The 72089-nt window shown below is 31.0% G+C and overlaps 1 protein-coding gene and 1 pseudogene across 2 annotated transcripts; both read right to left on the bottom strand.

Annotated features, from left to right (window-relative positions):
* Positions 1–25427: 25427 nt before the first annotated feature.
* Positions 25428–49582, bottom strand: LOC147802141 (ATP-citrate synthase-like). The gene is made up of 6 exons (XM_087153351.1): positions 49495–49582; positions 48779–48981; positions 44128–44240; positions 40488–40574; positions 39065–39218; positions 25428–29226 (listed from the first exon to the last, which is right to left on the bottom strand). Exons 5-6 carry the CDS (start codon positions 39207–39209, stop codon positions 29195–29197), a joined length of 177 nt encoding a protein of 58 aa, XP_087009477.1. The 5' UTR covers positions 39210–39218; positions 40488–40574; positions 44128–44240; positions 48779–48981; positions 49495–49582; the 3' UTR covers positions 25428–29194.
* Positions 44128–63142, bottom strand: LOC122271750 (E3 SUMO-protein ligase RanBP2-like; annotated as a pseudogene). The gene is made up of 11 exons (XR_015429917.1): positions 63131–63142; positions 59948–62586; positions 57695–57844; positions 55829–56298; positions 55077–55112; positions 52310–52510; positions 49687–49857; positions 49495–49582; positions 48779–48981; positions 48268–48349; positions 44128–44240 (listed from the first exon to the last, which is right to left on the bottom strand). The product of XR_015429917.1 is annotated as an E3 SUMO-protein ligase RanBP2-like (transcript).
* Positions 63143–72089: the final 8947 nt, after the last annotated feature.

Below are 72089 nucleotides of genomic sequence, written 5' to 3'. Positions count from 1 at the left end.
ATTTCAATATTTCAACAGATATATTATTTTGATTCATAATATGCTTCTTTTCAGAATTTCCTCATTTGTTGGACTGGTAAACCATTTAAATATCATTTAAATTTTGTGCATATTGTTCTGACATTTCCAAAAAAATAACAGGGGACAATTCTTTGAAAAAAATTTGAAAAACAATTGAAGTTGGATGCACATTGACATACATGTGCAGTATGTTTCAAAAAATCTGCTATCTCAGTTCTATAAATTTCCAACTTTTACCAATACTTCAGAATATACAATTATGTGTGGCCTCCCCAATGCTATATGACGATTAAGTAACTGTCTATTGTGCATTATTTTTAGATTTGAATTATTAAAACAATTCATTGATAGATCTATTAACGAAGCACATGGTTCAAAAATGTGGAATGCTAAAATACAATACCTCACTCAAATATTATGCTTTAATAAAGGTGAGGTGTTTGTTTATAAGATATTCATTTTTTAAGTTAAATCACTCCATGATATTTTGGTCTTATATTCCAAATAAGAATTTTTAAACATTTAATCGTATAGTAATTCGATAAAAAAAATATATCTTTACATTTCGCCTTAAGATCCATGTAAATTACATATATTTCGAGCAAACTTTGATAAATAGCTACCATGAATAATAAAAACAATAGTTCTATTCCAGAGAGAACTTAGAAATACATTTGCAATAGCCGAAATTCGATGTTTTTTTTCTTTGTATTTTTCATGTAGCACTCTTTTAATACCCGTATTTTCATCAATGGTAAAACTTAGAACATTTTGTCATGCTCGTGATTGAGCTATACCCTTTTACTGAGCCATTTATTTCTAGTAAGGGTAAATAGAAATATTTTTAGAATTGAAATCAGAAAATAATTTCTTTAGCTTATTAGATAAAATAAGTTTAAATTTGAAAGCCAATTTTAGCCTATCTAAAACTGCCCATTAAGTGTTTTAAAATGGTTGAGAACTTAATGATTTTTATTTCTTTCTATTTAAAAAAAACTTTGCAAATGATAAAAACTAAAAATGTCAATATATCTCATTTAATTTTGAACATTTCCTGAAATCGTTTTCCATCAGAGCTGAAGTTAGTAACAAATAGATGCTCAAATGAAAAATGGTTTATATTTTAGCATGGAATTTTAAAATTGGTGCTAAGAATATTCAACACGGCCTTAGAAATGATGAAATTATAATTTATTGTCCAATTAACTACATTTGCAAACCGTAAGAATTCATGCTACATTTGCAAAACGTAACGTAGCTTTTCTAACTTGAATCGCTGTTTTTTTTTTGTGTGTGTGTGTGTGTGTACATAGCTTAATTTTTTTCTATCCCGTTCATCATGTCACAATGCATTCTTAAAAAGTTTTTGTCTTAGAAAAAGATCTAATAATTTCATTAAATTTATTTAATAAGATAAATCGATGTTTTAAAATAAAGTTTGAAAACTCAATAATTTTGTTGCTATTGAGAAAAATCCACCTTTTCTGGACAGGTTTTCGATATAATTTTAACTTTTTATATCTTAACCAAAATTTATTTTTTACTAAACAATAAGGAAACTGAGAAAAGCTAGCAACTTGTTCTAAGTAAAACTAACTTTATCGCAGATGAAGAGATTATGGATAATAATCAAGTTTTGACTTAACAATTGATCGGTAGATCTATTGTTAACTATTAGTATTGAATTGGCTCCTTATGTGATGTAATATTTTGAGAATAATTAATCTTCGTAGATACTCAATGTATGATCAAAATGTTAAATCAAAGATAATGCTCAACACTTTATGAAAATCACTTCAGGAATCACACTTCACCACACGAAAATCACCCACAAAAAATCTACCTAGTTGCCGAAATTGATAAAATCTCGTTTATTTTGATTCGAAATAGTTGAGTTAGTTTTAATTTTTGGTGCAAGAGCCAATTATATACCTGGCCTAACACTAAGTGTATATTAGAATTCTGGTTAAAATATTTGAAAAGTACCCGATGTCATTAAGATACTTAATAAGGATTCGATGTCGAGAGTCACTAAAGAAGGTTATTGAATAAAGAAAAGAACAATTAAAATATCGTTTTTTAATTAGAACACTATGTCAAAATGTGCTTTATGGTTAATGGTTCTCTTCAACTCCAGTTAGCAGACACTGGTTCTTTTAGTAAGATGCATCAATTAATTCACCTTGTACGACCAATACCCTACGTAATTTATTTATAAGAGCCTCAATACTTCTGGAGCGATTTAGGGTAATAAACGCGTAAAATAACGATTTTATTTCCTGCATTATTAAATTCTGTCTGCCTGTAGGTACTTAAAACAATTGTCATTACAGTTTGAAAATTATGCTGTTATATAGAGCTTTTAGAAAGATTGTGATTTAATTTTGCCATAGAATCGATTTTTTCATTTCTTGAAATACTTAAATTTCTCAGAAATCCACGAAAACAAAATTCTAAAATCTTTATAATCAAGATTAATTAAGGTAGATTTTGAATAGCTACCAAGCAGCTGTTAAAGTTTAAATGAATGTAATTATTATGTTTCGAAATGGAAAAGTATTTTAAAGCTAAAAAGATTATTTGGCAATCAGAAATGAAAACAGAACATGCAGAATGAAATTTCATTGAAATAATCGCATTGGGTGAAATAAAAGCAGATGCCACATGGTAGTCAATTTTGGAGAAATCGGCAGACATGGGTTTAAAAGTTTAATGGAATGCGCGAAAAGAATTTTTTTTTTATTTATATATTACAGGTGAAGTGAGTTGCTTTGTCTGATTATCGAAAATTTTAATGATATGAAATAGAATATTGAGCAAAGGAGGAAATGGAACAGATAACGAAAGGTTGTCTTCAGTAATGTTCCTGCTTTATGGAACATGATGCATAGAATTTATTCAAAAGCATTCTGAAATGCCTGATATAAAAAAGTGCTGTCTTACACATGAGTTAATGAACTAGTTTAAGCATGGCCTGAAGTGTGTGAAAAACTTTTAAAATGTTTCGAAGAGTTCTAGGAATTTTTTTTCAGGCTAACATTTTACAAGACTTCATTCGTTTCGCCATCCAACAATTTGTAAGAGATTCATTTCTACTTCGAAGGAAGTATTTAGAATATTTGTTGAATTTCTAGTATCTGCTTGATAGCAAAATTCAGATCTGTTTTCTCTCCGTGATAAACTTTTGTCTCAGTAAACAATACTCATTGTATTACTTCCAGTAGATATTTATAACCAAGTACAAAAGGTTCTAAAAATATGCAATTAGTTGACAATCTACCTTGGGAACATATGCATTTGATGAATAATCTTGACTCTATTTCAGAAACATCAGTTCGGTTCAAGTTTGTGACACAGAATAATTGTGACCATGTATACATAATTTTAAAGTGCTTAATAAATGTAACAAACTCAATCAAAATGACACAAGGGAAATTTAAGTTGTTTTTTGTTTAAAGTTACAGCCCACAGAGAACAGTACGATGTATGCAGTAAAAATGGAGGTATCTGTTCCATTTTGATTATTTGCCATTTCCTAGAACATATATTTTTGTTGATCAGACAGCAGAAGATAAAAGGTTCCTTTTCATAGAGTATTTGAATGTAACAAAAATATTTGGTTTTAAATGAAACAGATGTTTTTCTTGAAAATGATTAAAGAAAAAAAAGTGAAAACACTATCTGCAATTGCAAATCTCATAAGAAATTGGCAGTTTGAGAGTAGAAAATCTAATACCGCAAAATCATTAAGTTTCTCATGTTCCTATTATCTGTACTAGTATCAACAGCAATATGTTAGAGTTGGGCCTTCGTTATCAACAATGTGATGTGATATATACAGTGGGTAAAAAAAGTCTCCGTACGCAGATACGAATGCAAATCAAAGTTTAATTTGTCACACAAAATTCATAATGATAAAAATGAAAACTTAAAAATGTGTTAAAACTAATATTATTTAATATTTATTCACATTAAAAAGATGATAATACTGACAAAATTAAATAATTCATTTTAAAAACTAAAAAAATACCGTAAACATGGAACAAAAAAGTCTCCGTACGGTGCCCTAGCACACGAAAAAAGTTTACAAAAAAGCAAAATGCATTCAATGATCAGTGGGCCCTCCTTTGGACTTTATCACCTCTCTTAGACGTTTTGGCATTACCCCTACAAGTTTTTTTGTTGTTTCTGGAGAAATATTACACCAAATGCTACTAATGGCACTTTTGAGTTCAACTTTGTTTTTTTATGTCATATTTTTTAAGTTGTCGGCCAATTTCTTCCCACAAATGTTCGATGGGGTTTAAATCGGGTGACTGGGAAGGGCTATGCAGTTGCTGTTTAAGATGGTAAAGGCACCACTCTTGGCAAATCTTAGAGGTGTGTTTAGGTTGATTGAATGTGGGGTTTAATGGCACAAAGTCCAAAGGAGGACATGCTGCGCCAAACGAACGGTTTTAAAATAAAGGTAAATGTATATTACAAATTTTCCTCATTAAAAGTCACACGGGATTTATAAAACTAGATACAACGTGACAGAGGTATTCAAAAGTGAGTAAAATCAGATAAATTGTAAATGTAGTAAAGCATTATAAAACAGTTGCATTCAAAGATGAATAAAATCAGATAAAATTGTGAATAGGATAAAACAGTTATATACAGTATAAAAGACCAATTGCGCGTAGAAACGCAAAAATGTTAGGATGATGGGAATCACCTAACAAATCCTGAAGAGTTAAAATAGAACTACCAAAAAAGATTAGACGATGACGGTTAAAACATGGGCAGATGATAAAAATATGATGAATAGTGAGTAAAACTTTACAGGTGCTGCATTGGGGAGGAGGTTCCCCGAATAACAAATGTAGGTTGGTCAGCCGAGTGTGACCGATTCTGAGACGGTTTAATTTTACATCTGCATGCCGCAGACTCAATACAGGATAAGGGTTAAAATCTGTTTTTATTGAGTGTAACTTGTTATAAATTTTTAGATCCCATTGTTCTTGCCAAACAGATGTGATGAACTGTCGAACATAAGTTTTTGTGTCCGCGAGAGGTACAGATAGAGTTAAAACAGAGGTAGCAGATTTTGCAGCCGAATCAGCCAAGTCGTTCCCTGGAATACCGACGTGACTCGGCACCCAACAGAATAAAATATGAAATCTATTTTTGTGAAGGGTTATCAACAAGTGATTAATAAAACATAAAATCGGATGAGTATCACTGTTAAAATTTTCCAATTGCCTCAAAACACTCATACTGTCGGAGTAAATGCAATACTTCCTTCTAGAACGAGTGGAAATCAGCCGCAGTGCCAAGAGGATGGCAGCAGCTTCAGCAGTAAAGACGGAGCAAATACTTGGGATTCTGTAGCTATAGGTATCATCAGCGATAATGACGCCACAGCCTACATAACCCGCAGATTTTGATCCGTCAGTAAACACAGGTACATACTCTGAATATTGGTGACGATGAGAAATGAATAGTTGCTGGTAGATCATGGGTGCAACATTAGATTTATTATACATCATAAAAGGGGAATAAAATTGATATGGTATAATGATCCATGGAGGTATGAGAAGATGATCGACTGATTGTGATGGTGATTTGCAAATGTCAAAAGTTTGAATGAGTAAACGCATGCGAGCATGAAATGGACGGACGTGGGAAGATCTAGCTGCATATAATCTCTCCAAGCTTGATGAAATTACATAATTCTTTAGTGGATGATATCTAGAGGACATGATACGAAAGTAATAACTGAGAGATAGCTTCATGCGATGTAAATCTAATGGTATTTGATTACAGACAACGTATAAACTTTCAACGGGAGATGTACGAAAAGCTCCCGAACAAATGCGAAGAGCTGAATGGTGTACGGTATCTAAGATACGTAGATTGGAGGCGGTTGCAGAGCCATAAACTGCACATGCATAGTCAAGCCGTGAAAGTATCAGCGCTTGATATATGCGTAGCAGGGCTAGGCGATCAGCTCCCCAGAATGTATTACACAGTACACGCAAAATGTTCAGTTTCTGTTCGCATTGTCTACGTAATAGCCTGATATGAGGTATAAAAGTTAGCTTATTGTCGAAAATGACTCCTAAAAATTTCGTGTGTGGCACGACTGGTATATTAATGTTTCGAATGGAGATGTCAGGGTCATTATGAAGCGAGCGTTTACGGCAGAAATGGATACAGCAACTTTTAGATGGCGAAAGAGTGTGACCATTCTGATCACACCAGTCTAAGATCTTGTTCACAGCTAATTGCAGTTGTCGCTCGATGACTCTCATGTCGGATCCTGAACACGAGATGTGTAGATCATCGACATAGAGAGAGCCAGAGACAGTAGGGGGCAAGAAGTTTAAAACTGGTGAAATATGCATGATGAATAGTGTGACACTTAAAACGCTGCCTTGTGGGACGCCTTCCGCTTGAACGTAAAGATCAGAAAATGTTGATCCAAGTTTAACACGAAAATAGCGCCTCAGCAAGAAATTTTTGATGAAAATTGGCAAATGACCCCGGAGTCCAATGTTAAACAGTGTCTGGAGAATTCCATAACGCCAAGTCCGATCATATGCTTTCTCAATATCAAAAAAGACAGAGACAAGATGATTCCGCCGGACAAAAGCGTTACGAATTCTGGATTCCAGTTCAATAATATTGTCTAAAGTTGACCGGCCCTTACGGAAGCCACTTTGAAAATCTGGTATGACTCGCTTTTTTTCAATGTAATATACAAGTCGAGAGTTAACCATCCGCTCAAATGTTTTACCAAGGCAGCTGGTCAAGGCTATCGGGCGATAGTTGACTGGATCGTTAGCGTCTTTACCTGGTTTTAGAATAGGTATTACAATTGCTTCACGCCAGACAGATGGGTACGTTTGTTCCGTCCATATTCTGTTGAATAGAACAAAGACATTTGACAAAGACGTCCGATCTAAGTGGCGGAGCATGTGATATGTAATACCATCAAAACCAGGGCTTGTGTTTTTACTTCGATATAGGGCTCTCTGTAATTCGGCAAAACTAAAATCACTGTTATATTGGCAGAGACGACGCGATGCAAAGTTTATATTACTCCTTTCGACCGTCTGCTTATGGTGTTGAAATGCTGGGCTGTAACTCTCTGGACAAGAGACAGCAGCAAATGCATCACCAAGCATATTACAAACGTCTGCAGGAGAAGAATACATGGTATCGTTTTTCTTAAATATCGGAAGTCGAAATTCGCGATATATGCCATTAGCTCTCTTAACTCTCGACCAGACTTGTCTGGGAGATGTCGAAGATGTTATGGACGAGACATAACGGGACCAAGATTCTCTTTGACTTTTGCGTCTGATCTTTCGTGCTATAGCTTTTGCCCGTTTAAAGGCCAAAAGGTTAACAGTATTAGGATAACGGCGGAAGATGTTCCACAAGCGTCTCAGCTCTTTGTAGGCAGCTGCGCATTCCTTATTCCACCACGGCTTGCGGTGGCGAGGAAGCGAACTTGACGACTTAGGAATACTTTCTTCTGCCGCTTGGAGAATTACAGATGTTATATTATTGATAGCAGCACCTATAGTATTGCGAGTTATCATATCCTCCGTAATCTGAGCAAGCATTGTAAATAGAGGCCAGTTAGCGCGATGAAATATGAAAGTTGATGGTCGTGAACTCATGGGAACAGAAGTAAAATATGAAACAATCAGAGGAAAATGATCACTGTTGTGAAGATTATCACTCACAGAGAAGTTTATAAAAGGTAAGATAGCAGGTGAACATACTGCTAGATCAATTGAATGAAAGGTTTGAGTAGGTGAATGAAAGTAAGTTTCTTCGTCTTTATTAAGCAAACATAGATTATGGTCGTGGATGAGTTGTTCAATTTTACGCCCCCGGTCATTGGAGGTGGAACTACCCCACAATTCACTATGACCATTAAAATCTCCGAGCAAAATAAAAGGCGAAGGTAATTGAAGTATCAGTGAGTTCAAATCTGTTTGAGAAATGGGTGCATGAGGGGGTAGATAGACAGAGCAGACTGTAACGAGAACATTGATGTGAATTTGAACTATGGTAGCTTGTAATGAGGTTGATAATGAAAGGTGAGTTGATGGAAAAGCTGATGAAGCTAAAATTGCTACGCCGCCATGAGGTTGATTTCCATCATTAAAATCCTGTCGATAGCAAGAATAGTTGCGCAGTTTAAAAGCATTGGATGACGTTAAATGTGTCTCCTGCAAGGCAATGCATGCAGGTTGATATTTTGAAATAATGTCCTTGACATCAGAGACCTTATTTCGCAAACCGCGACAGTTCCATGATATGAAACATATGGACATTATGGAATAAGAAAAGATGATTGAAAGTTAACGTCATTATCCAGTGGTCAATCGAGTAGGCATTCGTCGTCAGAAGGATGCAAAGACAATTCTACCTCACAATCCATCTTCTGTAAAGCAGAAGAAGTGGATTGATTGGCAAGTTGAATGTACTTTGCATCTTTTTTCTTCCTGGAATAGCCAGGCTTTTGACTTGGGGGGTAATTTTTTTAAAGGTATTTGTTTTGGAAAAGGTCGGGCCTTTTCGGAATTGTCTATTTTAGATGTTTTACTAGGTGGAGGTGAGGTGGTCCTATTAGATGTTGATGCTGCGGTAAAGTTAAAGTTAGGTTTTGGAGTTGGTGGTTTAATCTGCTTATTTTTAGAAGATGTTTGTGCCGGGGAATCAGTTTGAGTACCTATAGTACAATATGAAGTCTTAGTAACCGTAGAATACGAAACGCCCGGACGGGGTGTACGGGCGGTAACGATTCGACGGGCTTCACTAAAGGTTAGGTTCTGCATTACTTTAACTGATTGAATTTCTTTCTCCTCTGACCATCTAGGACAACTCCTTGAGTAAGCTTCATGAGCTCCCTTGCAGTTAATACATAGGGGTTGTAACTCACAAGAAGTGTCTGAATGGCCTGGAGTAGAGCAGCGAGCACAAACAGGTGTACCACGGCAAGATGCTTTTGAATGCCCAAACCTTTGGCACTGAAAGCACCTCAAAGGATTTGGGATATAGGGTCTGACTGGGCAATTATACCATGCAAGTTTAACAGCAGATGGTAACGTTGGAGAGGCAAACGTAAGGATAAGATGTTTCGTTGGAATGAGTTGTCCATTCCTTCGAATCTTAATCCTACGGACCTCAACAACATGCTGGTCTTGCAGGTTTTCTAAGATTGTATTTTCTTCATCTTCTATGAATTCTGATTGGGAGATTACTCCACGGCAGGTATTCAACGATTTGTGTGGGGTGACAGTTATCTGAAAGGAACAGATAGCTGTAGAATTAGATAGCGCAGTGGCTTGTTTTTCAGATGTCGTCTGCACTAAGAGGTCGCCAGAACGTAGTTTTTTCACAGAGGCTACTTCTCCCAGTGCGGAGAGAAGAGCTTTGTGTATTAAGAATGGTGAAACTTTGGAAAATGATGTGTTTGGTATGACAGGATTCGTCAATGTTATTATGAAATAACGAGCGTATACATGCGGTGTAAGAGTTGTTCCGCTGTTTTTGCATTGGTGTGCGGAACTCAACACCGTACTAACTTCAGCCATAGAAAATAAAAACAGTTCTACTACCAGCGGCATCACCCACCACGGAGTCCTACTAAGGGGATGCAAGTAAACAAAATTCGCCACTTAACACCGATGCTAACCAATAGCTATACGTCCGCGAGTCACCCCTGAAGCAGCCTCCACCCTTAACGAGGTGCCCAGTAAGTGACTCCGGACTTGACCCTAGCCAACAGGTGACGTTCGTGGCTAGCCGGTTGACGCATACAGGCCAATATGCGCCTCCCGTTTACCTGAAGCACGGGCCAAAGCAGTGTATTGGGGTACCAGGATGCCCCTCAACTGCCAGGATCCCGTTTTCCAGGGACACGGGTCTCCACGCACGGCAAACACGCGGGTGGTCTCTTCCCATCTATGTCCAACACAACAGAGTGGTAATCAAACACAGATGACAAGCCCTCACCAGTAAATTTGGCAACCACGACAAGGGGGAAGTGAAAGGGGAAAGTAGGAGTAAAGGGAGAGGAAAACGAAGGGAGGACAGATCACTAGGGTACCCCGGGGCGTGACTCCCTGTGTTTACCTAAAGAAGGTAAACCCCCTCAGGGGGAGGTGTGTTTAGGATCGTTGTCCTGCTGAAAAGTAAATCCAGTTCCAAGAGATAGTTTCTCTGCGCTGGATAACACATTTTGTTTAAGAATATCCAGATATCCAAATCGATCCATAGTTCCCTCAATGAATTGTAAATTTCCTACTCCAGAAGCACTCATACACCCCCACACCATAACACCGCCACCACCGTGCTTCACAGTTCCGCATAAATTCTTAGTTAGCATTTGTTTGTTTGGTTTTCTCCACACCAAAACTCGGCCATCTGACCCATGAATGTTAAATTTTGATTCATCACTAAAAAGAATGGATTCCCAAAAAGATAATGGCTTGCTTACATGCTTCTTTGCAAACTCGAGGCGCTTTTTCCTGTTGCACAAACTTATATAGGGTTTCTTCCGGGCCGCACGTCCATGATAACCACTTTTTTTAATAACATTTCTCACGGTTTGAGTTGAGACTTTAATGTTGTAACTAACCATTAAATCAGCTGCCAATCGCGGTGCACTAATTCGTGGATTTTCTTGAACTTGGCGTATGATGTTTCTTTTATGCACGCGATTTAATTTGGACGGCCTCCCGGATCGATCTCTATCCTTAAGTGAATGAAGTTTACGATATCTTTCAATGATATATTGCACAGTAGACTTCGATTTTTTAGTCATTTCACTAATCCTTTTCATGGATAATCCATCTTTTCGCAATTTAATCACTAATTCCCGAATAGCTCTGGGAACTTCCATTTTGAGACGATCAACTTTAACGATTAATTTTCTAACGTCAAAAATTTACTGCGGACCTGTTTTAAACACGTCAGAAAGAATTTGCATAATGCGTACGGAAACTTCTTTTGCACTGCAATTTTCAATTTACCTTAGATATTGCAAATAATATGCTTTTCTCGTTTTGTAAAAATGAAAATTTATAAAATTCTCTTTCTATAGACTTATACTAAACACATATAGACAGTATTTAAAGTATATAAAAAACAGGGTCAGTGATGGGAATACTAATAATATTAGTACAGTAGACATGATGGTATATATTATGTCTAATGATCCGCCATTAGTTTATAAAAACAAAAAGAAAGATTTAAAAATAAATTTAACACAAAAGTTTGGCTTGTCATGCAACAAAATATTTTATGATCTGTTGTAATTCAAAAATGTATTACTTCAAAAGTTTTGTAAAAATTAACAATTTTTTAAGCTCTTTGCCTTGTTTTAAATAAATTTCAGAAAAGTCTCCCATTTAATTTTGAAACATATTCATTTTGTAGAAGGGTGGTTCTATCTTCAAGTTTCAATTCATTAAAATATTTAAAAATTATTCGTAATTCCTTTTAAATTTTATTTTTGATCTTCCATTTAGTGCTTATGCACTTTACATACACGTCACTTTGCATTGCGCTCACTTTACAATTTTTATAATCTGCGCTATATGCAGCTAAAAAATTCATAAAGTAATAACTTTCATCAATTCATATTGTAAAAAAGTGCTGCAATGTTTCAAAAATATAGCAGCCTTCATGAATGACTTATTTAAAAAAAATCAATTTTTCTATAACGAGATAATTTTTTGCAAATTTCTTGCTTAAATATGAAATTAATTATTTCATAATTAGAAGTTACTTCCAAGAACATGGAGCAACTTTATAACGTTCAGTAAAATATTGAACTATTTTAGTCCTTTTTTTTAATTTTTTTAATTTTCCCTATTTTGCTACTGGTTTTTCAACTCCTCTCACATAATTCCTATCCCTATTACGAACAGCAATGAAACTAAATATTTATTTTTTTCTTCATGCTTCTATCAGAAAAAATGTTAAAATACTACAATGCATTTACTAGCAATAAAATTCTATAAGCAATTGATAATACAGTTGGTTTAAGGATCTTAACTTTTCTATCAAAAAACTGATGACTAAAATGAAATGCAAATTACTTAACGTAGGTGCCTGAGATGTTTCTCAGGCTTTCGCGCAGGTAAGAATTGATTAAATGGAGATAGTTTTGTTTCTCTCTCTAATAGATTTGTCACACATAAAATGCTCTACAATCGATTATTAAACTATGACATTTTTATTATGAAATACCCAATAAAGGATTGCAGTTAAGGGTTTTTATAAAATTTATTTTATAATTTCAACTATGCTTGTTCGTCCAGTAGTGTATGTATTGTTTGTCTCTCTCGGAACCCTTCAGTAATCCGATCCTGTATATATCAGAATCAGGTTGAATATTTCGTTTTTAACAAAAGTGTACGTATGATACTTCAGAAATTGTAGAAATGTTTACATCTTCCCACTTTAATCATTGCCTGTTGTTGTCATTCGTTAGTTCTCATGTGTGAAATTACGAGATATAACTGACTGTTTTGAGATCGTGCATGTTCTTTAGGGCATTGTGTTCATTAAAAGTTTGTAATGGGCATTTAAAAATATTTGGAATTTCGTAATGTAATGGTCAGAATTTTTTTTCACAGTTTGATTGTATTCAGGAGAATTTTTGAGTCCACATTGTATTCATGAGATCTTTAGAGAATTAGTCTGCGAATATTTTGCCAATGCGCTTATTTTAATGCAATTAAATTTTCAGCAGGCAAGAGACAAAACTGACCTAATCTCTGGATATCCATTGCGAGATTGGCAGTATTTTTCTTTCCTTCATTACTTATTTGGTAAACCATGCTAATTAATGTGGTATGGCTTGTTGAGGAGATGACAGACTTTGTTACTTCTTCAACAGTTCTACTTCTTCGTTAAATAGAATTGTGTTACGAAATAGTATCCAGTTTGATTGCCATGCTTATTAATAAGGGTACATATCTTATTTTCTTCAACATGAATTGAAGAAGCAGATTTCTTTTATCTATGCATGATTTTTTTTCGTATTATACTTCTAATTATACTTTGCCATTTAAGCTTTTTCACATTTGCGAAGAATAATACTGATCTTATGGTATTAATGTAATATTTATTTAAGTCGATAAACTTATAATATCTTTACAAATCTTGCTTAGGCGTGATAGACTTTTCTCTCTTTTCTTAAATAAGACACAGAATTATTTCTTTCATCAATATCACACATATTATGTTCATAAAAGAAAAATAACTTTATCCAGCACAACAGCAACTCGAACAAACATAATTTTTAATTAGCCATTTGTGAACCGTATTAACTTCAAAACTTGTAAGAAATCACAACGTTTTTGCAACTTAAAGCTTGAAAAACAAATTCTTACACTACTTTAGTTTCTTTATTCATTGTAGGCGCATTAAATTTTATTTATTCTGAATTCATATCATTAAAATATATTATGCCCTTACAACAAAATTGAGAAAATTCTTCTTTTTAAGTTTCAAGAAATTTCGTAAAAAGTTAGCCACTGTTGAGCACGAATTACATGACTTGCATATAAATATCAATAATTCTACTTCCAATTTTGACACAATTGATCGACGTTCTTGGTGAATAATTGAATTATTCTACACAAACTAATCCGAAGAATAATTCTATGAATTCCTCACATATGATTATATTCCTGAACTTAATACTTAACCACCAGTTAATCAAAATTCTGTTGTCAATTTGTTACGTCAAATCATAACGAGCTCAGTGCTCTTAAAGAACAACTTTATTCTACTCTCCCACCCTTAATATCCAAGTTGATTTTTTCTATTAAAAGATCATTTTAATTTAGTGATGTCAGAAGCGCAAAAAAAGAACCAATTAAACATTTGATTGTCAATACTGTTGACTTAAATTCGCGACCTTAAAAAAATCCTCTTTCTGAATTAAAATTTCGATAGTATTGGTATTATTCATTAGTATTCAAAGGTAATTTGTAGTATTAGTACTCGGTAGTATTAATTAGTAGCATTGCTAGTTTACCTCGGACATTACTATTACTAAAAAGGATACAAATTATAGTTCTAGACAAAGTTAAATATCTACAGAAATCCTAATAATTAATCTATGACGGCCCATATAGAGTTTTACCTAAACATTTAAGCTTTAAAGAGTTTAAGAAAATTATATCTGCCATCAAGACTGCTGTAATAATTCGTAAGTATCTGGAATTTTCTCTTGCATATAATAATTCACACTGTGCTAGGTTTTAAGCTTCACCCAAAGTTCATCTGGCTTAGGCTCCTTTTAGGCCCATTGCTTCCAATATTGGCACCACCTCTTATAAATTAGCTAAGTATTTTATTTCAAGTTTATCCAGACTTTCTAGTTTAAATATATTTACTTTCAAAAACCCGTATGATTATGTTCGTACGTTCAAACCAAATGAAAACATATTAGTCACTTTTGATTCACGATTCACTAACGTTCCCATTGGAGCTCTAATTGCATCGAAAAGAGACTGAAAAATAGTTCCACTTTAGTCAAGTTTAAATTGACGATTACTCGCCTTTACTTAGAACTTTCACTTTTAATGAAAAATTTTAGCTTATGATTGTGAGCTCAGTTGGAATAGCTTTCAACCCTTTTTAATTAACTTGTATATGCCTTATTATGAAATTATATACTTTAATTAATTCACCTGTTATAGACAATTGTTTCATATTCATGGCCATGGATCATGTTTTAAATATTATGAATTCAATAGCATTTGTTTCACGTTTAAACAAGAAAAAAAATGCTTACTTTACTTAGTCTTATTCGTAATTGCAATGAATTTCTCACTTCTGTTAATCGGTAACCATTGACCTCCTGAACAAAAGATTGCTGCCTTACGCTCTCTTATTTATCGGGCTTCTGACATTTGTTCCAATCGTTATAAGCAAAAAGGAAAGCTTGTTTAGCTTAAAGCTCTATTGCTGTTGAGAGTGGATTTCCATTGACTATTATTTATTCCTTCAACAGAATATTGACCCAATAAGCTATCTAATTCTAACTAAAGTAAATTTAAAAGTAAAAAACTGTGTACTTTTATTTTTCTAATTTGGTTCCTTTGGATTTTCATTAATTTGAGGAAAAAAACTACAAATATTTTACGAAAATATCGAAACAAGTTTTAAAAGTTATTAAAACAATTTTCGAGAATTTAATTTTTTCGCTAGCTAATTTTTCGGAACACTTTTGATAACTGATATTTCCTCAAAGGCAGAGGTAGGCAACACTCGGATTAATTGTGTACCTGCTTACATTGGGCAAATTAAACTCACCCTTAAATTTAAACTTAAAGAACATAAAATATATGTAAAAATTAGGATACTAAACGATCCTCCATTTCTCTAGAATTGGAGTTTCAATCCTAAGTTCTGGCAGGGATGGCGAACCAATGGCACGCGATTCAATATTTTGGGCACGCCACCCATCACAAAGTTCACTATGAAGCACATTAACAATTAAATTGAAATTCACAAAAAATTAACAAGCTAACAATGAATAACTAGCAAAAAAAATTAACAGTTCTGCTTAAACTAACATCTTATATCCCTAATATAAGTTACTTGTCATCTTATCTGCAACAGTGGAAGTCACTTTAAGTTGAATTACGCTTATAACTGAGACATTGCAAAATGCTTTTTTTTTCAGTAAAAAAAGAGTTTTGAGTTGATAGTATTTAATATTATTATTTACCCAATAATCACGAAGTCAAAACTATTTGTCAGCACGTCTATGACCTCATTAAACAATTTTTTTAGAAAAAATGGCACGCTGGTGCATAAAGGTTCGCCATCCCTGTGCTATAGGCATTCAACTTCATCTACTGATCTTTAGTTTTATAAATCATTTTCCATTTTGAAAAATTCTTATAATTTCAATAAACCTTCTTACTCGCGTCAAAATGCCACCCTCTATATATTTCTCTGTGATATTTCCGGGATGAGGTGTATAAAAGATTAAACGATTTATTTCTTATGCCAGAATCATGTTTAATTATCTATTTCTATACTAGATGACAGTACAAGACACATTTGTAATGTGTTTAAAGATAGTTTATTTTAAACTATATTTCAGCTCTCTTCAAATATATCAAAAATTAATACACACATTGTACATACATCTATTTTTATATATTCGTTTTCGATAAAAACTAGACACTTTCACGTTCTTTCTCTTAGAGATTCTGTAACCTCTAAGAGGTTCTGTAACTTACTAGTGTCACACCTTTTATTAAATTTTGGAAATCTACTCTAATCTAGGGTTTCCATCAAGACAGCTTCACTTAGGGTTTTTTTATCACTCTTTTTTATTTTGTTGTTCTTCTGTTCCTGATGTACATGTTAATCTATTTACTTTTCTACTGTCATTTCACGTTTAGACACAGAGGAAGATCCTTGTTTAGAGGATCGACACATTCCGTACTTTTATTTGAGCTTTTAAATACTATTATTCTACTTTCAATACTATTTAAGCCGATGAAGTAACTTATCTATTAATTTTTTATTCGAAGTAGTAAGGCAGTTAATTGACCGAACTATCAACGAATGTTGAAACAGAAAACTTTTAAGAATTGCTCCTTAATAAAATTGGTGTATGTTTATTAAGACAGTATCTTGTATTCGGGATATTTCCAACACATATATTTGGTAAATAGTTATGCTATCCAATGTATTGATGCTTTTGGGCATTCTTTCCCAGACTGAGAAGAGAAATGGATCATTTCCATTTGTAAATGATTGGTTAATAGCTAGGCTACGTGCTGGACATTTCAAGGCCATGAAGATCTCACGCACCCATATAAAATTCTATCCCATATGCAAGTACTGTCCTCATTTGCAACCAACTCCAGACCATGTTTTTGACTGCCAGGCTATTATCGGCTCCCTCTTTCAACTTGGAGCACCTCCCATCGAAATTCTCCATAGCCATCAGGCTCCAGTACTTGCAAACCTTGTTATCAAGACTTTTGGAGGACTCTAATCTTTGCACTAGCATAGACACGACAACAACAAATGATTGGTAGAATGCCGAGCAAAGTATGAAACGCGTTACAAGTCTTGTGATATTTGTACAATATTACAGTGATAATATTATGATAAGGTATAGATATCTTGTTATTTGAGTATAATAATTTTTTCTTAGCTCTGATTGATCGTATTCTATTTTTACATTTGCAAAACGTGTTACTTCAGTTTATGTTTATGGGGCGATTCCTTTAATTCGAGCTAAAAAATGCAAAAATTACCTAAGGAGAGGTGCAAGATAGAGAAAGCGTGAATGGATCGCACCATACACTTGAAGATGTTCCTCTGCTGCTATTGGTAACTAGGGTAGTGTTGAGCCAGGGTCTATTCTTAAATTAGCATGCATGTTTACTTGGTAATAGAAATCTTATTATACCAACTTATTAAACCATTTAAAAAATATTTAATGCAAATTTTCTAACAATTATGACTACATTAAAAAGCTTGCAATGGTCCTGCTCCAAAATATTGAATTAGTTGGCGATGGGAAACCTTTAATATTCATTCCGATAAGAAAGTAGGGTGTCACTTCCATAGATCTCTATTAATTACAAACTTACAGATTACACACCTTCTTGATTGTCTATAATGCAGAGGCAAATAACAAGAAATTCACTCCTATGCTGGTACAACACACAGTATAGTATGAGCCTTTTGACTACCATTCTAATGGACGTAATTTCAATGTTGGTAGAACAGAGGTCAACGTGTAAAGTATGGATTTATAATACAGCTGGGATCTATTATGAAATTGTCATTTATGTTTGCTTTTTTTAGAGAAAAAAATAATGCCTACTTACAAAACCAATGCTACGATTCAATTTTGTACTAAAGGAAGATATAGGTTATTTGACTTGCAACCATTTTTTAAAAAAATCTTATAACGATAGCATCTATTTCGCTGTTTAAGAAAAATTTGTTTCAAATCCTCAAACATTTATTAACTGAAAAAACTAGTAATACATCAGTTCTTGGGTATTGAGGTAGTTGGAGAAAAGAAATCCTGTACCATACTTGCCCATTTTTACTGTTTCCTAGGAAGAATTTTCACGGTGGTATGGAAGTGAAAACCAAATTATTATTGCATGCTCAAATATTTTTCGTTTTATATTTTGCCGGAATTTAAACGCATCTTCATATGATAATCAAACATTTATATATCAGCGATAATTTTAAATATGCAGAAGTGGAAAGTTGGATATTGTTTTCTACCTCACCCTCCCTGAAAGTATTTTTTAAGTAGTAAGGAAGTGATAACTGAATTTTATGTGAAATAATATTCTTTTAGACTTTGCCCGAATATCAACACATCACGATATGAAAATCGATTATTTATATAATTGTACGATTTGTTTATATCTATAGGTGGTCCAATATATTGTCTGATACATAATCAAGGATATGGTTATTTTTTTGCGTCATTGCCTAATCAGGATGCATTGCACCGAGCACTTAGTCAATATATAACCATGATTTAAAGTAAAGGGAAGTATAATTTATCTTTAAGAATGTCAATAAGGTTTCGATGAGAAGTTGTACCGAGTAAGGAAAAGAAATCATTATTAAACAAACGACGTTTCTTAATTTTCAAATTAGAACACAGTGTTAAGATGTGTTTTATGCTTAATGGTTCTCTGCAACTAGGGCAAACAGCTGCTAGTTCGTTTAGTAAAAGATGTCTACGATTGTTGCACATGAATTATTATCAATCATGTATGGCCAATTCGTAATCTGTTTGAAATACTAACAACCTTCCTGGAACTATTTCTTTTAAAAGGGGTGACTTACGGTCATACTTCAAATTTGTTGTAGATCTTTGTGTCCCATTCCATCTGCTAATTGTTGAAGTGTCTGTTACTTTCGTAATTACGTGAGAGCGAAAAGCGAGTAAACCTGATCTTATAGATTTTGTAATGAAACAATTATGAACAAAGCACAGTTATGAAAAGGAATTTTCGGAATCAACCCTATTTAGAAGATAGGATGTATTTTGATCTTTCGTTAGATGAATACTTTAGGCCTTTTTCCGTTTTGGAGTTCTAGTAATTTTCAGACCAGCAATTACATTCGATTTCCTCCCATTTGAGGAAAAATTCATCTCACACCTAAATTTGCTATTAAGTTTTAAATATTCAAAAAATGGGATTGAGAAGGCTTTTAGTATGCCATCATCAGGGCAAGAAGTGGTAATTTTACAGCAATCTTTAGCCCAGCTTGTGTAATACTGGAAATACACACATCAATCGGCTGTAATGGACATATATTGGGCTTTTTCTTTCAATTTCAGATTTATACTGCTCGAAGGAAGGGTATTAATTTAATTGATTTTTAAACTTTGAAAAATTCTCACCTAAGCTGTGAACTATTTCTTTAACATCATATAAAAATTATCAAGTTAGGTTTTAAGATTTGAAAAGGAATAGGTGTTATAATGGCCATACAATGTTCGGATTTTTCTCCTAATTTCTGCGAATAGTTTTTTTAATGAATTTTGTTAACACGTTGAATCCAGAAATTTCTTTGGATCCGTCATCGCACTTTTCAAGCTCACGCTTTTCTTAAAATCTATTGAGATTTCAGAAGTTGTATAACGACGGAATTCTATGCATTACTTTGAAGGTTTAATGTGCTTGTCTACATTTATTGTTCCACTATTGTTTAAGAAAGCTTTGTTTGAGACACATAGTATGGTTTTTTCAGCTTCTTTTGAAATCAGATCTGCAGTAGGCGTATGATGAGCATTTTTTAGAAAGGAAGACACATTTTACCCTTTAAAGATAGTTGTTCTTGATATACAGTCAACTGTTCAGGTGAGTAAAAAAAAGAAACATTTTTAAGTTTGTAAAAAGGAAAAAAGATTTTTTAGTTAAAAAAAATTGGATTGCAGGATTTCAAATACACCTGCCCAGGTTTGTGACAGGGGCCCGCCACAGGTTTGTGACAGGCACCCGCCACAGGTTTGTGACAGGCATCCGCCCAGGAGCTTTGGAAAAAAGGGTTTTAGAGCTTTGGTAAGGGGTGAACGTGACCCGAGTTCTTTGCAAATCTGAGTGACTCTGGCTAATAAATATAGCCAGAATGTGTGCTGTGTCTAAACAAACTGGGTTTAACTGAAGACACGGGACTGACTAAGAGTTTTTTTTTTTTAATATGATGAATTAATAGATACTAATCTCAAATATGCCATGTAAAGACCATGTAATAGACCATGTATAAGACCATGTAAAACAATTGTTTTCCCTTGGAACAAAATACCTCATTAGGGAAATAAAAGATCTGAATACTGTTTACTTGGTCATTCATTTAGATCCAAAATTGCTGCTTTTGTTAGGATTATGTTTCACTTATTTTAAATAACAGATTCCCCCCCCCCCCAAAAAAAAGAAAAACATACAGACTATCAAACATACAGACTATCAAAACATACAGACTATCTATTTGCTAACCATTATGTTCTCCGCCTCTCGTAAGGTAGAAAAGGGGATCCTGGAGTTACTTATTTGCATTCTCAATCGAGAGGGTAATTTTATCTCGGAGTTTACAGGTCACGTGCTCTTTGTCCCGTGCTTCACTTCAGACGAGAGGAAATCAGGTCTCCCTCTCTTTCAACCGGCTGGCAGGGCATGCTTTGCACCCATCTTGAGACTACGTGCTTCATCATGAGATCGGCTCTAAATTTGTAATTTGGTTATTATATTAACAGAGGGCGTGTAATAATTTCCTGATATTGTCCAATTTTTTGTACAGATTTCCTTTCAAATTTATATAAACGTGTTGAAATTTTTTTTCTTCCAGAGACAGCACACACTTCTTTACAGAAAATTAAACTTAATCTAAATAAAACAATAATCACTGGGGTTCCTCGGGATTGTGACACCCGTGTTTACTCGCAAGTAAACCCCCTGAGGAATTATTTTGGTCATAATCACTTTCCAAGTATAAGACCATGAATCCTGTTGGTAAGGTTATATGCCTGAATCAAGTATACAACCAGTAGAAATACCAAATATTTTGCTATTCAAAAAATAACATTACGAATTGTTAAAAATATAAATCCTTCATTTATCCATATCAAACATTTTAATCCCCAGAAAATGGGACAGACAAAAATCAGGATGAAAAAGGAAAATAAAGAAAAACAGCAATATTTTTTTTTGGGGGGGGGATCAGCTATGTCTGAATAACTACGAACTTCATTATCTCCAAGAACAGCTTTTTGAATTGTAAGTGTTAAAATACACCTGCCCAGGTTTGTGACAGGCGCCCGCCACAGGTTTGTGACAGGCACCCGCCACAGGTTTGTGACAGGCATCCGCCCAGGAGCTTAGAGCTTTGGTAAAAAGGGTTTTAGAGCTTCGGTAAGGGGTGAACGTGACCCGAGTTCTTTGCAAATCTGAATGATTCTGGGAAATAGACTTTGTTGGCGTTTATAATCCTAACTTGAAAAAATGTCAGGTCAAGCAAGACTGTGATAGCAGAAAGGCTATGATAGTATTTATTATCAAACAAGCAGAAAACGTTGATAATTATCTTACGATCTCTCTAACAAACTCCATTTATAAATTAGTTGAGAGACTGATTATTAACATACTGCTTGTTTGATGAAGAAGCAGTTATTAAAAAAAAGTAAGCAGGGTTTGGTAGATATGCTGAACAAATTAGTCCGCTCACAACGAAAGACAAAAGACTGCCTTCAGAGAAAGTAAAAGATAGTATTTGTGGGCTTAAAAAATGCATGAGTTTAGGAAAATGGCTTGCTAAAAAGGCAGGCATTTCTTATATCTTACATACAAGTAGATTAGAAGTCTTTTTAAGCTATTAAAAGTCTTTTAGTATGCCATCATCAGGGCAAGAAGTGGTAATTTTTACAGCAATCTTTAGCCCAGCTTGTGTAATAATGGAATTACACACATCAATCGGCTGTATTGGAGATTTTAATGAATTTTTTCTTTCAGTTTTAGATTTATGCTGTTCGAAGGAAGGGTATTAATTTAATTGCTTTTTAAACTTTGAAAAATTCTCACCTAAGCTGTGAACTATTTCTTTATCATATAAAAATTATTCTTTTTCAAATCTTAAAACCAAACTTAATAAGTGTTATAATTGCCATATAATGTTCGAATTTTTCTCCTAATTTTTGTAAATAGTTTTTTTCGATGAATTTTGTAAACACGTTGAATCCAGAAGTTTCTTTGGATCTGTCATCGCACTTTTCAAGGTAGAACTCGCGCTTTTCTTAAAATCTATTCAGTTTTCAGAAGTTGTATAACGACGGAATTCTATGCATTACTTTGAGGGTTTAATGTGCTTGTCTACATTTATTGTTCCACTATTGTTTAAGAAAACTTTGTTTGAGACACATAGTATGGTTTTTTCAGCTTCTTTTGAAATCAGATCTGCAGTAGGCTTGGGATGAGCATTTTTTCGAAAGGAAGACACATTTAACCCTTTAAAAATAGTTGTTCTTGATATACAGTCAACTGTTCAGGTTAGTAAAAAAAAGAAACATTTTTAAGCTTATAAAAAGGAAAAAAGATATTTTAGTTAAAAAAAAATTGGATTGCAAGATTTCAAATACACCTGCCCAGGTTTGTGACAGGCTCCCGTCAGAGGTTTGTGACAGGCATCCGCCCAGGGGCTTAGAGCTTTGGTAAAAAGGGTTTTAAAGCTTTGGTAAGGGGTGAACGTGACCCGAGTTCTTTGCAAATCTGAATGATTCTGGGAAATAGACTTTGTTGGCGTTTATAATCCTAACTTGAAAAAATGTCAGGTCAAGCAGTTATTAACGAAAAGCAAGCAGGGTTTGGTAGATATGCTGAACAAATTGGTCTGCTCAGAACGAAAGACATAAGACTGCCTTCAAAGAAAGCAAAGATAGTATTTGTGAGCTTAAAATAAGCAAGAGTTTAGGCAAATGGCTTGCTAAAAAGGCTGACATTTCTTATATCTTACATACAAGTAGATTAGAAGTCTTTTTAAGCAACGTTTCATAAATGTTAAATATAGCCAGAATGTGTGCTGTGTCTAAACAAACTGGGTTTAACTCAAGACACGGGACTGAGTAAGAGTTTTTTTTTAATATGATGAATTAATTGATACTAATCTCAAATATGCCCCAGTTAAAGACATCTTATTGCTTGCTGAGGACGAGTTATGGAGTGCTTTGTATTTCACCTTGACCCATGAAAAAAAAAATACGAAAGTAAATTTTTGATAAGACCATGCAATACAATTGTTTTCCCTTGGAACAAAATACCTCATTAGGGAAATAAAAGATCTAAATACTGTTTACTTGGTCATTCATTTAGATCCAAAATTGCTGCTTTTGTTAGGATTATGTTTCACTTATTTTAAATAACAGATTCCCCCCCCCCCCAAAAAAAGAAAAACATACAGACTATCAATGTTGGCTATTTGCTGACCATTATGTTCTCCGCCTCTCGTAAGGTAGAAAGGGGGATCCTGGAGTTACCTATTTGCATTCTCAATCGAGAGGGTAATTTTATCTCGGAGTTTACAGGTCACGTGCTCTTTGTCCCGTGCTTCACTTCAGACGAGAGGAAATCAGGTCTCCCTCTCTTTCAACCGGCTGGCAGGGCATGCTTTGCACCCAGCTTAAGACTACGTGCTTCATCATGAGATCGGCTCTAAATTTGTAATTTGGTTATTATATTAACAGAGGGCGTGTAATAATTTCCAGATATTGTCCAATTTTTTGTACAGATTTCCTTTGAAATTTATATAAACGTGTTGAAAAATTTTTTTTACAGAGACAGCACACACTTCTTTACAGAAAATTAAACTTAATCTAAATAAAACAATAATCACTGGGGTTCCTCGGGATTGTGACACCCGTGTTTACTCGCAAGTAAACCCCCTGAGGAATTATTTTGGTCATAATCACTTTCCAAGTATAAGACCATGAATCCTGTTGGTAAGGTTATATGCCTGAATCAAGTATACAACCAGTAAAAATACAAAATATTTTGCTATTCAAAAAATAACATTACGAATTGTTAAAAATATAAATCCTACATTTATCCATATCAAACATTTTAATCCCCAGAAAATGGGACAGACAAAAATCAGGATGAAAAAGGAAAATAAAGAAAAACAGCGATATTTTTTTTTTGGGGGGGGGGGGATCAGCTATGTCTGAATAACTACGAACTTCATAATCTCCAAGAACAGCTTTTTAAATCCCAGGTAATGCTGACATTTTTTTCATTCGATTTTTTAAAGGAAAGATGACACACACACACACACATACACACAAAAAAAAAAGATTGCTAAGTCGTTTTTCAGAATGGAAAATATGTTACGAAGCTTTGTATGACTGCAATAACAAATTAAAATCTTCAGAATATTATCAATAAAATTTCTCGGAAGGCAATGATGCTTACTGAAACATTTTTTTCTTTTTACTTAAAGGTGCATAAAAGTTTTCAATGAGCTTTAAAACACCAAAATTTTAAAACATTTCTAATTTTAACTCACATATGAATTCATGTAAACAAAACCTAAACAATCTTATGGAAAAAAAAATTCTCATGAAATCAGTATTATCTTCATAATGAACTTATAAAGCTATTATTACATGCAGGTGAAACTGAATGCAATTTTACAGAACAGCTATTGTTCTCGTAATTGTAAATCATTTCAAACTAAATCTTAGTATATTTTTAATGTTTTTATCAACTTGCCCGTCTAATTTAAAAGTGAAAATAGTCATCTAACCCATTAATATTCCTGAACGATGTTCTAATATGGTCAGGACAAGTAAGCAGCTTCATTTGCCTTCAAACCCAGATACGCTTTTATCAAATTTTAATCCTTTTTTAAAAAATCTTTAGCTCTTATAACTAATCACAGATCCTGGAGAAGCACCTTCCATGAAGGGCATTAAATTAATGAGCTGTGACGTTAAGGAAATCGTAACTTTTTCAGAAGAAAAAAAATTGCGAATGCAAATACTAGGTTGCAAGTTTTGTTTTGTTAGTTTCCATTATAATTTTATTAACTGAACAACTCATAATATTTTGAGATCAAAGTATGGAACAGTATTAAAAATAGTATCGATTTGTGTCCTCGCTTTCATTTAATTTAAATTTACAATAGTGTTCAAGACTTCTTCCTTAATCAAGTAATTTTAAAGTAGAGTTTCAATAATCTCAAAATGAAAACTGTAATATGCTCATTTTTGTACAAAAGTAATTTTATAGATAATCCTTGAATTCTCCTTTTAAAATATATATATGTTGGTTCAGATCAAAAATTTTTATGACTAAAGCTACCGTAAATTAGTGGTTTTCAAGTTTATTCCTTTAAAATTATCAAAATAAATCATGTATTGTTTTAGGATATTTTGACAATTTTTAATCAAATATTGAAGCAGCTATATTTCCCTTGTCCATTTCCTCATTGCCATTTTTTACTTTCATGATTTGTGTGACCTATACCAATTAGCACTATTTTGCTTCCAGCACTTTGCTTTCGCCAGTGAAGTAACTTTAGCCTAATAATTTTATCTAAATAAAACAATAATCACTGGGGGACCTCGGGATTGTGACACCCGTGTTTACTCACAAGTAAACCCCCTGAGGAAATATTTAGCTAGTTCAGTCTGATAACTAGTTAAAAAAATTTAAAATGCATTACGGTAAAAAAATTATTTTACTTAAAAAAATTGTGAAGTAAAAAGTAATACGTTTAAAATACTGGTCACGTAGTGTTCCTGAGAAAAAAACCAGGAAATTTTTTGAAACAGTAAACGCATACCAGACTTTTTTTTAAAAGGGCTAACAACAGACTAAGAAAATAATAATTTGTTCTACTTATGTATAATTAAAAAACGTTTAGTTGCAGTTTCCAGTATGATTTCATTAATGGAAGTCTAGGAAACAGCTCTTAATAATTTGAAATTAATATATAGAAATTTGTATTTTTCTGTTGCTATAAGAAAATGAGTATCAATTACTTCAGGGAAGGGCAAATTACGCCCCACTGCCAACTGTGGCCCACCAGAAGGTTCTATCCGGCCCGCGGATAGAATTTTAACTTGCCTATCCGTGGCGAGTATAAACAATACATATACATCCATTATCTTGTCTACTTTGTTTAAAGAGATTTTTTTTTCTTTTTTTTAAACTAAGTACTGATGACCTTTTACTTTCTTTATGTTTGTTTTACAAAACATAAATTGATGGAAACAGCTAGCACATACAGTTTCTATTGGTACTATGTATATTGAAAGCAGATAGATTATATACATAAGCAGATAGCAGAAAGCGTAGATTGGCGCCAACGAACTTTTAATTTTGACCAACTGTTGAGCGCGCCTTCTTTGGCTCTTGCGCAAAAGATTTAAGCTAAAACTTAGATTCTTTACAGCGTGATCAGGATTTAGTTATCTCGTAGCTATTGCAGTGTCATCCGCGTAAAAAGAAATAAAATCGTTTCTAATATCATCAATGATGAAAAAGGTGATAGAGCATTGGTCACAAAATGCTTTCCTGTGGGACACGCGCCTTTTTAAAATTTCTAAAATATATTTTTCTTGAAATTAGAGAGTCAGACAAAAAGTTTTTTAAAAAAAAGAGACACCGGTGTCCCATCTGCGTCATAGCGTTAAAAGTGGCATATTTAAACATTATAAGAACGTATAGTGTAGCTGCCACGAAGAATCATAATTAGAAATACACGTTAAAGTAAAAATATAAGTCTGTATGTATCTCTGTTAATGTAATGGCCCAGGCGTCCTGGTGATTTCCACTCGTTTCTGGGTTGGTCATTACTCTCAAGTTAACAATTGATTGATCCCTCGGCAGCTACCCAAAGGGGTTGCTCGCATACCGAGGCACCGATAAATTGCAGTAGTGTAAAAACTGTGCATGTGAATAAAAGAATTAATTTGAAATTAGTTAAAATAAATTCTGAAAAACGTAAAGAAACAGTGTCAGAACTCATTAAGGAAGAAAAACAGTTATTATACTGTAGTTAGTGTTAACGTCATTAAATTCAATCTCAAGCAGTTGATTTAAGTAGCTGGTATGCTTTGTCGTAGATCTTACTAATAAATTTGTTGATAGATGTGTCCGCTCTGATGTTGCTGCATTATATCAGGCGTTCCATGAATTATACTTCCAAAACACCTGATAGTGTAAGAGCGCTTGATGCTTTGATTAGACAATTTAAGATAACAAATTTTGATTCCTTTCTTTTTACTATTAAACGCATTGATAGAAGACTATTAAGTCGGTAGATTTCAAGAGATGGGCCTTCTTTTCCATGCTGTGGAAAAATTATTTTATCTGATTTTTTTCACTCATTAAAGTATTGATTTATAATGTAGGAGTCTAAGATGCCAGTGAGCAAACTATCGGGTTGTTCGGAAAGTAATTTCGTTTTTCCGACAGAGGATTTAATTGCATTTTTTCGACCCTAACTTTACACTTAAGAAACATATCATTATTTGTTTTGAGAGCTGATATAGCAAGGCTTGTGAGTGAAAAATTTCAATTAATTCTATGCAGTAGTTTTTGGTTGGTGCCCTTTTAAATATGGAGAGCAATAAGCAGCATTTTTGTTATATTTTACTTTTTTACTATGAAAAAGGTAAAAATTCTGTTCATGCCAGAAAGAAATTAACCGATATGTATGGAGAAGATGTGTTGACAGTACGCCAGTGCCAGAACTGGATTGCAAAATTTCGATCCGGCAATTTTGATGTAGAGATGCACCACATTCTAGAAGGCCGGTAGAAGCTAATAAGACACGATAAAGGCATTAGTTGATGCAAATCGGCGAATAACAACACATGGGATTGGTGAGAGGTTAAATTTAGCGAATTCAACTGTTTATGACCACTTGAAAGGCTCGATGCTCGATATACGGATTCTTCATGTTCTCACAGAGAGAAATTTGTGTCGTAGAGTGGACGTCTCCAATTCACTTCTCAAACGTCACGAAAATGATCTATTTTAGAAGAGCATCATTACTGGGGACGAAAAATGGGTTGTCCATAACAATGTCAAACACAAGAGATCATTGAGCAAAAAAGATGAATCGGCTCAAAGCATTTCGAAAACCAATATCCATCAAAAAAAGTGATGCTGTCTGTTTGGTGGGGTTTTAAAGGAATAGTTTTTTTTGGAGCTTTTACCGGATAACACAACAATTAATTTGGAAGTCTACTGTAGTCAGCTGGACAAACTGAAAGATGCACTTCAACAGAAAAGGCCAGAATTAGTCAGTAGAAAAAGTATAGTGTTCCACCAGGAAAATGCGAGATCTCATACAAGTTTGGTCACTCGCCAAAAGCTTTTACACCTAGAATGGGATACACTGCCACACCAACCATATTCTCCAGATCTGGCGTCTTCGGATTGTTATTTGTTCCGGTCACTTTAAAATTGTTTGAACTGTAAAACATTTACTTCAAATGAAGAGGTCAAAAATCACCTTCTGATTGCAGTGTGGTCTATTTGATTCCTGTGCAATCCATTCCAGTGAATATCTTTGTTATTGGTGGAAGTTATTTTAAACACAAAGTCGTTCATTTCACAAAAGGATACAAAAAGTTAGTTTTCGTTTCTTTCTCCTGTAGCTGCATTTCCCACACAGCATTTGTTTTCTGACAATCTCTTTCTAATTTTTGCATTATGATCTCCCATTAAGATTTTTACATCTTGCTTTGGTAACTTATTTACTACACATTGCAATTGCTCGTAAATTCGTTCTTTTTCTTCATCTTCACAATCCTTTGTCTGAGAATCAACTTGTCAGACTGATGATATGATATATTTGGAATAAAATCTTGCTCTGCTAATTCTATCACCAATTAGTTCCCATTCAATTAAGCTTTTCGCTGTTTCTTCTCTTAGTATGTATCCAATACCTTTTCCATGTCTTTCATCAGTACCAGAATAAAGGACTGCATTGCCGTTTCCTGTCTTGAATCTTTCAAATCCTTTCTATCCAAGATCCAAGAATATCTAGGTTATATCACTCCACTTCTAGGGCTGCCTTATTTCGTCTTTCCATACTGATACAAAGCTTTTACATTCTTGGTCCGACACAATGTTTAGTTCTCGGCATCATCAGTGAGCTCCTCCACTGCAATTTAAAATTGGTTTTAAAAATATTGCTTTCAAAATTCGAAAAAAAAATTCGCAAGATATGAGCATTTAAATTAGTTTTATTTGTACTGAGCATGCGTGAAAAAGTTTTGAAATTATGCTTTCATTATTTTGTAGTGAATTGAATTTTGCAACTAATGGAAGAAATCTGATATAAATATTTTAAAAGCAGGATAAAGTTTCAAGCAATTTTCTAAGTAGATTTTGTACTTCCTAAAAGACAGCTCGAAAAATTCAGGACTTTTTACGAACAAATTTCACTGCCTCATAATAAATGGACAGCAATGACGAAATTTAATATAAGAAAAATCCCTTATCGTTTTAAACTTTCTTTAAAAAATTGCAAACACTACTATGAAAATTGCTTCAAACTTTCTACATTTTCGAAGTATTTAAATTAAACTCTATTTTTGTATTTATTTATTCATTCTTCTGGTTGTTCATTTTGACATCAAGTCAAGCAAGATTATATAAAACGAAGATTTTGAGTGAGGTGAATACTTTTTTACAATAGGTAATTGTAAAGTAAAGAAAAAGGGAAATGAATTTGAAAAAAAAAAAACAGTTAATTGAAATATTTTTTAAATAAAATTAATTTTCGAAAAAAAATTGCACTCAATTCTAAAAGGAAAATAAATTATTCAGCACGTCAAATTTTAACACTAAAGTTACGGACATTGAAAAGAACTGAAAGTTTTAACCAAATGATCGAAAAATTCTGCATTTTTTACAACAAATTTAATAGTTGATAATTCTCGAACTTTCTTTTATTGCTTAGCACTCCTTGCACATTTGAGTTTTCTTATTTTAATTTTTTTAGTTAATTTGCAGCAAATTTAAACTTAAAGTTAGATGGAACATCTAAAACAGAGGTGACAGTAGCTGTCACGATATTTTTAATATAAAAGATACTTGTAGTGAACTATTATTTCTGACACTTTATGTCATTAAACAGCACACTAGATAGCAAATGTAATAATTTTTCAGTTGTCACAGTTTTTAAAAATCGGGTATAGTTTTTAAAAACAGCTGAACATACTTAAATAATGCTATAATAATTTAAATAGTTTAGTATAGCTGAGATATCAAGGTTAAATATCCCATAGATTACGCTTTCAGTGGTCACCATTTTTTAAAAAACAAAAATAAGAAACAAAAATCCTTGAGGATGAAGAATAGTTCATTGTGTATTTCACGCGCGTGCTAAACGACATAGTTGACAGCAGTATTTATGGAAATTTCCAAATGTGAGTATGATAATTATCGAAAGTTGGTACTTTTGTTTATAAGAGATAAGTGGGAAGTTCAGTGTTATTTTCTATATATTTAGTGTTATATTTTTGCATTTGATATTTACTGCATTTTATTGATTGCAAAAAAAAAAATTTCAACCATTTAAGTTTAAATATAATATTTGGGTATTGTGAGTTGATTGGTTTCATAAGAATTAAATTAACATGATAAATAGTTCTTGATTTTAAACAAATTAATATGTTGTATTCAATTATAATTTTACATTTTTAAAATTTATTTCATATTCAATGTGTCTCATTATCAATTTTATATAGATAACTGTTTTGTTATGAAGGCATTTTCATTCGGCAAAACCTAATTATTTGACTGTATTTTTTATTGTATTTCATTTTAATGCGCACTAGAGCCCAAGCAATGGCTGACGCTAAAAATTTTAACCTAAACATTCAAGCCTTTTCTGGAGATGAATCTATTGCTTGGTTTCTGGAGCATATTTGCCAGATGAAAACATTGTTCGGCTGGTCGGAGGAGGTTGCTTTACTTTTTTTGAAAGGAAAACTACAGGGTGTTGCTCAAGATTTTGTGACCCATAATCCTAAATTCATAAATGCTAATTTTGAGTTAACGTGTAAGTTGCTCAAAGAATTTTTCCAAAACGATGCGAACCCTACTAGTAATCTGATAACACTTAATAGTATGTTTTTGCTGCCAGGTGAATCGATTCGAAGTTTCGCACATAGAATCGAGTCCCTGGTTGCAAAAACATTTACTTCAGTAAATGATAATAAGGTATTAAGCCAGATCAAAGCCCTCCAGCTGATCAATGGCCTACCCAATGAAATGAAAGAGTCATTGGCTTTAGAGGATTCCAGTTATTTTGAGTCTCTGGTAACCAAAGCCAATAAGCTAGCTATGGCAAAAGCCACCGTTCAAGTACTAAATTCACATACTACTACAAATAAATTAGATAATGATACTTTAAAGAGGCTAGAAAGCCAAACACAAACCTTAACATTAAAAGTACAGGAAATTTCCTGCCAATATTGCTCAAAGCCACATGCGTTGGCCAATTGTGAAGAGTTTAAATTATCACTAACCCGACCAAAAAAGGCTTCACATATGCCTAGACAGGAAAGTTTAAACTATTTAGATAACACCCATCAAAAATCACAGCAACCAATAATTTGTCATTATTGTAACAAAAGAAGTAACATTATGGCTCATTGTAGATTATATTTGGCAACTGTTCGTCCCACTAATTATCCTAGGTTTCAGAGTCCACAATATGTGACCCCTCGTTTCCCTCATTACAATTATCCCAATAGATATGATAGATTTCAAAATTCTAATTCACAAAGGTATAATGCAAGGCAATTTAACAATCAAGCGAGATATAATTCTGAACAATTAATGCCCAAATCTACCTACAAGAGTCATTTAAACTTAAGACGAGGCCATTAAAGGGTGGCATAATGTCCTCACTCTCACGTACAAGTTCATCCAAGCAAATACTTAATACTTAAATTCTAAGATGAATTCTGAACAATTTGATACGGTTAGAGATTATTTTAATGGTTTTAATGCAGAATCTAAATTAATTTATATCAATAATGTTTATACCAGTAAGAATTTACCCATAATAGATATTAAGTTTGGCAATCAATATTTTAAATATTTATTGGATTCAGGTTCAAGCATTTCACTCATGGCAAAAGATGTATACTCAGCAATAAAGAACTATAACAAAACTAGACTTCTTTCGACCAATGTTCAAATTAGAACTGTAAATTCAGAGTTAAAATTTTTGTTCTGCTCTGAGATTTCTTTTAAAATTGATAAGCAACATTTTAAAAACCCTTTTTATATTTCTGAATTTGCACATGGCAATTTTGATGCTATATTGGGCTATGACTTTATTTCCAAACATGATATTAAAATTTTACCCCATGAAAATGTTGCTGTTTTTCAAAATTTTAAAGTTAAATTAACTGAAAAATGTGATACACTTTGTAATTCAATTGTTGACTCTAAGGCAATTGTAAATAGGAAATTAGTAATTGAACCAAAACAATCAGCTCAAATAGCTTTAAAAATTAAAAATTTTAAAGATAAAGACAAAACCTTCTTATTTGAACCCACCTTTAAAAATGCAAATATTGAAATATTTCCCTCTTTACATAATTGTGACAAATCTAAATTCATTACTGTTGTTAAAAATATTGGCGAACAAACTATCCATATAAACAAAGACACTAACTTAGGCAATATTTTCTTTAATCCTGAATTTGAAGAGAATTCTTCTCAGGAAATTATTCATAATTTAGAAGAAGATATGGAATTTTGTAATTTGATATCTGCTACACAAGAGATTTTGGATTTGAGGAAAATTGAATTAAATAAAGAGGATTTTGAACTTGCCCATTTACCATCTGATAGGCAAGAAAAATTATTTCAATTGTTTACTTCAAGATATGCTGCTTTTTCAAAATCCCTTAAAACTTTAGGGCACTCAGATATTATTAAACCTCAAATTAAGTTTAAATCAAAAAATCCTATGAAGTGCCAACCATTTACAACTCCCTATGCCATACAAGATCAAGTAAGAACAGACTTATGAAATTATGGCTTATGGAATTATGGAATTACTTATGAAATGTACAGACTTATGGAATTAGTTGAAGCAGGCATAATAGAACGAAATATTTTTTCTTGGTCTTGCCCTTTAATTGTAGTTAAGAAAAGACCTAATCCTAAAGCCTTGACCTGCGTTTAATAATTACTAGAATAGATTCGGCAACTTATCCCTTACCCCGCATTTCTACTATAATTAATGAAGTATCACAATTCCAATTTTTTTCTACCATGGACATGCCCATGCATATCAACAATTAAATATTTTAGAGGATCTTAAAGATATTCTCACATTTACCACACCTTTCGGAACTTTTGGTAGCAAAAGACTGGTTTATGGCTTAAAAACAGCTGCCAGTATATTTCAAGCTATGATAGACACTATCATAGATGAATTGATGAATTAAAGAATTTAGGAATCACTGGCATATTTTCATATCAGGATGATATAATTATAGGAGCTAATTCATTTGAAGATATGTCGAAAAAAATTCAAGCAGTGTTAGATATTTTTATTAAGTACAACTTAACTTTATCCCCTAGTAAATCTGAATTCTTTAAAACTAATACTAATTATTTAAGATTTAATATTTCCCATAAAATTGTTAAACCTATTTCCACTAACATTGCAAAAATAATGAAATTTGAACCACCTAAAAATCATGACCAAGTTAAATCGTTTTTAGGAGTCTGTGGCTTCTACCGCCTCCTAATTCCCAAATATGCAGAGATAACTGATATTTTATGTAAACTCAGTGCTAGTAAATCAAAATTTGTATGGACGAAAGAACATCAAGATGCCTTTGAATCTCTTCAGCAAATATTTTTTTCCGAACCTTTTGTCAATTTCCCTCAATGGGATAAACCTCTCCTCTTGAACACTGATGCCAGTCAACAGGCAATTTCAGGTGTTCTTTTACAGGAATTTGATGGTGTCCTTCATCCCATCTCATATTATAGTTGAGCACTTTCTAAGGCGGAACAAAATTATCCGGCAATTAAATTAGAACTCTATGCCATTTATAAATCTGTAACATCTTTTAAGGAGTATCTTTACAACCGAAAATTTACAATTTTAACAGACTCCAAGCCCTTACTCCATTATAAGAAAATTACTTCAGCCTGCAAATTTAATTACTCGTTGGCTACTAGAACTGTCCGAATATTCCTTTGAAATGAAATATATTCCTGGAAAAATTAATTTTCTTTCTGATTACTTTTCTTGAAGAGAAAATCCAAGTAATTGCGCTCCCGCCTTACAGTCCCAAAATAATGAGCTAATACTTCCTTTTGTTGATCAAGATATAGAATTGGAAGCTGTAAATGTTATTCAAAAACAGGACCCTCGAAATGAAATATCTAACAACACCTTTTATGAAGAGCAAAGAAAAGATCCAAATATAAATGAAATTGTTGATCTGCTTGAGTCACCGTCTTTAATTAATGCACATAAAGTTAAAAATTTTATTATTGATTCTGATACTAAACTATTAATGTTTATTGCAAACAAAAAAAGATTAGTTAAGTTAATTGTTGTTCCAAAATCATTACAGAGTAAGGTATTAAAAATTAGTCATATCTCACATTTTGGCTTAAAGAAAACATATGAAATTGTTCAAAAAAAATTTCTTTTGGAAAAAAATGTGTAATGATACAAGAAACTTTGTTTTATCTTGTGACTCATGCATACGCAGCAAATCCTACAACATTCCCAAAGCACCTTTACAGAATGTTCCCATCCCTAAAGTCACAGGAGAATTTATTTCAATTGATATAGTGGGCCCCATTAAAAATTGTGGTTATGCATTAACCGTTTTCGATAATTTTTCCAAATTTCTGACTTTATACCCTTTAAGAAATTTAACTACCGGGACTGTATCACAACATCTAATTGAATATATCTCGATACATGGTAGACCAGCCATGATTTTGACAGATTTAGGCACACAGTTTAATTCAGAGGTATTTCATTGCATCAATAAAACTTTAGGTATATTTTTGACCTATACTTCTTCTAAACACCCACAAGCTAATGGTGCCACCGAATCTTTGAATCGTGCCATTAAATCATCCATTTTGACTTTGCACGAAGCAGGTGTATCGTTTAAGAATTCATTACTTATTCATCAAAATTTGTACAATAATGCTGTTCATCCCAGCACTAGTTTTGAACTCGTATATTTACATTTTGGTGGATGCCCTCCCACTATGTTCGATACTTTTGATCCAAATATAGAGCCTCAACAACTTCACAAGGCTTCCTTTAGTCAAAATTTCATATCAGATTTAAGGATAACTTATGATATAGCATTTAATAAACTGAAAGAGCAGCAGATCTTACAAAATCAAAAACAAATGCAAAAGGCTAAGCTTCGAAACTTTAATGCAAACGATATTGTGTACATGAGATCAAATGATACTTTTAAACCAAAATTTTTGGGTCCTTATGTTACAAGCAAAGTGATGTAAATTTTAAGATTAGACCTTTAGACACACCTTCTCATAAAGGTTTTGTAATACATAGTGACAGATTAAGACTTGCACCCCGCCGACTTTCTCATTTAGATCCTAATTATTCCAGGAGCCCACCAATTAATAATCCACTTCATGGATATAACCTTCGAGTACGATAAGATAAATATAATTTTAATAGAAATTGCTGTCATATATGAAATTCCATGTTTTGGTTAATTAGCTAAGTTAGTAAATAAATAAGTAATTAAGGGTTATTTTCTTGTGAAATATTGTTAGTTTCTATTGCTGGCAATAGTGAACAGGTGCGCAACTGTTCTTTACATAACTATATTTTAATTTGAAAATGATGTGTTTATTTATTTATTTATTTATATATATATATATATATATATATATATATATATATATATATATATATATATATATATATATATATATATGTAAGAAAAATGTTCGTATTTTACAAACAAATTAAAATTTTAGGGTCTTAAGAGAAAATTGAATATTACAATTGAATTTTGATTATCACACTGAATACTCACACTTATTCACCTTTTTGGTTATATTTATTTATCCAAGTTTTTTTTCTCATTTATTTTAGCTACATAATTACAAACATTTAATAATGGTGGTCATAATTACTAATGCATAAGCATTTTATAGTTGACTTTCTTGTCATGAGTCTTAGGATTTCTTTATCGAAATTAACATTCGTCAAAAGAAAAAAGAAAAAATTTTCTTTTGTGGAATTAGCATTTTTCCCAGGTTTTTAGAGTTATTCCATAAAGTGACTAAAATGGTATTTGAATGACTTCCAATGAGAGTTTTTAAGGGTAATTCCAATTTGTTTTAATATGATTGAATTACTTATAATGAGAGTTTTTGATGTTATTCCAAGTGCAGCAAATGTATTTACAGTGAAAAGTGCATTTAATGTATCAAAGTTGTTATCATGTGATATTTACTCATACTTGTAATGCCATTTTACATTTCGTCAGAGGTTTAACCTCACCTTGTCATCCCACCTCAACAATTATGGCTTGAATTTCAAGAAAAAAGGCAATTATTGTATAATTGGCAATCAGGACAATCTCTTTTTTAGGGCACCAGCCAAATTGTCTTTTACTGAGGACACTTATGAAGCTCAATATTTTTTAATGCATGTATTTACTCAAGATTTTTTTATGTTGAACATGATATGTATGATGTTTTTTTATCTTTATGATTCGCATTTTATGTTAACGGTAACTTAAGTTTTTTTTAATTTAACTTTTACATTTTAATGGTGTAATTTAAACTTAATTTTTTCATTAAAGGGGTGGTTATTAATTTTTTCCCATTCAAGGGGGGAATTTGTAGTGATCATGGGATCACCACAATGTTCACTTTTCATACTGGGCTGTCTCCAACAGGAGCGCCCTCTTCATTGCCTTAGCAGGATCTCTAGGGCTCGTCTTTAGAGATTCTCGCAACCGCTAAGGAGGGGACGCTATCTTTTGGAGATAGACCAGCATTCCCCGTGGATATTTGACGTGTGTAGCCAGTGGCGTACGCAGAATTTTTTCAAGGGGGGTGTTCATAATTTTTTGAAACTACTAAAAAGAAATTCGAGTATGTAATAAAGCACTATTATTTCCCTAATTTAGACAGCTAACAATTTTGACTTCTTATTCAGACAGCATTGTTTAGTTAAATTTTGATTTGATTTTTTAAGTTTAAGAACTAAGGTGTAATATTTTCTCGCATGTAATATCTTCTGAAAAAAGTCCAATGTCATATGGGTGGGAAGTAACACTTTGAGGGCCACTTTCACATTCATCAGATCGTTTTCTTCAACGGAAGTATCACATTTCTGTTCAATAGAAAAACTTACATTGGTACCAGATGCTGCCACCTCACTAATTTCAGGTCGTGATTTTTTCTCAAAATGATTAAAAATTGTTAAATTCTTGCGTTTTGGTATCCTAAAGATCCAAGAACAGCAAATATATACATATATTTATTTGCATAGATATATCCGCTATGCTACGATCTCAAAGTTTCCAGCTGGAATGAATAACTTCAGCGAGCACAGTATCTCCAATGGTATTGTTACTGATTTCTTCACTAGTCGAAATAGTGGCGGCGACAGGTTCGGCGATTGAATTAACTTTTTGTTAAGACAAAACGAAACAGATTTAGCGACGAGCTCCGAAAGACAAGCGGCAGAGATAACTCTTAGTCTGACAACTAACTCCACTGTACTCCGTCCCCCCTTTTATATAATTTTTCACCGCATCTCCAAAATTCTCGAATTGTCTCAAAGACGACAGAACGTCTAGGATTCCAGAATCATCGCGTAAAGACGTCGCGAATGCCTGCCAATCTCGAAAACTATCGCAAATGGAAGGACAGAAAGGAACCAGCCCGTAACAGTATCACGCGAATTTGGTTTCAAAAGTACAGCTCTCTTATAGTAAATGTTTGTTCAGTATTTTGAGAAATACCGAGAGAAAAAAAAAGTAAGCATAAGGCAAATAAAAATATATAGTCTTAAAAAATAATGGCCCGAAATAATTTCTACTGAAATTTTTATTTTTGCCATTTTGTCTGAGCTCAAGGGGGGTGTTTAAACCCCTAAACCCCTCCCTTTCGTACGCCCCTGTGTGTAGCAGCTTCCTTTTTGAGCTGCGTTTTTTTCCCTGTGTGCTCCACGCCGTTATAATTCATCTTAAGTTTATTCCTTTCTTAACTCCATAAATTTAAGATATAGCAAGTCATCTATTTCGAGAATTTTACTATTATCTAAAATATGATATTAAAATAAATTTATATTTATACTCCCTAGAGCACACAGGGAGGACATAGTCCACGTGTTGAACTTGATAATGCCTAGTCCTATAATCCATGAACTTCACTTAAAAATGTATAATGTACTTCACTTGAAAATGTGACGATTAAATAAAAGTATCTATGGTGTAGTTGATGTCTAGAAGTCTTTTAGCTATGCCACCCTGAAATATCTCCCATAAGAAGTAAGTTAATCGCTGTTCACGATCGACGCAAAAGACGAGGAACCACCTGCCCTTGCGAGCAACATCTACTCTCCAATATGCTCAACAACATGAAATATATATATATATATATATATATATATGGGAGGGGGAAAGAAACTTACCGAATGAAAGAGTAAATAATATACACATTTTATAGAGTAATATAAATTTGAATTAAATATTTCAATTAAAGAAATTTCATAATGTTTAAACAAAAACCAAATTTAAAAAAAAATATTTTTATTGTGTTCCTGTGGGCTGCATGTGGCCCGCTGACCTCAGGTTGTGCACCCTTACTGTAAAATGATATTTTGAAAGACATGATAAAATTATATTTCTTATTTTCCTTTTAACCTGAAATTTATTTCAATCACTTTGAAAAACACATTTTTCTAAGTTAAGAGATAAAGTAAAACACACCAGGTATGAGTGTTTCTTTATGCCCCCAATAAAACTTCTGCTTGTGATCTCCGGTAAAGGGATAATCCATGGCTGCCACTGAACACTCCTTTCTGGAACACACATAATCAAAGTCAAGCATTCCTTGAAAGGCTCGAGTCTGCATACTCCCAACCTTTAAAAAAAAGAGAGAATCTATAGAAAACACTAAAATAAATTGAAAAAGTGAGTTAGTAAAAGTTGCCAACGCATTATCCTTAAAAAAAAAACTTCTTAACTTATGAACGATTTCGGTTGATGTAATGGAGCATAAAAAAACCTGAGAAAATGTAGCTAAAAATGCTTCAAAAAATTAGCAAAACTATAGATTTTGCTGACTAACTTGTGAGTATGGTTGATTTTTAGATATCATGACTTAATTAACAATTAGCCCTAAATAATTTGCATATTTAATAATTTGCATAATTAAATAACATTTAATAATTTGCATTTAAATAATTTGCATAATATTGACACTTAGTACGTGAAAATTCGATCATTTGAACGAAAGTTCTTCAGGGTGATGGCTTTTTTTTTTTGGCCGACTGTGCATTTAAGCAGGAATTCAAAAAAATCTCAGTCCCTAATACGGGGTACATAGCCAGATTTTTCAACACAAAATAAGCATCTTTTAAGTACTTTTTTAACACAAGAAATATTTTTAATCACTTTCCAAAAAAAAATCATAATTAGGATCTATACACTAATCAAAATTATTATTTTCTATCATTTAAAGTTCTTAATTTATAAGCAAAATGTCAATAAAATTCAAAAATATTTTCAAAAATTTTACAGAATCATGATAAAATAACTAGTTTCTGACAAATATTGCATAGAAAAATTGTGAAAATCATGCATTTTTTGTAATTTAGAATGACAATCGACACGGCAAAGAAAAAATATATTTTTAAAAGATAGAAAATTAAGCACTTTTTACAAACCCTGAACAAACAAAGCAACCTTAAAGGCTTTTGAAAACTTAGATAAAAAATAAGCAAGCACTTTTTAAAAACATGGAGTCAAGACAAGTTGTGTCGTTCAAGACAGAACTAAAACCAAACACGCTAATAAAATTATGCATTAAATAGAATTAAACAGTAAGACTGAAGTTGTCCTGAATCATCACTAGGTGATCTTTCAACATTTCTTTTGACCTAAAATTGCATATGATTAAAAATTCTAAATTGTCTGGGTTTTTTTTTTAAATTACAACACTTTGTTAAAGTAAATTGACTAAAATTTTAAAATAATTGATTCCAGCAATGATCGAATCTTTAACTTATTTATTTAAAGAGACTAATTATTATTTAGGGTTATTTCATACACACTAACTGTAATAACACGCATTCTTAAAGGAAAAAAGTATTCTCAAGTAAAGAAAAAAAAACATTTAAAAAATACACACCTCCAGAGTGTTCCTTTAATGTACTAACACATCTCCAATGTTCCCCGTTTCCCATTACTTCCAGCTGCTGTAGAGTCAAGACCATATCTATTGCATTCAAAAAGTGGTTTACTTCATTAAAAATTTAATAAATGAAAGAGTTTACAAAATTGCAAGTAATTATCTGTAAGGAAAAAACTAATTTAAACTAAAACGAATGTAAACTAAAAGTACCTGAAAATTAAATTGAATCAATAAAATGAATAGACATTCTTTTAAAAGAAGTTACTTATTATCTCAAAATATAAATGTGCTCTTTATCCAAAAAAAAAAACCACTGTCTATAAATACCGTAAACGCAACCCACAGGAAATTGTGCACTTAAAAGGTTGTAATTTTTACTATCCCTCTAAATGGCAACGCATAAAAAATCTTTATGTAGCTTCTTAAAAACCAACCAGCACATAGTAAAAGCAGGGGTCAGGTCTTCAGAGAGGTACCTATTTTGTGAAAATTTAGACATAATTTGCGAAAAATTAAAACTTATATTAAAAAATCAGCACAAAAATAGGGATTTATCGTTCCTTACGGGATACGGAAATAAAATTTTAAGAAAAAGTATTTCGTGAAACAACCGTTTTTCCTAAAATTTGTGAAGGTATCGCTAAACGGTAGTAAGTTTGGGCTGTACGAACCCCTGAAAAGTCTCAGAATTTTTTGCGCCAAAACAACCACCCACCAAGAATTAGATAAGAGAAAAATGACTCTTTATACCACATTTTTCTGATAAGAGGGCAAGAGGAAGACTAAGCCACAGTTGTATATAAAAAAAAAAAGGCTACTTTGGCCTATCAACTATTTTTGTACTTTGGGATTATTCCATCGACCATTTTCGTCAAACCAGATATTATCGCTAATAGGTAGCTTCTGCTCCAATAACCTCAAGTTTTATAATATTTACTCTGTAATCCTTGACTAAGTTAGCTTTCTTAAACGTATTGAAATATACTGCGTTTTTTACTTCGCTTCAAAATGATTCGAATTTGGGGTATGCCTAACACTGAAGAGCAGTTGTTTGCGTTTTTGTAGCTATCAGGGATTTTTGCGGCCGAAATGATTTATGTATATAGTTGGATTCAAGAATAAGTCAGTGCTTAATTATTAAAAAAAATAGAGGTTTTAACTTTGTTTTGATTCTTTTTATGACACTTTATTACGCATTTTTACAATTCTTTTGCTGCTATTATTCGGTAAATTTGATGGAATGTTTATTTTAGAAATTGCTTTTCATTATGACGGCACCAAAACATTTGCGCAGTTTCGACAGACATTGACAAATCGAAAGTATTAAAAAAATAATGCAACTTTTACAATACTCTTAAATTTTAAATTCAATTTCTAGTTTAACTAACGCATTAAATTTTTATCAGTCTCCGACAATTTATATAAGTGTTAATAATAAAACAGTAAATAGTTTGTTTACATAAGCCTTTCTACATTTAAGATATTTTAAAATTTATTTTTCAAAAAAGAAAGAAATATTAAATAGTGAAATTTCGTATGTACTATAACTTTTCAAGCTATAAATAAAAATTTACAAAATTTTTCAGAATTCAAGATAATGTATTATCATTTCTCAATCTCACAATTAAGCAAGAGGCAGTAATTTAACAATTGTCAGTTATAAATGAATTACATTCCTTAGCTTTCTATTATTGTATCTATTATTATAGCTATCTTATCTATGGAATCACGACGAATTGAATATGTAAAAAAATGATAATGTAAATTTGAAATTTGCACATAAGAACAATACATTAAAAATATAATTCGAAAAGCCTGTGAAATGGGAATAAAATGGTAAACGAAGAAAAATTGGGATAGAATTGTCACAAATAGAACGTGTCATAAAGTTCTGAGAGAAATTCGTGATTTGCATGCCATAATAACACCGCATTAAAAATATTGGAATTTTAGGAATTGGATTTTATTCCCGAGTAATAACTTCCAAACAAAACTGTCAGCCAACAATGAAAAATTGTTACAGAATCGTCATAAACACATTTAATACTTCAAACATATTTAATAGTGAAAACTCAAACTCAAATTTCGAACGTTGTCATAATATTAATTATAATATTATATATAATAATAGTATATAGTAATAATAGCATATAGTAATAATAGTGTAATATTAAATATATCAGAATTTGAAAAAAAAAACTACGTGAAAAAGGGTCGCAAAATAATAATTTCTGGAATCATCACGAATCAATCACTTCAAAAAGTGATAGCACAAATTTGAAACTCATCTTTCATTCACAAACATTCAAAGACAAACAAATTCATTCAAAGACAAACAAAGTGGCAGTCCCTGTAAAAGCCTCGCCTAGAATGAACCCTGGGTGTGATATTTAAAATTATTAATTCAAATGCAAACTTTTTATAGTCTCACTTAATGAAATATGTCTATTTTTAAATTGAGAATAGTTGATTACTTCCAAACTAGAAGAAGCCTATTTTTAGTGTTGGTATTTTAGATGTTAAAAAAAAAGCTTGCAAACATCACAATATCCTAAGAAAAACATCCAGGGAGTGGTAGAAGTTTTGAAATCATTTAGAGCACAATCTTTAAAATTTCAGAGTACCAATTGCGCACTTTGAAAAAATATATTTTTAGAGCTGTTTCAAGCAAATAACTTCGTTTAACCAGCACGTATAATTAAAAGACAAGTCTTATATTTCATTCAGATAAATGCAGCATTTTTAACAGTCACCACTTTTTCAAAAATTGAAAATTGTAAGCCAATAAAAGATTGTAATTAATTCAATTATACCATTGGAACCTTATCCATTATATCATTAGAATCAATAATATCATTAGAATCAATAATATCATTAGAATCAATAATATCATTAGAATTAATAATATCATTAGAATTAATAATATCATTAGAACCTTGGCATCGCCACAAGAAGTTAAATATTTTCCACTACCAGACCACCAGACACAATTTACACAAGTTTAAATAAAAGGGTTTAATTAAAAAAACGTTAAATTCAACAAAAACATTTTAGTATAAAAGTGTGCATATAAATTTAATATTTATTTTAAGCAACAAAAAAAAATTAAAAAACAGACTATTTTAAGCAAAGTCATAACAACATTTTTAACAGTCACCACTTTTTCAAAAACTGAAAATTGTAAACAATTAAAAGAGTATAATTAATTCAGAGTATTTCTAAAATGAAGAAAAATTTCCCTAACTTTTTCAAGTAGGTTTATGTAAAATTTGAGTGCTGTATATATCGTTTTAAACTAATAAAATTTGTTGTTTAAGTTTTCAAATCAATAACACAACAAAAACTTTATAATTCTTAACAAACATAAAGTTTATTTGTTAATCTGAAATAGTTGATAAAACCTTTAATAAATTCAGTTCCCATGAAATTTTGCCTGAACATGCCTAGGATGATTACAGTTTCCCTGAACACGAGTATATGAAAAAACGTGTTTTGTAGCACATGAGATACATTTTCAGCAAAAAGAAACAATCAATTAACAGATTTATTGCCCATTTTTTATAGTTAGTCACTCTGTGGCATATGGAGACTGTTAATTTTGAGCTATACTATACTGGTATATATAAATCGTAATTACCTAAATGATTATATCCATTTGACACAAAACCTTTGAAACGTTTCCATGTTTTTCATCTACTTCTTCAACTACAGGAGACATGTTCCATATAACAATTCGACCAGTGTTTATACCTACAATTTTTAAGAACAGTTTAGAAATTATAATGGAAACATATTTTCTTATTTCTGTGGAAATTTTAACATGAATAACAAATAAAATGTGAAAAAATGATGAAAAAATAATAATGAATGCAATAGAAACTTTTGTATCAATCAGCAACACAATTGAAAAATTCTAATTTTCATCTTCAGAGCTCAAAGCAACATATCTCATGAATTTAAATGTTGCACTGAGTAAGTTTGCAAGTTTAAAAAGAGCCAATGTGTTTAATATTACCAAGGGTCTGTCCAGACATTTTGGGAAAGGTCCTGTTTTTGTAAAATTGTGAAAAAAACTAATCATAATTTGTGAATAAAAAACAAGCGTTAAGTCACATTCTGTCAACCAGGTTTTGTGAATTTATGCAAATATGTTCCTGTTATTGCAAAAATTGCTAAAGACCTTTTCAAGAATTTTTTAAGTTTTAAATAGATACAAGATTCTGCTCAACAATTGCTGGTACTAAATTAGAGATGTAACATACAACAAGATTCTGCTCAACACAAAATATTCATTTCGGACGAATAATAAAAAAAAACAAATTCACTCACATTTTTAATAATTTTAATTGACATATTTTAAATATTGCAACTTAGTTACCTATCACTTTCAATGTGTTACACATTAAGTAAATTTAAACAATTCAGATTCATAATATTTTATTTAAAAAATTGTCAGAAATGAATTTTTGTTTACATAATTTATATTTATTCAAAAAATTAATAGAATATTGATCAATTATTCATTTACAAAAAAAAATTATCATTTAATATCAATAAGAATGCGCACACGCTGTTTATAAATTTAGAAATATTTTCTTAGAATACTACATTTGGAACTTAAACTTAGGGAAATTTGAAAAACTTAGTTCGTTTCGAACCGTCTTTTTGTCCCCCTCCCCCGGAAGGGTTTGTTCGATTAGCAAAACAGTAATGAAGATAAACAACTCAGTGAAGGGTCCGATTAAAAGATAAATTATTTTGTGAAGGGTCCGTTTTTATGAAAATATATTTTATGAAAGGTCCGTTAACGGACCCAAATTGCTTCTAAACAGACCTCTGATTACAAAACTAAAAGAAAGTAATAATTATGTAAAATTAAACATGGTAAACAGTTTCTTCAAAATAGAATTTTAAAAAAAAGTAAAAATAATTTTTTTCTAGAGAGCATTTTAGTTGTTTATACTCAAGCTTAACATCCAAATAAATTTGTGAATATGAAGTTCCAACAAAATTATTCCAAAATTATTCAAAAAAATTATTTCACACTTAAATATAAGGTTTTTTTTACAGGGTATCTGCTACATTCACTATTTTGAAATTCATGACTTTCCATGGCTCAATCCAACATTTTTCATGTCTCAACAAAGTTACTATTTTCTCTGACAAAAATAATAACTTTAAAAAAAGCATTATAATTACATTAATTGAAATGATAGGTATAACCAAAACTGTTATAGTCTGCATCTTCACATTTAAAGATTTTAAATTTAAAAAACAGTGTAAAGAAAGAGTTGAAGCAATAAAATAGCTGGAAAAGAATACAAAAGCAAAAAAAAAATTTTTTTTTCTGCAGAATTATATTCTAAAGATACTTTTCACGTTCATGTGAAAGGAAGAAATACTCCTGATTTTTCTGTTCTCATTTCGGAATAAAAAAATTTGCCAATGACTGGCTTGCTTCAGATAGAATTTTGAATTGATGAAATAAAAAAAATAAATGATAACAAATACTCTGACATAACAGAAGTTTAAAAGATAGTTCGCTCTAGAAATGATGTTTTTTTTTCCATTTTTTGAAAGAACACCATAATTCTGAAAGAACATGATAAAAACATTTTATATTTTAATAAAATATGACTGTCAGTGGGGATTTTGTTATTAATTTAGATATTCAGAACACCGCAAAATTGGGGGGGGGGGTAAATTCCATTTCAAAAATTATATTTTATGGCAACCTAAATCTATGACTTTCCATGATTTTTTTTTTAAAACAATAGTTAAAATCATGACATTTTATGACAAATTTCGTTCAATACCGAAATCTATGACCTTCCAGGTGCACAGATATCCTGTTTTTTTAAAAAGGAGTGATAAATATTGATTCTTTTTTAATAAATATCATACAAAGCCTTGTCACCAATCTATAATTTCCAAGTGATGAAAGCATTTATAACCATTCATGATCAGTTGAGGTGTGGACAGCTGTCTATGAATGTTGTGTAATGGAATTAGAAACAGCATTTTATGCAGAGAAAATTTAAAAGTTGATAAAATAGTGTATGCATGCTAATTGAAAAATCTGCTGGATGCTAAATGCCAAGTAAGCATTGAACATTGAACCAGGCCACTTGGATAAATTTTGAACATTTTCTAATCATCCTGATATTGTTTAAGCTTTTCAAGAGAGTCTTGTTCCTTTAGAGAAATTGTAAAACATAAGTTATTGCTAGAGTTCTAAGAATTGGAAAAATGTTGTTAGCCGCTAAAACTTTGTGTTTGCTAGTAAAAATATTAGCACTTCCTCTAATCTTAGTTTTTTTTTCATTCAATTCATTGAAATTTTGTTAAATAAATCCATGCATAAAATCAAATACATACATCAGGGTTCTCACTAAATTTTTTAGCAAAATTCAATGACTTTTTTATGACTTTCAAGGACCAAAAATCAAATTTTTCAAAGACCTATTCGATATTACAGTTATATGCTTAAGTACATGTCAATCAAATTTTAAAAATACGCAGAAGCAGAAATTTTATATTTTTAAAGCACAATTCTTATTTGACACCAAAAAAAAATTTATTAAATTTATCAGTTAATAATACAAATGGTTGATAGTTGCATTGCTGTTTCAAATCACTTAAAAACTCATATTGTCAACAAAAAAAAAAAAAACAATTGACATACGAACGATACTAGCCAACATTTAAAAACTAGTTTCAGTGAAACTCTTCATAAAAAGATTAATGAAGTGAATAAGAATTAATGAAACTGAATTAATGAATAATGCATACTACATCAAACAAGTACAGTAAATAATTAATAAAGTTAGTGTGATTGTACGGTTATTAAAATATAAGTATATAATTAGATAAAATATCAAAATACATCCATTTAACACATCTGTTTCAATTTTAATAACGAATTATCGATTTTGTTACATCAGAATATCAGTAATGTATTTCAAAGATAATAAAATCTATTGTAGAACAATATTCTACAGATAACTAAGATTTACCAAGCTGCTTTATTTTCTTTAAAATATATCCATAAAATACGAAGCATGGTTTTTAAAACTTTGTGAATATGCGTAATTTTCACTAAGCATAACTACTAAATTGCATTTACATAAATCTAATTTACATATATACTATATGCAAATCAAAATTATAAGAAAAGTGAAGTAAGTCTCGAAGACTGTGTAAATTACGTATCACAATGTGTGATTTGTAAATTGAAATTGAATTGCGGTGTATGTTTTTTAAATCAGAACAATATGAGTAGCAAATGATACGAAACGCACGAAGTACTAGTGTTCAACTCCATAGTCTTGTCATTTTGAACCCAATCCGGAAGACGAGGAAACTCCTGGATCAAGTATTGGGAGAAATTTGTTCCTTGGGGGACTTTATGAAACTAACTAGCATGGAGGGAAAAACCACGAAAACCTCCTGGCTACAAGGGGACTCTTAACCCATGATCCATCTACCTCTGAGGATATTTCGCGTCAGCTCTGTGGTCATTACTGGGATTTGAACTTTTGAACCCGGGTTCACCTCATTACAAGGCAACGTTCTATCCCCTAAAACATCACGGCTCAACTTAAACAATTAACACTCAACACACTGCAGTGCTAGCAAAAGCACCATCTGTTGAGGAATAAGAGATGTATTTTTGTCATCAGTGGATATTTTATCAAAAAAATTTTTTTTTTTAAATTTCAACAAATACTGAGAATTTTAAGAATATACAGATAAACAGGTGATAGTCATAAAATACAGGAGTCTTCGTTAAAAAACAGGAGACTAGGCAGGTATGCAATCACACCACTGACCAACATGGCACAAGAAAACTTCAATAGCTTTAATTCAGAAACAGAAATATAATAAAATTTAAGATTTCTATATACTTACCTTCATATTCAAGTATGAATATGAATTTACTCTAAATATTTCGCAAGGATACAAGTTCTTTAATTTCTCTTGCATTTATTTATAATGAAAATTGTTTGACTAAATTATGATAAATAATAAATAAGTCACCTGTATTAATCCCTACAAAGATCAAATTATAAATACTGATTGAAAAGAACCTCATGAATTTAATTTGCAACTGCAACAATTTCTGTTAAAACAGGACAATATTTTTTCTCATTAGAATAGATTATCTGACAGTGATATTAAATGTCTAACAAATTTCAACAAAAACAAAACAATTTACAAACTTTCACATAAATAAATAAAAACAGTTTTTTAATAGATACATGGATGCAAACATTAAATTTTATTACCTCTATTATGCTCTCATTGCCATCTATTATTTCGTATGTAACTCTGTTTTCAAACAGTAATTCGTCTTCATCACTTATCTCATCTGAATTTGGATCGTCATTTACAGCAGATTCTTCACTTTGTTTAGTTTGATTTTTGACTGGTGATTCAGGAGATTTAATTTCAGGTTGAGAACTAATCGGGGTCCCAGATTGCTCAGCTCCTGTCGTTAGAAACCAAAATGATATTCAGTTAAGTTTAAATAGATACTAAAATTTGGAACAATAAAAAATAATAGCACTGCAATAAGTTCCTAACATTGAAATCTAGAAAGTAGTCTCAACCAAGGCTTGCAAATCAATTTGACAAAAATTGATAAGATGCTGAATGGAGTGGATAAATGATACCAAAGGGGGAGAAAAAAAGAGGCTATATTCAATATGATGAAAATGTTATGCATATTGAAGAGCATGCATTAACCAATAATATTTAATGGTATTGATATTTTTCTCTTAATAATAATGCTTTAAAGTCTAAACATATTTTGCCTAAAGAACATTCGCCCTTGTATACAATATCTAAGTAAAGCATGCATAGATTCTTATGTCTCATACTTTACCTAAAGACATTGTCTGTAATATAAAGATGAAAGAAATTTATACACAATTTCCAAAAAACAATTAATGTTTAGAATGTTGATATTATACAATATGATAAAAAAGTGATGACTATTTACCTGAAATTTCATTGCTGAGAGTTGGTGGATTTTGTTTTATTATTTCAATGCAATCATTTAAGACTTTCTTAAAGCTGTCTAAAATGTCCTATAAAATAAAAATTATATTGTTGAATGCATATTTTTAATTGTGACAGATGAGCAATACACTTAGTAAGAAAATACTTGAACAGTTTTGTTTTAATATATTACTTTAAATCGAACTGCAAATTTTGTAGCTTCCACTTGATCATCAGAAAAATCAACTGCATTTCAACAGAGTGCATTTTCACTAGTTGATAGAGGAGCTAATGACATATCAGATGTTATACAGTGATTGCAAGAAATGTTGTGGATCACGTCTTAAAATAACCCGGAATCTAGCTGCAGAGGAAGAAAAAACAATATTTAAAAGTTCAAAGCAGAAGTTATTAAATATAAATTATATAATTTTAAAAAGAAATCAAACTCTGGTTATACTAAACACTAGTGAACTTTTTAGTGGTCTCGCCCTAACTACCATTAAATTTTTTTATGTTTCTTTCTTTGCTTATAGTAGATTTATTGCTCGGTACACAGTTGGAGCATAGCAGATTTGACTGCAATAAAGGAAATTTTCAACAGTAAAATAACTGAATGTTGAGATCAAAAACAAAAAAAAACGCAACAGTATGTTTGAAAAAATTATAAGTTATACTGTAACTGTATAATAATTGTAATATTTGGATATTTGATGATAAATTCACAACCAACAAAAAGTGTTCAGATCATATCAAGGAAAGGGGCAGGAATGCAGCATTCATAATTTACGCAGGGGTCTGTCCAGACATTTTGTGAAAGGTCCGTTTTTCGTGAAATTGTGAAAAAATTACTCACATTCTTTCAACCAGGGTCCGCTTTTATGAATTTGTGCAAATAGGGTCCGGTTATTGCAAAACACTTTTTCAAGGAGTTCTTAAATTGTAAATAGATACAGGATTATGCTTAAAACTGTAAAACTATAATTAAAAAAATTAAGTAAAAAAATTAATAAATAGAAATTACAGCTACTAAATTAGCGATGCAACATATAAATATTTGGTATTTAGCCTATACTGCTGAACGCAGAATATTCATTTCAGACGAATAAAGGAAGCCGAAGACAAAATTTAGTTCGTTTACATCTGTCTTTCTCCCCCCCCCTTCCTGGAAAGGTTTCATTCGATTAACAAAACAATAATGAAGATGAACAAATTTGTGAAAGGTCCGATTAAAAGAAAAATTATTTTGTGAAGGGTCCGTTTTTATGAAAAGATATTTTGTGAAGGGTCCGTTAACGGACCCAAATTTCTTCTAATCAGACCCCTGTTACGTATAATTACAAAACAATGTTTATACATAAATTTTAGGCTATTGGTCCCAGATTGATCTGCTTTTAAGCAAAATATATATGTTAGTGTGAATAGCCCAAATCGAAAGAACATCAACTTTTATTTGTGAATGCCAACAACTAGTAAATCCACGTGGTTGCTCTATTCTCACAGGTTTCGTTACAGATTTTCACATGGCTTTCAAAACTTCGATATTTTGATATGCCATTGTAGCATACCTTAAATTCAAAACCACTCTTCATTTAGCAATTATTTCTCAATTAGCGATGATTCCACAGTGAATTTGTGTGGTTTTGATGATTTTTTTATAGTTAGTAAAAAGGATTTTCATTTGATTTTAAATATCTCAATGTTTTAATACAATAATATTATGTTCGGCAAACTTATAACACATTTCACACTCAATTATTGACAAAACACCCGCAATCCCACATAAATTTACGAACACATTTTTTGTCAGTTATTGCAACTGATTTTCATAGTTTTTAAATGCCACATTATCATAAACTGGAAACTAAGTTCAGTTTATAGATAATCAAAAAAGAATTGTAACCTTTTTGTAAAATTTCTACTGACACAGAAAATTTGGTGCACATAAAAGTAACAGTTGAAATTAGTTAACACTTAAAAGAGAAACATTCCATAAAAATTTTGTTTAAATCAGTCTTATATTTTGTTCACCAGACATCCAGCAAAAAATCCAAAACTAGCTTAGTAAAAATATAAACCAAATACAAGCAAACATCAAAATGGATGATCCAGAGGAAAGAGTTTTTAAAAGTTGTGTGTAAAGGCAGCACATTATGTACGAACAAAGATTGAGAAAATATTTCTGAAACCAGAAATTGAAAGCAAAAGTCTTAGGGGAAGCTAGGATGTCTGGGAAGATCTGTGGTTTATGACTCAAAAGTGGAATTAAAAGTTAGCTTTTTATGGTGTTATAAAATTATTTGTAACTATTATGGGATAGATACTCGAATTGATTAAAAAGAACTTGGATACAAAATCAAACAAACAATTTGGATTAAATTCTTACAAAATCACCCCTTGCTTGCAACAAATTTAAAATACTTATTTAATAGTTTTTTTATCTACAAATTGACTCTCCCTCATTTACAACTTTTTGTCAGCAAACGAGTGGAAGAAAGTTTATTGAAACAGATACAGGTCTATCCATGCTATTCTGATTTGCTAGCACATTACTGATAAATATATTAATGTTAAAACATAACTTTATTCTGTCCTAAATACAGTATTTATTGTCTCAATTTAAAATTGCTATATTCAATTAGAACTGCTACATTGTGGATGCCATGTCACATTAATGACCAATAATTGCATAGTAATAAAAAATTGACAAATCAATGCAATGACAGTTAAGTAATCTTATTTATTTATAGGGCAGAACCATGATAAATAAGATGTACCAAAACAAGCAGATACGAGAATATTTTTTGTTAACTTACTCTTCTCATTATGTTTCACTATTTTGATATCACCAATTCCTCGTTCCTTCCATTGTTTCGTGGGACCATCGAAACGGAATAGTTTGGCCCGATGAACAAATATAGGACTTTCATCTTCTTCACCAGTTTTGACTTCTATTAGTTCAGGCAAAGGTATCACAGGTTCAAAATGTACATCAGGATTTTCTGGTACAGTATCATCTAAATAAAATATGTATTAGTTAGAAAAATTTATTGAGTGAAAAGTATTAGTTACGTGGAGTTAAATTAGTAAGTTGCATTATAATTAGTAAGTGTATTCATCATATGAACAAAATATGAAATTTTCATTTTTATTTTTACAGCTGCTATTAAATTCTAAAACTAACCAACGATTTGAGTTTTTTTTTTAAACGTGGCATTTGTTGACGTAAGCAACTGCTCTTTCGAGTATGCCAAGCCCATCCAGAATCAATTATCTTAAATGAGGCCATGTAGACCATAGGGAAACTAATACATTGAACTTGCCATTTACACAAAACAAAAATACACAGTTACAATAAAACATAATCAAATAATAAATTTAAAGTTAAGTAAAAGACGTAGACAAGAAAGATTTATATTTCAAAAAATTTGATGTTCGATACGGCATTACATTTAATTAACTTCACATTAATTTACATTCTAACTTATACGGGGAAGCTTAGCTCAACTTTAACACACTATTTTGCTCACAAACTATCAGCTGACGTCATAGGTCCCATGTGTGGGTATTCGTGATCTTCTTCTTGAAGTTCAAGTACCCAAGTGGGACTTATTTTTTCTTTAAACAGTGTAACAGTCATCAAAAACCTGAGGCTAACTTTAGAAATAACAAAAAGCAGGAATTTGTATTATCTGTTACTGGATAAGAAATTAAAAAAGTTTAAATAAAGAATATCCTTCTGTTTAATTAGTTTTAATATCATTCCATAGAAAATTAGGTGAACGGACAGAATTTAATTTCTTATTTTAAGTAGAAATAGTGAAAAGCTTCTTGATATTTAATCAAATATAATCTTTTTTATACTAACAGGATCTTCAAATTAACACTCGGTTCCACAGTAGAAACATGAAGGAAAAAAATTTACTAACTTATGTCCATCTGAATTAGAAATACAAATTACCCACTTTATGATTCATTGTAAAATATAATTATTTAGAAATGAATGAAATTAGTCTGTTCTTAAACAATTTTCTTTCTTTCCCATGGAGAGAAAGCAAATTTACCAACAATTTAAAAAAAGAATTATGAAAATACAAAATTTTCTTATATAGTAAGTAGGACACTGCAACTCCAAAGCTTTAATTTCTTCTCTAAAACTTTATGCTTATTGCAATCATTTTTTAACAAGTAAATGTCTGGACCAAATAAAAGTATTAATGAAGTTTTAAAAGGCAACAGATTTACATAAGATCATAATTAGATACAATATTTTACCACAGAATAATTTCTGTTAGAATTACATAAAAACTAAAATTTAAAAATGGATTTAACTTATTTTAATGTGCCTGCATTTTCTTTTATTGAAACAAGATTTTATTTGCAGTGGTTATAACCATCTTTTTCATTGAAATCAAAACAAAAAATTTCACGTTTGCACTTTTTTTATTTAGGTAGCACATTCTTTATTGCAGAGTTAAAAAAGTACAAAATAAAATTCAATTAATTGGCAGGATTTTTTATAATTTAAATTTATTTTAATTTTTTAATCCAATAAAATAATTCCTTTCTGAATATGGGTCTATATAATCACTCTTTTCACCTTCATACTTCAATCTTTCTTTCTTCGTGTGTTTTAAAAGATAAAAAAAAGCATAAACAATTTACCCTTTTCTTTAAAAGAAAAACACAGAAAAAAAACATCGCTAACTATAAAATACTTTTATCTATGAAGAAATTTTATAAAGAAGCACATATACACTACCCTATAATAATGGAAAAGACTTTCAGTTTTTGACTTTTTTTTAAATTTCTCAAGAAATACTAAAAGGATTATTTTGTAACTTAAGAGGTGTTTAGTTCAGGTAATTCTTCATACTTAGCAATAAGATTTAAAGCTTTCAGAGGTTTGTAAGACCTACAATAAATTGCAAAAGAAAACGAGTATTTTTGAATGCCCTATGGCAGAAAATCAAGCAAAAAGCTTGTAATTTGTATAGCTTACTTAAGTTGTTATTTTGAATAACTACATAAAGTTTTGTAAGTCATCCTGTGGAATTGACACTTTGCACACACTTTTCAATTATCTTTAATTTGTTGCCCTTTAAAATGGCTTCTTGTATTTATCAAAACAATTTTAGAGTTTGGTTTTATTAACATCACCTGTGATAGTCAAACTTATCTACAATGAAGATTTTTTTAAATTTGGCTCATCTGGAACTTAGTACTAATTTAAATTTTATTTTATTAACTCTTGTTGCCTACAACCATATTAAGGTTTATAGAGACTTTGCTTTATACTTTACAATATTTTTTGCTACAGAATTAAATTCTGTTTTAGATATAAATTGATATATTTTTATTTTTGCTAACCTAATATATAAAACTGAAGATAATTAACAATGAATATACTACTAACTACTAATAAAGCGAATTCTTTTTAATTCGAGCTAACTTTACTAATTAAGTCAACAAATTACTGACATAAAATATTTATTTAATCCCATGGTAAACTTTTTTTGGGAAAAGTATGCATAGAAATAAATTTAAAATAGCAATAGGAAAAGCCATAAAAAGTGAACGAACCATTATCTTCAGGCTGTGCAGTTTGAGCATTAAAACCTGAAACAAAGAAAAGAAAAACTCTTGTTTAAACAGATATCAGTATTTAAAATACAGCAAGAAATTTAAGCATAATGTTATTAAATTTAAAAAAAAAATTTAATTTTTTAAAAAGGGAATTAAAAATTAAATAAAAACTAGTTTAGAAGTACAAAACTTCTAGAAATTTTGCTTTATCATTAAAATGTAACATATTTTTCAAAGATAAAATTTAAAAATAAACTATTAATTTCTGTATTACTCATGAATGATATAGCATAACACACATTTATTTATAATAATTTAACATAATTAATATAATAATTTAATATTGGCAAAAATAATTATTATATAATACTCATCAACAAAATTTAGGATACAAATATTTTTAAAGCAAAAATTTATATAACAATTTACATTCTAGCTGGAGTGGAGAAATTCATAAAAAGAAACGACAGTATATCCTCTAATAAAAGTAATATATAGTGAGAACAGTGATTGTGATAGTCTTGCTTGCTTTTTCTTTAATGAAAATAGCAATATATATTGATTTGTTTCACAAAATATTATTGGATTGAGATTTAGCAGAATTAAACATTGGTAAAATGTATGAAAACTGTTGAAAAATTTTAATTAGGTAATAAATGAAATTAATTTAAAAAAATATATATAACTTAATACATAGAAAAAACATAAAATTTATAAGATAAACTTAACAAAATTTCTAACAAGCTTACCAAATCCAAACTTCACGCCTGTTCCAAAAACAGGTTTAGAATTAGTGCCACCAAAAGACGTCTGACCAAAAAAGCTATTATCAGGCTTTTCTTTAAATGAAAAAGAGAAAGGCGAATTATTTGAGGTTTCTTTAGCTTCTTCCTGTGCTAAAGCTCCAAAACGAGCTGAAAGAGATCCTGGAGTGAAATTGGAGTCTACTTTTTTTTGAAGTCGTTTCAACTTTGAATGAGAAACTCTTTAATGCATCAGATGAACTATTAGGCTTCTGGTCTTCAACTAAAGAAGGAGCATTGTCAATAGATTGTTTAAATTCCTGAGCTAGCTCTGCAGTTTTGAATCTAATGGCAAACAGTTCTGGGGCAGCTTCATTTTCAGAAAAGTCTGTCGCTGCCCATGTAAGAGATTTATCACCACGTCAATCAAATTTAATATCTTTTGTCAAGGAATGATTTAAGCAAAGTTTCAAAACCTAAAAATAAACAATATTTAAATTATTTTTTTTTATCTTTAATACTCAATAAATTACATTTTGTAATGATTGCATTATATTTTTAAGTTACTGAGAAAGTATAACTTTGAAATTTTAAGCAAATTTTCTCAAAAGTATATACCTCAATCTTCTAAATCAGGTAGATGAACTATTTTTAGATAGATGAATGCTGTTGACTTTTCCTACTTAGAACTCTGTTCCATTTTATTAATAAAAAATTTATACCGGAAATACCCACAAATATATGTATGTTTTAATACACTAATATTTATGGCAGGGGCTCGCTCAAGTTTTGTGGCACCTTTAATCCTAATATTAAAGTTTCAGGTAAAGTCATTATGGATACTATTTTTAAAAAAATTATAAAATATATTTTCATAGTTACACTGATCCAAATAGTAATATGGTGGTTAATAAGAAATATTGGGAGGCAAAAACTGATTGTTATATGGATGATAAAGACTAATTGTTAATTTCCAAATCAGTCAGTAAAAATTAACTTCACAAACATATCCTGAATCTGTGAAGGAATGGAGCGTGAAAATTTCATTATTCTTTTCAACTAACAATTAATCCTGTTTAATAATTTCCGTTTGCAGTCATCGAATTAATCTCTAAATTAAGCGAGGGGAGCAAAGAATATATTCATGAAAATTAGATTGTATTATATATAACTCTAAACAGTTAAAGATATTATAATAATGGATTGCTGTTGAATTAATTGCAAAAATGTTGAATGGAACAATGTTATAATTGCACTTTTTGTGCAATTCATAGTGAAAACTGATAGAGTAAAGAAAAAATATTATTTTGGAAAAGGAAAATTTAAACACTTTTTTAAAAACAACTACCGAAAAAAGTACTATTGAGGGCTTTTAAAAAATGAAAATCAAGACGCGCCTTTAAGCACTCTCCTTAAGTTATCCACCCTGTTTTAGCAATAAGAGTTACGAATAAATACATACTAAAAGGACTATAGCTTGTCATATAACTTTTTAAGAAGTTTTCTGAATAATGATTTTTTTTTAAGGAGAATCAATAAACAATTTTGGTTTTAATTCTTTGTGTAATTATTGCTAAATCAATTATTAATCACATTTTTTTCTTAATCATAAAATATGCACTTGTGTACTTTTATCTTTAAATGGGAGGTTTATGTTATTTTAAATAGAGACTCTTAGTAAGAAAGGACCCATACAATGTCCTAAGGACCCCTAATTTCTTAAATCTAGCAAAATCACTGTACAAATACATAAAGTCCTTTTTTGTGAAACAATATGAAGAATAAAACAGATACTTCACAATAAGTTACCATTGATGAATATTATAATCATATAATACTTTTTATTTTATTTTAAATTTTATAAAATATTACCTGCGCATCAATAAACGTGTTTTTTTCTTTGGTCTTATCATCCAACAATATTTTTACATCACCAAGACCTCGTTCTTTCCATTCTCCATCACAAAATCGATAGAGCTTTGCTCTTTGAGTGAATAAGGCATTTTCACTTTCCTCTCCTGTCTTCAACCTATGAAAAATATTCAAAAATAAAATTAACGGATTAGTTAGGTGTAAGGTCATCCTCATAAAAGATTGTTATTAATTTGAAAAACTAATCAATTGGAATTGCTATTTCAGTAATTCAAATTATTTAAAAAACAGAAACATTGAAGAAGCTATAATTAATACACTATAACCACGCATCGCAAGTTTTGCAGCAACAGCTTATTTTTACTGACATTAGGAGGCCACTTCCAAATTCCACTTTCTGTTCACCAGTACTGCAGTCAGTTTTCCTTTTGCTCTTTTGAGCACGCAAAAGCAAAGAAAGAGCCGTGGTGGCTCAGGCAATAGAGCGCTCGCCTCTCAAAGAGGTGCCCAGAGTTTGAATCTCAACAATGACCTAAACCAATTCTGCACCTAGCTCGCACCACCCACAGTGCTGATGCAAAATTTACTCAGTGTTAGACAGATCATGGGATAGAGTCCCCTTGCCGTCAGGATAACCGTGGCAGATTTTTGTAGTTTTCCTATTCATGTAACGCAAATGTGGATTAATTCCATTAAAAAGTTCTCCCCGAATGCAAATTTCTCTTAATACTTGATTCAGAAGTTCCCTTGTAAATAATCCATATATTAATGATTTCATTACTTTTAAATATTCCATGGATTAACAATTTCTAAATAACCAATATGGTTTCACATATTTCTTAGTTTTAAAATTTATTTGCAAATAAATTTTCGTGATTGGCAAGTAGCACTTATTGTACTTTTTGTATTAGTTTAGGAGACAACCAGTTTAATAAAGAAAGCTAAATTTAAAAAAAAAACTAGTTTCACACAAAACTTTATGCATTATAGATCTAGCACGCACGGACACATAAATTTTAAACTATTTGGAAACACAATTACATTTTGTAAGACATCCTTGCAATTATTTTTTTCACTATCTTTAAGCTAATGAGCCTTCATTATTATACACGAGAGTATCAATTACAAAGCTGGAAGCCCAAAATATAAAAATTAAGGTCTGAATTGCCTCTAAATTTAAGGAAACTGATTCTTTAATGGGAGCAATTTCTAAAATACCAACATGACTTTGAAAGATATACAATTACTAATAGTTTCAGTAAATCCTGCACTTAAAGAAACATTTTTAACAGAATTCAGATTTTAAAAAAAAAAAAATATATATATATGCAAAAATGCCTTGTTATATAATAAAAGTAGGAGAAAATAGTATAAATAAGGTAAATCGTCAAGTAGTAGCAAAATACGAGGAATGATCTCTTGAGAAAATCAGCAGAGTAGGATATAGCGATGGAGGGAGAAAAGAGCTTTTATATATTTCTCCCACATGGAATGTTCTATAGTACCATCAACTCAAGGGTAATTTTCACTAACAATGGAAGTAAACCAATACCATATTTAACACGCTATAAAGACTTAGACGTTCATTTTGTTATATACCTTGTTTCATGACACATAACAAAATTTCTGAATTTGAAAATTCTTCAATTCCTTTCCTGATAAATAATATTTATTCTTAATGTTAGCTTCAACAAAAATTTGGAAAATACAAATATTTCAGGATATTTACTGAAATTTTTAATAATTAAGGACACTTAAGAAAAAAAAAGGAAATTAAGGACAACTTTGAGCTTTGCATTTACTACACTAAATAATAACAATAAAAACAGTCATGGTATCATAACACATTATTGGATTGCTAAAAAAATTATTAAATGGCATTTACTAGAGACCTTATTCAGTTCTTCAAACTAAATGAAATAATTTTCTTATCTACCTTCAAATCATCAAAGAAAAAAATTTAATAAATATATGCATAGTCTAAACACATCCGGTCTACGAGTCTCTGGGAAGACTAAAACTTGAATAGCACACTCAGACATACAATGAATAAACAAAAGTTTACACTTGGTTTAATGACATTTTAAGGGCTAGGGGTCCACAGCGTTTTTTTAATCATTATCTATTAAATCTTGATTATTCAAAAATTAGCTCAGGTCAGCTAAACATGAATATTAATTTTTTCTGATATTTTTTAAGCTTTTATTTCATTGAGTTTTCAAGATTTTAAGGAGATCTGTTGCATTTATAAGCTTTTTGACTTACTTTAGGAGGTAGTGGGATCACAGGCGAGAAATAAATGTTATCAGCATCAGAGGCTACAACTTCATCATCCTCATCAACATCAGATGGAGCAGCAGGCGAGCGCGGAGATTTGGGTGTCTTGGTAGGACTGCGAGGCCTCACACCACTAAAGTTGAACTCGTACTTTTGAGGACTGCCGAAGCGAAATTCTACAGATTCTGGATCATATGGTTCAGGTTTCTGGGATTCAAGAGAACCAAAAGAAAAGTTTGTTGTTGCAGATTATCCAAACACATATGTTGGAGCTGCAGAAACAGGTGGTATGGAGATATTTGCAGATGGTTTTTGAGTTGTTCCTCCAAACACAGCCGGAGAAGATGTTACCGGAAGAGTAGGCTTAAAGCCAGTAACCTGATCAGTTTCAGTAAGTGCAGATTGTCCAAAAGTAAATGTAGATGGCTGAATAGCAGGTTTGCTACCAAATAAAAAACCATTTCCTGAAGCTGGTAAGCCAAATGAAAAATCAGAACTTGGAGATCTGAATTGAAATTTTGATTGTGAATTAGGCATTTTTTCAGAAGAATCAACAGATCCAGGCTTAGGTGTCTCACAAGATTGACATAAATTTTTATCAGATGTATTCCTTATCATACATGTTTGACAAACCCATGATCCTGGAGGTGTTTTAAACAATTCTGATAAAGGTTTATTCTTTTTTTCTGATTCAACAGTTCCGATTTTTGTGCACCATATGCCAGGCTTAGCAGATTCACATGACTTGCACATTAAGTCAGTAGATTGATTTCTTACGTAACATTGAGAGCATTCCCAAGAGTCAGCAGCTGGTTTAAAGAGTTCAGATAAAGATTTTTGGTTATCAGGCTTTTGGGTTTCAGCAACTGAAATAGCATTTTTATATGAAGTTTTACAATAGACACAAGATGACTGATTTGAGTTATTTTTGTGGCACTTAGAGTACTGCCATGAATCTGATTATGGCTCAAAAAGTTTATCAAAAGCATCTCTGTATCCTATGCATAAATCTTTGGATTTATTTTGGCAATTCTCAAACACATTGAAAAATTGCTTTGCAATGTCAACAGATTGCAGCTAATTTTTCCTGGCTCAAATCACCCTCCGAATAATCTTGAGCAAACCAAACCCATGCTTTGTCATTTTTAGGCAGAGGTTCAAGTTTCATTTCTGGAAGAATATAGTGATTAGCACAAATTTTTAAAACTTGATCTCTACGCATTAAAATTCTATACTTTTGACTGTCTTTTATACACAAAATTTTTAATTCGCCTGTTCCTCGTTCTTTCCCTTCCCTTGTTTGCAAGTCATACATAAACAGTTTTGCTCTTTCACAAAATTTTACTTCGTCTCCTTTTTTGCCAGTTTTAAGTTCAACAAGAGCAGGCAAAGGCACAACAGGTTTAAATTCAGCTGTTGGCACAAACTCTTCTGGTGCACCATCATTGCCTTTTGTAGAAGTGCTTAAATTTGAAACTATAGGAGAGATAGACGGAGCTCCCTTTATCAGTAGGGTGTGTAAAAGGTGAGGCTGAACTACTGACCGGAGCATCATTAGGATTAAACACAAATGTTGGAGTTACATTTTGCACCATTGATTGAAGCTTAGAAGGACTCGAAACAGAATCCGAAGGCTTTTGCGATTGCGCATTCACTGTTGGTGTCCAAGAGGCTTGTAAGTTAAATGAAAAGTCAGGCTGTTGATTTGTAAATGGTGTATTAGATGCATTGGTATTTATATCAGTCATTTTGAATGAGAGGTTGGAAACTTGATCAATTTTTGTGATTGCTGGCTGAGTATTAGAAAAAGGGAAACCAAAGCCCTTAAAAGGTGCATTTGAAGCAGGTTTAGTTTCAACTTCAGACAATTTCTCACTAGGACTATCCGAAGGTTTTAAAACTACAGGAGGGGGCGAAGTAAACGAGAAACCAGAAAAGGGACTGGATTTAGCATTACTCACTTTCGTAACTTGAGGTCCATCTTTAGATTTCGTTGAAGCAACTAATATTTCTCTTTCCTTAGGATCTGGATCATTTACTTCATGAATAGTTGAAGAGGAAAAAGTGAAACCACCAAATACACTTTTTGGAGGATTTTCAGTTTCTGCAGTCATATTTACAGACGCTGAAGAGCCAAATGTAAATTGGGTAGAGCTGAAACTTTTTACGGATGTAACTGGTATACTAGAAGAAGGAAGAGACACAACTGGTGAAGTGATTACATTAGGGAAATTAGGTTTTTTGGTCTCGCAAGCTTCACAGTACTGCATGTCAGCACAATTACTAATATAACAGGTTGGACATGACCATGATCCAGATTTGTGTGAAAATTTAAAAGCAAATGGTTTAGATCCAGGAGAACTGCCAGTTGAAGGATTATTTGGACTAGTTATAATCTTAGCACTACTATTTTTTACTAATCTAATTGCTTTCTAAAAAGCTTCTTTATATGCTAAGGCGAGCTCTGATGTTTTAAATCGGATACAAAATTATTCCGGTTTAAGTTCTTCATCAGCAAAATCTTGAGCAACCCATGTCCAAGCATGATCAGATGTTTTCAAAGGTTTAATTTCCATGTCAGGAAGAATATAATGGTCAGCACAAACTTTTAATACCTAAAAATAATTAATGAAATAAAATAAGCATAATTATATGAAATGAATATGATATAAACTGCATTATTAGAAAGTCAATGGTTAGTCTATGGAATATCTCAGTAACAAAATAAAATTATGGTAAACATTCAACTATTTGATCTAATGTGACTATAGGATAGGTCATATTCGGCTTAGATAAGATAGAATTCGAATATGAAAAAGTTATCTAAGACCTAATCGCATGAATATCTCAGAGAAAGGGAAAAAAATTAAACTTGTAATTTTAATCAAAATTCCAAATAAATTTTTTTTCAATATTTTTTACAAAAATTTAAAAATACATAGTAGAATCATTGATAACTTGGTCATAAAAGTGTCGTAAAAAGATAGCTTGAGAAACAAAGAACTGAACTATAACTAGATTGATGAAACTTCAGATAATACATGAAGTAACAAAATTAAAAAATGCTAAAAGCTATTTCTAATGCAACAACAAAAAATCAATGAAAAAAGAGAACACTGATTGTCTAGTGGATGACACTTTAGGTATTACAAACCGTACTATATTAGACATGATGCTCCTCGAGCTTTGTGACCTTGATCAAATTACAGTTGATAATTTACATTTCAGATACTATGGAAAACATTCTGATGAGAATTATATATTGCTTTTAATCTAATTATTCGGAAACATTTTAACAAGTAATGATAAAGCAAGATTTTATTTATGTTAACTTTTATAAAACTTTCAGAATTTAAAATTCCAACAATTGAAAACACCTGAAAATTACCTTTTAGGCCAGCATGTAAGGTGGGGAAATGATTCAACTTTCAGAACAAATGGTAAATCTGAATTGGCTGCATAAGGAAGTTCAGTAGTAGAAACCGAACTTGATACTGTGATCGATGCTTTATCTGACGAGAAGTCTATTTCCAGTAAAGCTTCATCAGGGTTCTTCTCCTCTGCAGTTTCAAATATGTAAAAAACACTATCTTCAAAGCGCATATAACTTCGATCCCAGTCATGTTTGTTAATTCTAAGAAAAAGACAAATAATTGTATTAAATGAATGTAAGTAAATAAAGGATATATTATGATCAATTTTGGTTTAAATTCGAATGTTTATTCAGGTGTTCTTAGGTATTCTTCAAGAACAATTCAGAAGTTCTATTTATTATTTTTTACTATGAAAAAATAAATAAGAGTTAAAGAAATACATTTGAAAACTAACAGAAATATAATAGATACAAACTTGAAATATACAATGTTTAACTTATTATAGCCTTGTATACTAAACCATAACATTTGATGAAAATTTAAACAAAAATTTAAAGTAAATAACTTCAAGAATTCATTTGGCAGTTGGTCTGGCAGAAATAAAGTAGATTTGTCTTGTAATTACTATGCAAAATTAATACAGTAGTTCACTTTTAGTATAATAGTCCAAGTTTTAACTATTCATTAATTCACAATTGTTTGTTTGGAGCTACTGTATTGTGATAAAACCAAATGTAAATAGTAGATACTAAGTTTACACTTACTTTGGCACTTTTATCCATCCTTCTGATATGTTTGGAATTTCTTCAACCTTATCGACTGACAGAGAATTTCGGTAATCCACAGGTTTTTGGCAATGATGAAGCACATTTTGGATAACATTCTAACCGACATTCTACAAAAAATAAAAATAATAAATTAGGATAAAATTAATATCTTATAATGAATAAGACTTGAAAATTATATTATCTAATCCATAAATTACAATTCAAGTAAAAAAAAAAGAAAAAAAGAAATTGATCAGGCATGTATTTTTTTATCTTACACGCATCACCAGATATTTAACTCTTTAATTAGACATAACATTTAAGTGCCCCTTCTAATTTTAACAATAATGAACAGATAAGTGGCACCAAACTAGAAAGGAAAAAAATTGACCTAATAAGATAGACTTAAATGTTACTGAATTATGTAATTAAATATTTAATGGGCAAAGTAAGCTTAATCTTTTTTACTGAAATGTGAAAGTCAGAAATTTGAAATGTGAAAGAGCTTTGTTGTTTTTATAGCTATTACTTAATATTTTCAAATACGTAGTGAACATTCAAAAAAGAATGTTTTAAGACTAACATGCCCAGCATGGCATGTAAAAATTTTAAGATTTTTCAAGCTCTTTGCATATAGCTGTTATTTACCAAAAAGTATAACCATGAATATAAGATATAGAACATTTTCAGTCAGGAAAAAAATTAAAACCTTATGTTTTTCATTATGAAATGAAAAGTGTGATGCATGTCTGGAAATAAAGCTCTATGACGTTCTCTTTTGCAAGAAATAGTGACAAAACATATACATAAGCTTTTCTTATCCATAGCTTTTTCCATTTAAACAATTTGGATTAATTTACTGATAATGGTTGTGGAACTAGCTGACTGTACCAAACAATCTTATTTGTTTTAATGCTAGGAATGTAAAGCATAATAAAATTCATTGTCCATTTACTGAGATTTATGTTGAAAGTGTTAAGTCAAATTATTGTATGGTCAGAAGGTGTGATAAAAAACATTTGACGAAAAACTAAAGAAGCAAGGAGTGGCCTTCAGTTGTCAGTGATGATTTAATAAGTTACATTGATATGAGAAAATGGAGTTAGAGAGAAAAGGTATTTCACATCGTCAACTTTTTCTGATGAATAAGCTGGAATTGCATAAACAGTTTTGCATGAAATTGCTTCCAGGTACTTAAATTACCATAAGTTGTGTACCAATTGCGGGCCAAAAGTACCTACAGATGTCCACAAAATTAAAAGACTTAGGGTTTTGATATTTTTTACCTGATAGAGATAAGGGAGAGACATAGTTCAGAAATTTGTCTAACCGACACATTCTTTGAGGAAGATATAAGCACGTTTTGTGCAATGATGAAGCACAACGTAGAAAAAAGTTCAAGATATGTCTTTTTATATAATTGATTTTATATCAAGATTGACTGAAGAAAGAAAAAAAATCTTGAAACGTAAGATCAGATTTTTTTCATAAAAAAATTTTTTGGATGAAATACACAAATTTTTTTCAGAAGTTTTTGATGGGTCAAGCAAGCTAATGAGCTAGGTTTGAGTCTTATCTCTATCCTTGAAGTGATGAATTTTTTCTTTAACAGCACTAACAGCAAATTAAGTAAACTAAAGCTCAGCAGCAAAGTAACGAGACAAACAAGTCACTCAGAAAGCGCAAGAATAAAACAAAAAATTACCTTGTCATTTAACACTTGATCTTCCTAGTTTACAAAGCAAATGCAAGTCCAAGCAAATGCAACATTTAGAATTTCTCATGCACATAACCTCACAGAAACGATGTGGTATTTTATGCTTCATTTCTTGAGGGTGGACAATTCTTTCACTATTTTCATTAGAATCACAGTTAGAGTTAGACTTGGAACTCGGCGAGTAAGTGATTGCAGTGTGCATAGCTCATGCATTTGGAGTAGCAGGGGCATCAACTTTTGTAGCCGTTGATTCTGGAAAAGAATTTGGAAGCAAAACATTTTAACACAAAATTTCACAATGAAGGAAATTATATAATATCTAGAAGAATGTCGTTAACTTAAAATCATGTTTTATGCTAGTCATCACTCATAATTTAATCTGTGTAATCATATAATCTCATTAATCCAACTTGCAATATAGGACCTCCATTATGGTCTTCCATCTCAACCATTACAGATTATCCAAAATATTAAAGTGTGCCTTTAAAATTTAAATTTTTATAATGCATTTTAAAAGTATATGTCTAAATTAAAAAAGACCTTAAAGCATTTAAAATTTTACCAAAAATCTTAAAATTATCACTTAAAATTAAGAAATTTTGCACGTAAAATTTAAAATGCAATGTGGAAAAAAAGATAACTTCTTTTTTTATGGTTTTTACTTTACTTGGGTGCTCCAAATTAATGATTCAAACATCTTTACATACGCTATAAGCTATGTTTAACATAAAAACAAAATTAAGAAGTGTGAGCAATAAACAACTAATGTCTAATAACAGAGAAATATACTAATAACTCAGTAAAGAAGATATACTGATTAATAACTGAGTTGACTAATGCCTAATAACTAAGAAATAAACTAAGTTAATTAATAACCATAGAAAGTTTTTAGCTAAAATCCAATTTTAATGAGAAAGATTTCAGGGTACTTTCGATTTAATTCTTAAAAAGGAATATTGCAAAATTTATAATATTTAGAAAAGAGATTTTTTCAGTTAAAACATATTTTTATAAAGACATATACAATTGAGTGTATTTCTACAAACATATGACAGTAATAATAATTTAAAAAAAGGCATCTCTCACTAAGTTAACTAACTAGATTATTTTTTATAAACAAGCTGATTTTTCAAATTTTACAATATAGGGTTGAACGGGCTATCACATGATTGTATCTTCACCATTGTATCATTGTGGCAATTATAATCATCCTAAAAAGTTAAATTAAAAAAATTTATTAATTTAATATACGTTCTTTACTTAAATAAGTAAAAATTTCATCCTAACGAGAGAAAAAAAAAAAGTTGGGTAACCTCTGTCATGAATTTTACATTCACCATCACTTGCTCAAAACATAAATTATTCTGCAAAAAACTTTGTACTGTGATGTAAGGAGCAATTTTGAGCACACTTTGTGCTTTATGGATATGTTTGAACACTCTATATATAATCCCGTGCATTATTATGCTTGCAATTCATAAGACATATAGATGCTTGCAATTCATAAGACACAAGATAATAGATGCTAACAAATTTACAAAAGATTGTGGCATTTCCAAAACAATTTCTAACTGCAAATTCTTTTCCACAAAAACATGTAGTTAAAGAAAGGAAACTTTATAAAAAATTTTACAGGTTAAAATACAAAAAAGCAATAAATATTTTAACAACAAAAAATTAGGGAACTTTTTACATTTGCAAATCTTGTGATAAATATAAGGAATTTTCAGAGCATATTTTTTCACTATAAGCATTTCATTAGTGAAATTATACAAAGAATTTCATTCTTTTAATACATTTCCCATTCTAATAAGAAATGTTTGTCATAGTATCATTTTTAAAATAAAATTTATTACTTTTTGGTCAGCTGGGCACAAGGAAATTCGACATTTTTTTGTAATTCTTCATTTTACTTTTTTTTATTTTATTTAATTTCTATCTGTTTAAAAAATTAAATTAAATAAAATAAAAAGTTGACAGAGGTATATTTTTTGGTGACTTTTTACTTGCACCTGGGCAACTGAAAAGTATCCAAACTTTAAAACAAAAATTGTGAATTAAAATTAAAACAATGTTATCAATACATAATTAATTTTAAAAAATTATTATTTAAATACATTTTAAATGGTGAAAAATTTACTTGCAGTTAACTTATTTTGTGCAAAATATTTTTTTTTCTTTCTAAAAGAATTTTGTTAAATATGAAGAAAAAAAATTCTTTTAGAAAAATTTCGTACATTTAAAAAAATAGGGAGATATCTAATTTTTTTAAGTAATAACATTAAATATAAGAAGTCCTTTTAAGGAATAATGAGAGTTACAAACTATGTAATAATGGCAAAATAGATACAGATCAAATAAAATATACTCAATTCTTCACATACTCTGTCTCTTCAATAACATTTTTTCTGCTCTAGCTTGACTCAATTGATCTTGCAGCCTTCGACAACGACTTCTTTCAGTTTCGAACATTTTTTCCAAATCTCTGCTTTGTGGAAGTTGCTGAGGTGCAGCTTTCTTCCCAATCAATCGAGCAATAGGCTAAAATTAAGTAATTTTTCATCAATATTTTATTTTTTGGTTCTATGGATACTTCATCAATTTGAATACTGGGTGTATTTTTAAAAATGTTTTTCTTTTAAAATGCTCCCAGGATACAAATGTTTTTTTTTCTATAGATCACATAAACAACTTCCGGTATACTCTTAAGAAATGTAAAATTTTTACTCAATACAGTCCACATAATTAAAGTACAACACAGTATTTTTAAAAAAGTCTTGACTTACCCTTTTTTTCTTTTCCATATTCTCAGTTTTCTCTTGGAGAAAATCAGTAAGTTTTACCAACTGGGAAATAGTTTCTTGCATTTTTATCTTTTCATAATCATATTTAGCCTACATTTAAAAAAATGTGAAATTATTATATAATTATAAAATATTAAATACCAAGTACATACTAAAACAACTGTTAAACACTATAATTATAAAAATAATCATGTGTTGTAATAAAAGAATTTGACTATACAACAAAATTAAAAGAAAACCTACTTTTTCACTATCTCTTTCATTGTAAAGTTCTTTGATTGATTTGATTGATTTTGAAACAGTCGTGAAAATATTTGGTGGCAGCAGAAGAGCAGCTGGCAGCCAAAAGCAATCTAAAAACAAATTTTCTCAAATTAAGTTTTCAACATAATTTTTTAAGTTTTTAAACATAGTATGATAAAATTGCAAAATCTGGCAAAGGATGTGAAATAAATAAGAACTTGATAAAGAATTAAGACTATTTTGTGTGTAGCGATTTTTAAAAAGTTCTTCCACCAAGGAAAATAAGAATAGCTTTAGACTAAGTGCACACAATTAGTCTATGTGTGCACAGTGTATGAAATATATAATATATTTATAAATTGAAATGAAAATATATTTACAAAATTACAACCCTTTATTTCTTGACAAAATAATAGTTATGCTATTATTAAATCAAAAGATTTTTTTTTATTTTTAAAAAGTCGAAATAAAAAATAAATGGTCTAAATATTAGGTTTAAAATTTTACTAACAAAAAAGATTTCAGGCAGCTTGATATTTGCTGTTGGCTGGTAGAAAGTTTAAAAAAAATAATAAAAATAAAAAACTTTTACTGTAGAAGATCTATAAAACAAAATTCTATAAACCCTAAAGACTCCATTTTCAAGTTTTGTGCTATAAAGTGCTACTATATAGTATGTAGGTAATTACAGTTAAGATATTAATCACTTAACAAGATTAGAATTCTAATTAAAACCAGGAAATATCAAATGCAATATTAAGAAATATTTATGCGAATGATTTTATACCTAATACTTACACGAATCAACAATTTATGTTACGTTCATTATAAATGAATCTAAAGTTATTGCTTTTCAACTGAAGAAGATAATTTTTAAAGTTCTAGGTATCCAATTCAAACTTTTTTTATTAATAACCTTTTCAATATTTTTTACCTCAGTCTTGTTTTCGAAAACTTTAAAGAAATTTCACAGGTTTAGTTTTAAAATTTTTAATAACAAGCTTTTTATATCAAGATCTCAATTTAGAAATCTCTCTTTTTTTTTTTTAACTAGGCACTGAAGGACAAGTTTGCAACCCCTCATGTGTTTCATAAACTAAAGTGTTACAAAAGAGATACAATTTTATTTACCTGAATGCCATTTCTCAGGATGGTCACCGTCGGACTGGCCAAAGACCTGAAAATGTAATCACCACCTTCCTTGAGGGTTGAGCTCTTGAGCTCCATGCCTTTTTGAACTAAAAGAAAAACATTTGAAAAAATTAATATAGTTTTAAAACATCTTTCGTCTTTATTTGTTTCATTCTTGGCATTATGAATAAAATATTTATAATTTTATTTAAATGAATGAGTCTGTAGCTACGTAAGTGCGTCGTAATTTAGTTAACTATAGGGAGCGAGATCTTTCACCGAATGCATTTGCATAATATTCTGAGTTAAACTTTTTAGTGTACAAACCGGGGCTCCTGTCGCAAAGTTTTGGGACGAAGGGTCCCCTTAATCAGTTTTTTCTCCAGAAATAAAGAAAAAAAAAGAAAATATACTTTTACGTAAAATGATATTTCATTTTTCCAATGATGAACTATGAGAAACGAAAAAACGTTAATACAATTCCAGCTTTATATGCATAGAATTAGGAGTTAAAAGACTTGATTGTACCCTAACAAAAGATTTAAAATTAAAATTCCCCCTAAAAAGAAAATGAAAAATATTTCTACCCAAAATGATAATTCAACTTTGAAATGAGAAATTACGAGACAACATACTTATTTCAATTCGGCATAATATGCATTTAATTCTGAATCAACAAGCTTTTGGCTGTACAAAAGCATATAATGGGTCCCGCCTACAAAATGTTTGAAATCAAGGGGACCTTGACAATCAGCTCTCCACAAAAAAAAAAAAAGTTGAAGGAAAAATAAATGCATGTAAAATGATACTTCAACTTTGCAATGATGAATTATGAAACCAAAACATACTTTATTACGACATAATATGCGTTAAATTCTGGGTTAACAAAATTTTGAAGGGAAAAAAAACGCGGTCTCACCTGTAAAACGTTTAAGAAAAGGAGGCCGCCTTAAAAATAAATCTTTTTCAATCCTTTAAACATGAAATGAAAAAAATAGAATTTTTTTTCGAAAATATACTTCAACTTCAAAATACTGAATTATGAAACATAAGCACTTACTATTGTTGCTATAATATTGATCTCTGTTTTATACCTTAATGTTAAACGAAAATAAAATTACATTATGTAAAGTCTACTCAGCTTATGCAAATTAAAAATGCAAACGCTAATTAAAAAAAATTGATGAGTTTAAATTACTTTAGAAAAGTAGCATCATTGACTGCTAATTTTGCATAATTCACTGCAAAATTCAAGCTAATACGGTAGATCAATGGCTTTGTAGTGTTATACTTTTTTTAAGAAAAAAGCTTTTAGCATATCAGTTCTTAAACGCTAAAATGAAACTCGCGGAGAAAAATTTATGACAACCATTTTTGTGCTAGAGAATTTAAATACTGATATAGTAAAAACAAGTCAGAAATTTTTTTGGATTGCAATAGTTTAAGTGATGTTTGAAACTGTTTAGGCTGTTTAAGGTAAATAACAAATTAAATATGTCTTTGGCCACATGACAAACTAGAAATCTGACATGTATTTTATTGGTAAAAACTAATATATTCGTAAGTTAACAAAACGTCAACTAAAAAGTGCTTTAATTTGAATATTATACAGTTAGCTTATTAAAGAATGTTTAAAATTTAATAAAAAAATTTTATGAATCAAATCACTAAGCGAAATTAATCACACTTTATTAATATTTCCAAAAAAAATTGAGGGCATTTTACGCTTACAAATTACCCCTCCTTTAAGACTCTCTGGACTCTAAACTCTCTCCCTGAAGGTGAGAGAACATTATTTAAAGCCAGTAAATTGGCTCCCCCAGTATCAGGCATCCACCACTGCCTACTTAATTAAAATTACTAAATATTAAAAGGGCAGTTTTTAAACAGCAGTTCAACAACATTTTAATTATAAAAGTTTTACAAAAAAAAAAGTACCTCGTATTTTCTTCACGCAATTTGACTTTCTTCATCACAGAAGCATTCTACCAATCAGCAAAGCCTACAAGTGAGAGACTATAACTTTGAAACCTTCCTGGAAAAAACGTTTTTCTCATACTCAGCAAGTAACAAAGCACCTGC

Source organism: Parasteatoda tepidariorum, chromosome 10 (genome assembly GCF_982258835.1).
Source record: "Parasteatoda tepidariorum strain Cologne lab strain chromosome 10, Ptep-v5.0, whole genome shotgun sequence".
Lineage (NCBI taxonomy): Eukaryota > Metazoa > Arthropoda > Arachnida > Araneae > Theridiidae > Parasteatoda > Parasteatoda tepidariorum.
The sequence above is the reverse complement of the archived record's forward strand: the minus strand, read 5'-3'. Positions and strand labels throughout refer to the sequence as shown.

Excerpts from the sequence above, each read along its gene's own strand:
- LOC147802141 (XM_087153351.1), bottom strand. The coding sequence starts at position 39,209 with ATGCAGACTCGAGCCTTTCAAGGAATGCTTGACTTTGATTATGTGTGT. Across the intron at positions 29,227-39,064 it reads TAAAGAAACACTCATACCTG|TGGAGGAGCTCACTGATGAT; the intron begins GTGTGTTTTACT and ends TTTAAATTGCAG.